Source organism: Porites lutea, chromosome 2 (genome assembly GCF_958299795.1).
Source record: "Porites lutea chromosome 2, jaPorLute2.1, whole genome shotgun sequence".
Classification (NCBI taxonomy): domain Eukaryota; kingdom Metazoa; phylum Cnidaria; class Anthozoa; order Scleractinia; family Poritidae; genus Porites; species Porites lutea.
Genome location: NC_133202.1, coordinates 41,930,447 through 42,002,535, shown reverse-complemented (window position 1 = coordinate 42,002,535; position 72,089 = coordinate 41,930,447). Strand labels below are relative to the sequence as shown.

General features: G+C 38.9%; 2 protein-coding genes across 2 annotated transcripts; one reads left to right on the top strand and one right to left on the bottom strand.

Moving 5' to 3' along the window:
• Positions 1-14,366: 14,366 nt before the first annotated feature.
• On the top strand, positions 14,367-31,602 carry LOC140927032 (microfibrillar-associated protein 1-like). Its single transcript, XM_073376696.1, has 18 exons — positions 14,367-14,581; positions 14,670-14,721; positions 15,259-15,364; positions 16,422-16,498; positions 17,020-17,092; positions 17,840-17,886; positions 18,409-18,433; positions 18,739-18,798; positions 19,191-19,247; positions 19,533-19,606; positions 20,669-20,777; positions 22,261-22,306; positions 23,278-23,330; positions 26,589-26,650; positions 28,085-28,244; positions 29,339-29,428; positions 29,802-29,867; positions 30,754-31,602. Exons 1-18 carry the CDS (start codon positions 14,512-14,514, stop codon positions 30,859-30,861), a joined length of 1,335 nt encoding a protein of 444 aa, XP_073232797.1. The 5' UTR covers positions 14,367-14,511; the 3' UTR covers positions 30,862-31,602.
• A 1,211-nt stretch (positions 31,603-32,813) lies between these two features.
• On the bottom strand, positions 32,814-65,361 carry LOC140927031 (gamma-aminobutyric acid type B receptor subunit 2-like). The gene is made up of 16 exons (XM_073376695.1): positions 65,324-65,361; positions 62,922-63,370; positions 42,618-42,755; positions 41,850-42,023; positions 40,945-41,052; positions 40,764-40,829; positions 40,166-40,375; positions 39,620-39,838; positions 39,351-39,417; positions 38,912-38,995; positions 37,818-37,968; positions 37,524-37,656; positions 37,080-37,190; positions 35,695-35,817; positions 34,688-35,026; positions 32,814-33,040 (listed from the first exon to the last, which is right to left on the bottom strand). Exons 2-16 carry the CDS (start codon positions 63,366-63,368, stop codon positions 32,879-32,881), a joined length of 2,532 nt encoding a protein of 843 aa, XP_073232796.1. The 5' UTR covers positions 63,369-63,370; positions 65,324-65,361; the 3' UTR covers positions 32,814-32,878.
• Between the last annotated feature and the right edge of the window lie 6,728 nt (positions 65,362-72,089).

Genomic DNA, 72,089 nt, shown 5'->3' with positions numbered 1-72,089 from the left:
GATCACAAGCCTCAGATGCTGGGTCTAGTTCGGTGGCTGATCGGGTTCTTATCCCTTCGAGCCTTACTCCTACCAGGGAAGAAAATATCACCCAAACGTATCATCAACACTAGCAGATCCGCACCCAATTAAGCAGAAGAAACAGAATTCAAGATGGGTATAATTTCCACCTTTCAACCATCAGTCCAGCCAACCTTCCCAAACAGCTAAGCCACATCTTTACTGATCAGTACACGGTTAATTAAAACCAAAGGCTATAACGTGGAAGAAACATATGAATGCAAATTCAGAGAAGTAAAGAAAACCAATGCAGAATTACAGCGATACATTGCCACGGAAGTCCGCAAAACCCTAGACAAAGTGAAGATTATGAGCGCACAGCGAATTTTTGGTAAGTGTAGAAAGTTTTTTTTATTTTTGGAGCATTTTGCGATGGTGGAAAACTCTGTTTTTCCATCTAATAGACATAGCTGTATTAAATAGTTACAGTTTGTTTTTAGAACATAAGGCTAAGAATCCAGATCAGATTGAAAGACCAGCTGGATATACCCATTGTGATTTTAGGGATGAGCTTGTTCGCCAGATCTGTGGTTTTGAAGAATATAATGATCCCCTCTGTTACACTAGTGGTAGGCCAAGGGCTCCACCTCCACCACCACCTTCTGTGTTTGCAACCCAACACATCCCTCGTGTTTCTGAAGTCAAGAGAAACTGTCTTGTTTGTTATAAATGGGACAAAGTAGGGAAAAAGATTGCCACCTAATTTTTCTGCATAACAATGTCAGGGTAAATTCACGCATATAACAAGGGAGCGAAATTGTTTTGAAATCTTCCACAGCCCAGAATATTATAGCCAGTAATTCTTTAGCTTTATGATAGATTGTTTTGCAAATCTCTTGGATAAAATTGAAAAAAAAAAGGATTCAAAGTTAAGTATAAAAAAAATTTTAAATTCCAACAACAAAAAAATAGTGTTTTACTTGTAAGTGTGGTCCAAAACAAAATTATTCACTGTTTTCTAAGATTTTCTAAAGCCTTGTTTTGTTTCTTTATAGGTAGATGAAGAGGGCATTGTATTGCATCAGGGAGTATCTAAGTATTTTTATCATTTTTAAATGAGCTGATGACACTACACCACTTTAGATGCATACATATCACAAGTATATAGATATATATTTAGAGATATTAATACAAATATGAAAGTAATCAATTTTGCCCTGATTTCTAAGTGAAGACAATGCTCATATTCGCACCACGCATTTAACTGCACAACCCACCAACCGTAAACACAGTACCAAGACCTCAAATGAAGCAACAGCTGCAAAAACAACCAAAAAGACTGTTTCATCAATTACATCGCAAGCCTCAGATGCTGGGTCTAGTTCGGTGGCTGATCGGGTTCTTATCCCTTCGAGCCTTACTCCTACCAGGGAAGAAAATATAACCCACACGTACCACCAACACTAGCAGATCCGCACCCAGTTAAGCAGAAGAAACAGAATTCAAGATGGGTATAATTTCCACCTTTCAACCATCAGTCCAGCCAACCTTCCCAAACAGCTAAGCCACATCTTTGCTCATCAGTACACGGTTTATTAAAACCAAAGGCTATAACGTGGAAGAAACGTATGAATGCAAATTCAGAGAAATAAAGAAAACCAATAGAGAATTTCAGCGATACATTGCCACGGAAGTCCGCAAAACCCTAGACAAAGTGAAGATTATGAGCCCGCAGCGAATTTTTGGTAAGTGTAGAAAGTTTTTTTTATTTTTGGAGCATTTTGCGATGGTGGAAAACTCTGTTTTTCCATCTAATAGACATAGCTGTATTAAATAGTTACAGTTTGTTTTTAGAACATAAGGCTAAGAATCCAGATCAGATTGAAAGACCAGCTGGATATACCCATTGTGATTTTAGGGATGAGCTTGTTCGCCAGATCTGAGGTTTTGAAGAATATGGTGATCCCCCCTGTTATACTAGTGGTAGGCCAAGGGCTCCACCTCCACCTCCACCTTCTGTGTTTGCAACCCAACACATCCCTCGTGTTTCTGAAGTAAAGAGAAAGCTTGAATTAAGCAGACATGGATGTGTTGTACACCGTCCTCATCACATTTTTTCTTGCGGGAAAAAGAATTGTGTCAGGTAAGTTTACAGCTAAAATATATTGACGCTTTGCATGTTTGCATCCTGAAGCATACCGGTTAGAGACCATGCGCGTCACACAGCAAAGTATTTACTTCCATCCCATTTGTGACGAATACCATTTGCAAAGCCATAAACCTTGCATTTTCCCCGTCGTCCCATCTCCACCCTTGTCTAGTATTGCTCTTCAGTTCAAACGCATTTTTAGTCGCATGACAATTGCGGAAAAATAACTTTGAATTCATTTTTCACGCACTGCGGAAATGAGACCGCAGGCAATGATGTAACTTTATTTGTACTTAAAAAATAAAGAAAGGTATACTGGGAAGTTAAGTACTTAAATTAAAGGGAACACTAAGAAATGTGAACTGGAAAGCAAAAACAGCCACCAGAATTAAACAGAAGAAACACGGAAATAATATACAGTTAACTGAACACAAGTTTTTTAATGGATTCCATTTCCCTTTAAAAGGATAACGATAAGCATGGAACAGTCGGATTGGGCAAAGCAAAACAATAAAAGTTAAGAAATTTTTTCAACGGAAAACCAAGGCGTTAAATGGCTGAACAAGATCAAGATCCAAAAACACCCGTCTCAAAAGCTAAGCCAGACCTGAGGAATAACCTGAATCAATCAACAAGCGTCTTTCAGAAATATCATCTGACAAAGAATGTTTTGACAAAGCCAAAAGTACATACCAAGACACTTAACAAAAGTGGATACAAATACAATCTATGATATAAAGAAACAAGTCCTAAATTTTTCAAATCATCACTGCCTACCCCTTTTCATGGAGTTACCACAACTTTCTGAAAAACTGCAAAGAGACGTAGAGTTTTATTCATTTGAATTGCATCAGTTCAATTACTCGTCGACATGAGCAGAGTTTCTTACTTCCCATTCCTTTAAAATAAACCATCTATTTAGTTCCGTTTTTACAAGCTTTCTTCATTCCACAATTAAGTTAATTTTATTTTTAGTTTATTCATAAGTCATTGTAAATAAGATCAAGCATCATTTTCAACATTGGTAATAGTATTGTCAAAGCCTTTTACTATCATTATTAAGATTGTTTTAAGAAAATTTTTAAATAGGCTTTCCTTTTTCTGCAAATAAGATTATGCATCATTACAAAGTATAATATTTATCATGTCAGCCCTGGCATTACTACATCAACTGGAAGCAGTAAGTTACCTCCTTGTTTACTACTAAGATTTTTAACTGCATCATATTTATTAACATTATTTTTGAAAAATAGCTGAAAGTATTCATGGTCAGCTAAGGGTGATGGGGCAGGAGATCTGCAAATTTTGCATCACGAGGAGCAGGACTAATACCATAAATTATTGATCCATACAAGTCAGTGGGAGGTAGCATGCATGTGAGAGTGAACTGACAAATAACATTATTCACATGTCAAAATGGTCTTTGTGGCAACAACAACGGCATGCATGCCTCATTTTTTTATGCCATGATCATTCTCTGCAAAATTGGTAGGGAAAATCGGAAATGGTTTTCTGAGCACACCAGGGTTCGAAATTAATGGGCGTCCAGTCGTCAGAGAAGACCAAAATTTGACCCTGACGACCAAATCTCTGAACATGGTTGCCCCTTGGACGACTAGAATTTAGCTGTCCATTAACAGAAACTGTCCACTAACTTAAGATATGAACAATTATCATTATAATGGAAAATTATAATCCTAAGTCAGTATTTCTGCTTGATAAATGGTAAACTAAGTCTTTAAAAATTATCACTTCTTTTCGTACATATGTGTGGACGGATCGTAAAAATTTCAAAAGATATGCTTGTTTTAAAACAAGATATAGCACTGGCATATGACTCGCCATTTTTGGGGGGAAAGTTTGTCCGCTAGGTTGTTAGAAAAAGCCTTCCCCATTCCTCTGTTCGTGCCAAAAAACCAGAGGGGTAAAAGATCCCATTTCCACGTCAATGACTCTTTGTTGGTAATTCCTTTTTTTGTCTTTCTCATGCTCCATGAAGATCGATTCTGTGGATTTGTTCTGGTTACATGTTGAGTTCACATGTGTTAGACATACATGAAAGAATGCTGTTTCTCCCTGTGAGCAGAAACTTCCTGCCTTAATGTCCAGTATAGCCTCAGGGCTTGTGACAGTGGATCTTGATGTTGAATACCTCACTGTCGATCGGTAGGAGGTGGGGCTTTACATCGACATCCTTGCAGACTTTGCTGAGCAGAGATGTAGGAAGGTTCTGGATGCCATCATGTCTTTGTGCAACAAAACCCACTTTTTTACACGACAGGGCATGGCTGACTGTGAACAGATCTCCACACATGCAATGGCTCGGCAAGATTGTAATGCAAGTGTAGCAAGTCCCTAAATTGTTGCTTATTCAATGTCAGGTTCTGCTCCTCAAGGGCTACGGCATTGAGCCACGAGCTTGCGCCATTGTCTCTGGCCTGCACTGTTGATCTTAGCAAGTCTAGCTGCCTTATGTTTTGTGTTAACTCTGAGGCAGCGTATTGCTGTGAAGTTTCAGCTTTCAGGTATGGTATACCCAGAGCCCCTTGTGCTGGCACAATGGGGAATGGTTCTCGCAACTCATCAGGGAGCGGTTCCGTCTGACAAAAAAGAACTGGAAGGAAAATATCGTTGATCACTTCATCAATTGGTTCCACATAGTCTTCAAAAGAGTCAATTGTACGCACAAAATATGCAAATTTCGATTTGTAGCCCTTTTTGTGAAGGCGACGTAGGCAGCATGGGTTGAACCTTTACGTTCCCAGCCAGCAACTCAATGTTTTCCCTCCATCCTCCACTTTTCGACTACATTATTGGTCTTTGTATTCCTGGGATCCAATGACTGCTCCCAGGTGTCGTTGACCTCCCGTTGTTATTCTGACCTCCTCTCCAAACACCAACTTGGATTTGTCTGCTAGATCTTGTGTCTTCAGACTATCTGGGCTTTACTATCAGTCAACTTTTGGAGGGTCCCTTGTCTGCTAGATCTTGTGTCTTCAGGCTACCTGGGCTTTACTATCAGTCAACTTTTGGAGCCATTGACTAGGCAGCCAAATTTCTTTCCTTCTTGACTAAAAAGCTTATACCAGTTGTATAACACTGAGTTGATGGATGTGTTGATCGCATACCAATGGCATGGCTACAGGGTCATTGGATTCCACATGTGGAGACCGATTCACAGTAAGCCGTGCCCTGTTGTGTAGGGGGGATTTTGTTGCACAAAGACATGATGGCATCCAGAACCTTCTCACATCTCTGCTCAGCAAAGTCTGCAAGGATGTCAATGTAAAGCCCCACCTCCTACCGATTGACAGTGAGGTATTCAACCGAAGATCCAACGCCACAAGCCCTGAAGCTAGACTGGACATAAAGGCAGGAGGTTTCTGCTCACGAGGAGAAACAGCATTCTTCGATGTATGTGAAACGCATGTGAACTCAGCCTGTAACCAGAACAAATCCACAGAATCCATCTTCGTGGAGCATGAGAAAGACAAGAAAAGGGATTACCAACAAAGAGTCATTGACGTGGAAATGGGATCTTTTACCCCTCTGGTTTTTTGGCACGAACAGAGGAATGGGGAAGGCTTTTTCTAACAACCTAGCGGACAAACTTTCCCCCCCAAAACGGCAAGTCATATGCCAGTGCCATATCTTGTTTTAAAACAAGCACATCTTTTGAAATTTTTACAATCCGTCCACACATATGTTTGTTGCGAGGGTCCCGATCCCCTTTTCACAAGGATGCTGACTTTCTAGATGATTTTAGTGTTAATGCCAAGAATACAGACATTTTTCATTAGTTGTAGTATTTTTTTTTTGGAGTAGTTTTAGTAGACAGTATTTTATTACTTGGCTATAGTTTTTTAGTACACAGTGTATTTTATTTAGGATAAACCTTTTAATGTTATATATTGTTTTTATCATTGTGATGACAATAGACGCCTTTTTTTAACGAACAATCGACAATAAATGTTGTGGCTTTAAAACAGGAAGTAAACAAAAAGATCGCGTGTTTCATTGGGGGGGGGGATCTGTATACTGAGGCTAGTGTTTCTCAGTTTTGACCTTAGGGAGACGAAAACAAAAATGTAAATACCTATTTTTTAGTTACGTTTTGTTTTGTTTATTTTCATTCATTCTCTAGACAACCAAATTTTTAAATTTATGTAAATTGCCGGGGAAGGCACGGGAAATTTGCTGATCAAAACATTGCAGGCTCTTTTTTGTCACGTAATACTCAGTTGTAAATAATCTTGATTGAGAGCGACAGATCTTCGAACAACTTGCATTTTAAAAGAAAAATGAAGATAGGAGGAGATAAATATAGTTATAGAGATAAGCAGGATATTCAGAAAGCCTTTTGGAGGTAAAGAAGTGGATTCTAATCAAATATTGTCCGGTCACGCAGCATACATGATAGTTCGGCGTAGGTCGACGGCGGTAAGTAAAACTAACACCATTCTTCTTTGTGATACTATTCTTTTTCTGAGGTTGTAGCCAAAACTTAATGAACTTTTAAGGGCGTAATTTATTTATCGCTAGAAGGAAGAATTTTTCATCATTGAATAATTTTTTTAGATGTACAAGTTGACATTGCTTTATGACTGGCACATACTGGCGTGATTCAAAGCTTGTCAACAACCGTGCACCATGTGGCCTTAAAATCTCCCCAGGAAATGAAAAACAGCTTGGTCTTGTCACAGTAAAGACCATTAACACTTGAATGAAGGACTTCTGTATAGTTTAACTCGTAAGAAGAATCATCTCTGATTTTGCAAGAAAATCAAAATGAGGTCACAAACATTACGATTTTGCCTTCAATATTTTGGTGGAATGCATAACTAATCAGCGTGAAATCTTTAATTTTCTCGCAAAATCTTGAACATTTTAAGCATGCATTAGCCTTCTCAATTATTATACTGTACAACGGGCTGGAAAGTGTCAGTTTAGTAACTTCAGTGACCCCTTATTGCTGAATTATAGGGCAGGAGAAGTGGAAATAAGCTTGTTTTAGGTGCAGTTTCCAAGTTGCATCTGACGTCCAAAAAAGGCAGAGCCCAGAAATGTTTTTTATGTTTATTATAGACTAAAGGGTTGGTAAACAGGGAGTAGCAAAATGATTGCTATAGCTTTCTGGCAAGGAGAGATATTTGATCTCAAAATCAGCAAATATTTGGATGGCTAAAAAGGTGGTCCCATATTCAAGGGCGGTGATTGACAAGCTGTCAATCAAATTGACTGAAGCTTACATCCTTGCATTTGTCAAAGATGTATCAATATATATACAAACCCTCAAGGTAAAAGGTTAAAAATTGTTGTCCTGAGAGCTTCCTACTTTTGCCTGTTATTAATGCACTTTTATTGGTAAAAAATGTAATTAAACAAGTTGGGTGGGCTATCTCCCACCATAAAGATCCAAACAATGAACCAGTTTGTCATTTTGAGTTTTGGGGTAGACCCTTTAAACTGGCCAAGTTTCATTGAAATCGGAGAGATAGTATGTAGCACACCTGCCTGGTGCACCCATGGACTCACACTTAATACACTCTTGAGTAAAGTAATTGGAGCAGACTCATGTAAGTATAAGTAAGAAGACAAGATTACAGTAAATTAGACGAGTAGAGAAAGCAGAGACATGCAGGACAATAGATCAGCGGCACATCGAGGAGGCAGATGCAAATTTTTAGTTGCCAGTTTGTAGAATGTAAATGACGCACCTCATAGTATCAGGGCTTCTGATATTTAGCGCAGTTGCTAAGCCGCGAATTTCAGGTTAATCCGCAAAATCCAGCGGAATTCACAAAAACATGCAAAATACTGCAAATTTCACGAGAAATCTTATCAAATATATGTTGATACAACATATTTGATACTCATCTTGGCTATTGGGGCTGTTAAATTGCTGTAAACTTGTAAACTTATCTTGAAACTTCATCACTACAACGAGCAAACAACATCCCAAAACTACCAGGCATAAATTATGTTGCGAAAAACTGGGCACTAGTCATGATGTTAAAAGCTTTGCCATTGGCTCATTTCTCAAGCACTTGTTAAAATAGCAATGATTATCTTAGTTATAAAACCTTAAACACGCTCATCAAATCAGCGCAAAATCAATCAATTTCTAGCAAAAGTTGCCCTGAAAATTTCCATGAAATTTTTTACCGATTGTTTTTGGCAACGTTAGTCCCGAAAATTTCCACGAATCTGTCTCTGAAAATCCCGTGAAATTGGACTTTTACGCGACCAATCAGAAGCCCTGTAGTATGGCGTGATCAATCAAATTTGATTGTTTGAAAATATCGCCAACATCGGTTGGTATAAATTTGGAGGTAAACTGGCTTTGTTTATGCCATTTGACACATTTCTTATGGTCAAAGCAAAGCAAGATAAGATGAATTGTTTGTTTTAACTTTACTCTTTTAATAGAGAAACCTGGTCGCCAAAGTGGCAACTAAACCAGAATTTTTAGTTGCCAAGGAGAAAGAGTTAGTCACATTGGCAACTGTATCAGTCGCAATTTCGAGCCCTGCCAAGAGTTTGAACTTAATACCAAAAAAACAGCTTAGTAGAAGAGTATGGAAAGAGTAAGAAGAGTTCTTGAAATTGACACTTCACCATTGATATTGATCACTTAGCACATATTACGGCAAAGCCAGAGCAACAAAAGGCAATAGGAATCCTGTGAGGGAAGGAAAGAACTACTGGCTCGAGGCATTGAGCAACCCCACAATGACCCACTGACAAAACCTAGACCATTGTGCAACAACTTGTCAAGGAACATGTGGAGACCACCTTAGCACAGCAAAGGTCAAACTGGGTGGGAGCGTTAACTAAATCTATCAACTCAGGTACATGTGCCAAGTACAGTACAGTAGGCACAGTACAGATTTTTTCATGCGAAATTCAGGACCACAATTTCTTTTTCCAGTCTCAAGATTATAAAACTTGAGATCAATAGAGACACAACATTGTAAAACACAGGACCCAAGGTTATCTCATGATGCTCTTCAAACTTAGATTACCCAGGGTGCCATGCAGGCATAAAAGTCAGTTCCAAGACTTCTCTTTCGTTTTTTGAATGTCTTAGCTACAGGCAAGATTGACCACAGGAAACAATTTTTACTCATTGGAAAATAAAAACCTCAGTCATTTCAACCTTTTTTTTTCTATTATCGTAACATTTTAAGAATTCAAGTCTCTGTCAAACCCTGAGTACAGAAATGTTTTTGCACAGCCACTTCTTTTCTTCCCCTGAACCCTATTGACTGATCAATGTTTTTGACCAATCAATTTAAAAAACTACAATCTTACACAAACGATAGCAGCTAGAATTAGGGTCACAAGACAGCATGCGTGCAAGAAACAGAAGAAACAAAGCCCAAAGACAGACAGCAAGAGAAAACCAAATCTTGCAACCTTTCTTAACCTTTCCTAACATGTTCTTAAAAAATTATTATTTTTAAGATGGACACTGCTTTGCTGTTAAGCCAGGAAGACAAATAGAACACGGCAATTTTTTTCCTCAACAGAATTTTTCACCTCCACTAAATCTTTATAACCCTTTTTACTCTGGGCCCACAGATGATATCAAACTGTACCACCAAGACACTAATCAAACGACAAAATGAATATGCCAGAGTCACCAAACTGTATTACAAAGAGGCAAATTAAAAAATGTATTGCACAGTCATCAAAATTTTAGTTGTTAAATGGGAAGTCACTTTCAACTCCCTTTCATAAGATAAAAACAAATTATGGTACGGTGTTTTATGCATTTTCAATCTCTCATCATTATTTCTTGTTTAGTAGATATTTTTTCTAGAGTTGCAACATCTTTCATGTACATTATATTTCTATTTCCAGTTCCCCTCTGAAGCCCCTTGACCTTACCATAAAAAAAAATTATGAGGTTTTTTTATACAATTTCGATCTCTCATCATTATTTTTTGTTTAGCACACATTTTTCCAGAGTTAGAACATCTTGCATTGTACATTACATTTCTATTTCCATTTCTACTTAAAAGTACAAAATTTTCAGTTTACTTGCTACTCACTTACTTTCTTAATTCCTTATTACTAATAGTGTTTTGTCCTTTTCTGTTCAGTGACAACTGTTTCCCACAAAAGTCATTTATCACAAACAACATGGACAAGGATAACCCTCCAATAACCCACAACCCACAATTTTGTTCTTTAAAACAAGTATTAAATTAAAACCCCTACCTTTTCCAAATGCCATGTACTTCTATGTTGTTCAGCCTGCTGTGATGATTCCAGTGGATTTTTCTTCCATGTAAGCAGTTGTATATTCCAGTTTAATACTTTTCTCAAAGTTAAAGGACTTCAGCAAAACAGGGCACATGGCTTGATGCTGTAATGGCACACCATCTGTCACAATTAATAAGTAAAAACACAGTTATCTTCTGGCATTTGAGCAGAGATTCCAACATATCCATTTTGGCTAGAAACCTTCCTTTTTTTGCGAATGTTTCCAGCATCCCATTTTCACCTTATGTTCTCCTGGTCTTTTAAATTCTTCCGTTCCTTTGTTTAACCAGTCTTTTTAGCATACTTCTTTGCCGTTTTACTGTAGTTTCTCAGACATTTTTACTCTTTGGGCATCTGGCCATGAGCCTGTGATAATTTTGGGCCCAGTATTTCCATTGACAGTAATCTCAAAATGCAGGAAATGGCCTCTTAGAGGCATATATCTTTCAATTTTTCCCCCTAGAGGCTGGCACCTACAGTACCGCTCAAAACCAGTTGTGTCTCGTTTCCTGCGCGACGAGAATCGCGTCGTGCGCTGCGCAATTCTCGTCACACGCTATGAGAATCACAGCGCAAGAATCATTGAACAGAAAATTTTTGGCATAAATTATTGACGACACGTCCAGCAAGAAACCAACTAAAAGAAGACTAAGACTGAGGAAAACGGGCATTAGATTTGGTGTTAAGTTTCTTTCAAGAAGCTTTTAGCTCTTAAACAGCACACTGTTTGGTTTTCGCCTTTGTTTGTGATTGACATTTGACACTGCACTTGATCATACATTTCATTCGCCAAAACATGAAAACTGCTTCCACTGTCCTTGATTTTTTGAATAAGCAAACCAATGTGAGAAGAACCAAATATACTGCAAATCGCTAGCTATGAGTTTCACCAAAGAAATTTGTCAGCTCCTTTGATATGCGTGGTTATTGTTCATGCGTAACGGCAACTTATCAACAAGATATCAACAACCTCGGTAAAAATATAACTAAGCGTTCAATCACGAAATATTATTGGCTTAATTTGCTCTTTGTTACTTTCTTATACAGTCACTACTTGATTTATGAAAGAAAGCTGTCTTGAATGTAACAAATTACAGTGGCTAAACAAGTGCATTTGTTATCCTTTACGAGTAGTGGCAAATTTCCCTGATGAGATATCAACAACATCCGTAAAAATACAACTTGGCGTTTGATCACAAAATATTGTTAGCTTAATTTACTCTTTGTAGCTTTTTTATACAGAACACTTGATTTATGAAAGGAAGCTGTCTTGAATTTAACAAATTATAGCAGCCAAATAAGACAACAGTACATTTACTGAACAAATTTGCAAAGTGTCAAAACATGTGAAATTTTAAACCTACTCCTCAGGTACTGTATTTGCATACTATGAAAAGATACGTTTTTCGGCGTTTCGATAAACTCACTGGCCCAAACTTTAAAGCAGCTCCATCAAATGACAGGTTTTAATATCCAACATAGACTTTTTCCAGTAGAGATTACTAGCACATCCGTTCGTCCAAAAGAAGCCAAAAGGTATGACAGCCCTTTTGGAAGCATTGCCGATCGGTCTACGATTCATTTCAGGTTGAAACGTTTAACAATACCTGTAGGCAGTTACAAAAAAAGCTATTATCTCAAAGTTTTTTAAAAACAGGTAGTTTTCAATGTTGTGCAGTGGATATAAAGCAACTTTATTAAAAGCATGTTTTACATAAATATACGGAAATACCGATCCTTCACAAAGCGAATTTTCATGTGCAACACTCTACACATCGCAGAGGTAAACATTTGTTTGCGTGTTAGTCATGGTAAAGCTTTACCATCAATTCTTGAAATCAATGAAGAATTTTGGCCATGATACAAATGTACTTGCAGTTTTTAGGCAGTCAAGGGTTAAAAGAATCGCATCCTGCGCTACAGGAATTGCGTAGTGCGCGACGCAACTGGCGTCTCGCGAGAGGCGAGAGAGTGGTAACTTTCTTTTGAGCGGTACTGTATAGCGTTCATGGGAGCAGGTATGCCGTTCCCAGGAAATCCTTTCTTTTAGTTGATAGGGTTGGAATCTCTGTTTGAGGGAGAAAATTTTTGCCAGGCCAGTGAGGCCAATGTTACCACAATGAACTTTATCCACAAATGAAGCTTGATATCAACTCACCCAAATGAGTCCCCACCTTATTTTTATTCATTAAAAAAAGTACAGTCAACCCTCACCGCATCCTACGCTACAGGAATTGCGTAGTGCGCGACGCAACTGGCGTCTCGCGAGAGGCGAGAGAGTGGTAACTTTCTTTTGAGCGGTACTGTATAGCGCTCATGGGAGCAGGTATGCCGTTCCCAGGAAATCCTTTCTTTTAGTTGATAGGGTTGGAATCTCTGTTTGAGGGAGAAAATTTTTGCCAGGCCAGTGAGGCCAATGTTACCACAATGAACTTTATCCACAAACGAAGCTTGATATCAACTCACCCAAATGAGTCCCCACCTTATTTTTATTCATTAAAAAAAGTACAGTCAACCCTCACCTACATTTATCTTAAAATGGTGGCAAAATCAATATTATTTTTTAGGATCACATTGCCATCATTTGCAAACAACTTGGCAAATTAGAGATATTAGCATGTTAAATTTGCGATCTTGAATTCGAGGTGAAACAAATTTTATTGTATTGTATTGTCCATTGTTTGTTGCATAATTAGAGTTCTTTTCGAGCGGGCAATCAAAATGCTAATTAAGGCTTGTAATTAACACGTTTTATGAAAACACAGGAAAAGTCAAATAGGTCATAAACTGCTTGGCTTTGCATTTTTGCATTAGAAAACAAGAAACAATACAGCAAAGTTAAATTCAAAGGTAGATTATATGACAAATCAATGCAAAAAGAACATGCAAGCATTACAACTAATAAATGATCCCGCCACTACGAAAATGCGTTACATTTGTTGGCCGCTTGTATGAAAAATCTAATAGGTGGTTTTCACGTTACATCATCACCGCCATGCTGGTGGACGGTAAACAAAAGATTGCTCATTAGCTCGTTTTGTTTGTCCACCAGCATTTGTTCATTTCACCATTGTTATTTGTGTCTCCCGAGATTGCATGAAAACCACCTATAAGTTCTTTAGATAATCCTGGGAAAAGTCTTTGAGCTGTAAATAACCTGACGCTCACTTGGGTCAGTTTTATATGAACAAACACCCAATACTATTGCAAACTCGGCTTAAACCTTTCCTTGTCACTGCTGAATGTAAAGTATTTTGAAAAAATATAATGCAATTAAGCTTACCGAATGTTAGACAAGTTGATATCTTGCGACGTGGACTTCACCGACATCATCCTTACGAACTACCTGCCGACAGGTTACTGTGCATGTGTTTCAGATCTTGAGGAAAAATAAAACTTCGCATTTAACTAAATCTACTAAGAAATTCAAGATTAATCTAATCAGAAAAGCAAATAATTTAACATTGCGACCCGCGTTAACGCTGGCGTGGCATTACAACATTAAATCGAGTCTTCCACCAAATGTACAGCTACACACTGACGAAATCTTAGAATTAGATGTTTCATGACCGTTTTAAAAGGGCAGAGCTTGACAAAGTGTACAGTTTGCGATTCGCTGAAGACAAAAGTTTTTCGGAACGCTTACAACGTAAATCTTAAGTCAGTTCACCCATAGAATATTGCTCTCACCGGACCCTCTTTTACTATTCTAAGCAGAAATCAAACCGCCTTGGCATAATAAATTCTGTAAGATTTATCATTAGAGAGGTCAAAGTTGGAAAGGAGAAAAAAGGCTTACCAAAGAAAGAAATCCACGAACCTTTCCGCGCGCCAAAATGCATATCAAGCAGCGTCACTTCATTACGTACTGCCTCGCCTAGAGAGGGGAATCTGGGTACTACCGAAATGTGACAGAAACTGCCAGCGGATTCACCCAAAAAAGCAAGCGCTTGAGGCAATCCGCCATATTGGAAAAAAGCGAAGGTTGAAGCTTTCGTCAATACATGTACATTCAGGAGCTTATTTTATAAAGCGATTGTCAAAAAGGCTGAAACCTGCATTGAAAGCTTGAAACTGCACTTAACTCCAAAATGGATTCGTCAGGAAAAGGAGTCCCTATCAACTGTACCGCGGGGGCTATTCCGATCAAAAATGAAAAGGGTCAGTACAGCAGTCTACTAAGCAAACTCCTCTGTGCATTATCCTTTCATCATAATGTTTTTTTTTTATCATTTTCAATCATCAACAGGAGAGTTGACTATGCGGAAAGTGAAAGTCAGCAGATATGTAGCTGGCAAACGGTGAGAATACTGTACCTATTTAATAGCTTAGTAATGCGAAGTTCTAGTTCTTTTAAATAATAATCATAACTATGACAAAATTGTCAAATCTGATTGGCTATCAACTGCCCTGGTTTCAGCCTTAATTGGACAGTTTGATAGGACAGTACGCGTCATGCCTAAGTAATTGGACAGTACGCGCCATCACGCGCGCGCTTAAATGGCTTTTTTTCTCACTGCTAGCAAAACAAAATTTCGAATTTCTTGTGTTTTGATTTAAAAAGTAGCTTATTATATCACAAATTTTGTTAAAGTTATGATTAATTGGTAACAGAACTTCGTGTCGTCCAATTCGGTCTGTAATCATACTCGTGATTAAACAAATCAGACTCCCACTACGCGGTCGTCCGATTTTGTTAATCACTCGTATGATTACAGACCGAATTGGACTCCACTCAGTCCTGTTACCATTACTAATAATATAATAATAATTCGTGAATTTTGCTGAAATTTATCAACAAATCTAAACCCCCAATCTTTCACTACCGGAAATTTCAGCCCTGAATATGCCAAGTATTCAAGCGATGAGGAGGATGAAGATGATGAAGTATTGGGAGAACCATTTATGAAAGAACGAGACGTTGACGAACAAGAAATGGACAAGGTATTGCTTTAGAATGGTAATGGAAATGAAAGAAGTCCACTTCAGGCCATAACAAGTATTTATTAAAATATTGGATGAATTCAGATGCTGATCTCAATTCCAGCCAAACTAAATTCAAAAGGGGAAAAATGCTCATTTTGGTCAAACTGCTTGCAAAATACATTATTATAATTTATGCATTTGGTCTGGTACATGAGAAGTTCGGCGTCGGAATCAAAGCCAATCCAATGTCATTCCACAGTTGAAATTCCTGGCTGGGCTAGACGTGAAGAACGGCTGAACCATTCCAAATTGAAATAGGCATTCCTAATTGATTCAGACATCGAGCTTTTCATGTACTTAATTCAATATATTAGGTTCTTGTCATGAAATTAAAAGATCAGCGTCTGAACTGGGCCTTATTTCATGTAGCATTACATGTACCTCTGAGACTTAAGAAAATGGGCAATGGTGTGAGTAATTTTAAGTTTCTTTAGGTGAGTTTTCTCTGAGCTTGTCTTCAGCTCACTATTTAAATGGAATTTCTTAATTGTCATATTTGTTATTCCAATATTATTAACTCTCCACAAAAGAAGTCAGGTCTTTCTTAATGTGCATAGTTATTGTTCATCCATAGCAGCAACATGCTGCTCTTTTACATTACCTATTAATGTTGAAATCAGGACAACTGCTAGCTAAATGGATTGGAGAATTTGTCACAGTTATGGATACTCCTTAAGATACAGTTGATTAACTCTCCACAAAACCTACAGACTTTTACAGAAGAAAACTTCTGATGTTACACACTCATGCTTTTAAGAACCATTTATGGTGGAGGGCCATTTTTTTTAGAAGTTGAATATCTGGTCAACCTCATCACATGTTGAAGCCTAGAAATAATCACTTGAAACATCATGATTAATTGTCATCACAAGACACAATATTGTCAGACAAAAAGTAGTACTGTGTCACTTGTAGTATTGTACACGTGTAGTTTACCATGATGAATAACTAGAACCTTATTTTGCAAGACCTATTACACTCCTTACTTACTCTTATGTTTTTGTCTGTTCTTTAGGTTTTCCAGAAAGCGGAAAAGACAGATAGAAGATTACGACGATTACAAGAAAGAGTTAAAGATGAGGATGATGAAATGTATGTGGTGCTGTTGGTACACTGTATATTTACATACATAATTTTGTTCATATACATATCATCTGAAAAGTTAACTGTTACCTGTTTGAAAGTATCATCATTGAAGCCATTTGTGAAACGCAAACGAACCTGTTCATTAATATCATATATTGTTTTGGCCTGGCATTAAATTGCATAAGAGGTTGATGTACAGGGTAGGTTGCTTGCCCATTAGACAGAACAAGCTAACCAGACAATTAAAGTCATAAAGAGAACTTAGCTGTCAATCAAACCTGCCCAGCCAGGTCAGTCTATATTACCTGGAAGTGATGGTTTTCTAGCCAGCCAGTTCAGTATTTTGTTAAGCACTCCGAGAGGTTTATGCACCCATTTGTTACATGGTAAAATATTTCAAAATCAATATGTCGCTGCTAACTGTGATGTACAATCACGTCTCCATAAACAGATTTTTTTCTCAACATAAAGTCTAGTCTGAGATGTTACTAATTTTTTATTCGGTCTTTTTCTTTTCATTTCATCAGGGAAGGTCACAGACGTCGACCACATGAACCTGAAGTGATTGCCATGGGAGATGAGGAAGCATCAGGTGAAGAGGTATGAAGTTTATTTTTTCTTACGATAGGCTGATTTAGATCCAATGACAGCAACAGCAATATGAACATTTAAACAAACAATAGGTTTTATCTTTACACTTACATCGCACTTTTTTGTTTATGTCTGTGTTGATCTGTATGGTATGACTATAATAACTTCATGTTCTATGGAGCACCAGTCAAGTGCCAAGAAAATTATATTTCTTTTTCTGAACTTGGATATGGTTCTTTGAAGTTCAACTTCAGGAGAGTTTGCCTACAATAGATGAAGCAAGTGATTTGGAATAGATGCAACATATTATGCACCTCAGCTACATCCTACACTCCATTACTATATTTCTAATATACCACTTTTTTTACTACAGTAGTGTCACTCATCCTTCTTAATAACTATTTTACAAATGTAGCTGCATGGTAGTTATTTTTGACTTGAATCTTAGCAATACCAACTCCCAACACAAAGAAGTTGTTTTAAAGATATTTAAAACCATAGATTCCTCAAAAAACAATTTTTTGCAACCTGTGGATATGTTGTCGTTCAATTTTATCCTTGGTTCAAGGTTTATTTCCCATTGTTTCAAACTCATTATCATACATTACCATACCCCAAAACAAAGGGAAATAAAAGTTAAACGTGTAAAATTAATTATGTAAGTAATCCATGTTGTATTAGTTTCAATGCACAGTGATTACAACAGTAAATTACAGGCATGAGGTATCTGATAAAAGCAAAATTTTCAAACAACAGGATGAAGGAGAACCAAGGAGAAGAGTGCAGCGAATGGAAGAAAGCAGGTGCGTGTTAAGTATTTATCCCACATTTTTATCTTTCCCCTAAAATGCTACAAATCTGAAAAAAACATCTCTATACTGTACACCATAATTTCTCACAGGATTTAGTTAAAATGCATTTACACAAATGAGTACCAACCCAAAATTACAATGCACCCTTGAAACAACAGTGCGGCCTTTTGTTGAAATTTTTTTAACTCATGATACCCAAAGGGTATTTATTTGCTTTTCACTGAGATTTTGCATGACCAATTCAAACGTGGTGCTCGAATAATAGTCATTTTTTACCTACTAAGTACAAATACATTCATGTTTCTTTTACTATACATGCTGTTCTATACAAAAAAAGCTCCAAAAAAATTCTTACTTGCTAAAGCTTTACTTTGTAGATATTAATCTACTGGAAAAAATGTTATTTATCTGTTTTAAAGTACAGATATCCATAGCCTTTAAAAAATACACAGTGCATTGTACCTTGCCTTGTTGTTCTAATTGATGGATTATAATTTTGTTTTATGATATTAGTGATGAAGAAGATTTAGACGAAGAGGTACGTTTTCCCTTCAAAAATTTATGTTGTTTTGTGACAGGTATAATCAGATGTTTCATTATTACTTTTAAGTTGATAGATTTGATGTGATCACCCCAGTTGTTGATCAAACCATGATTGTAACAAGCTGAACAAGAACCAAACAGATTAATTTTAGGCTTGAGGTGTGGATTCAAACCTGATCTTTTGGTTCATCTTTCAGTGTTGTGGGTACACTGTACCGGTACTTCAAATAATATCCTCTTATTTGCATGTAAATTGTTTTGTTAAGTAGTGATGTAATTATCTTTTATTCTATTCTTCAGGCTATTGAGCGGAGAAGGTCAATGCTCAGAGAAAGAGCAAGACAGAAAGAAAATGAAAGGGTAAAATAACACCTTATTTACCTTTACGTAACATAAGTTGTTGAATGTTCATGACGGTAATGTCAGTATTTCAACTGGTTGGACTGGCGAAGCAGAAGTTAGATGCCTGTGCCTTCTCATCATAACAATCATCATCTTCTTACAGCTACATACTCAATTTTTATGCTAAATTAATTGAATTTACAATATTAAGTGAACACGCTTTAACACAAAATAAATGTACAGTAGTTTCAAGTATAAGTGCATATGAGTTTAAGCTAGAAAATCCATGCTGGCTCTGGCTGGGTTGCCTAACACCCATATATATATATATATATATATTTTTTTTTTTTTTTTTTTTTTTTTTTTTCGTATTATAAAGTATTGAATGTTTCATGTCATTTTTTTTTAAGGACTTGCTGGATGTGGAAGATGAAACAAAATCTGATGAGGAAGAAGAAGAAGAGGAGGTATCAATTAATAATAATAATAATAATTAGAATAATTATGGAACCCTTTAAGCTACTGAAACGTAGTTGCACAAATTTATTTTGTTCCAAATTGAGCAGCTGTTGTTCCCAAAAATGGCTTTGAACAGTCTATCATACAGTTATGTATGGTGAAATTCGTCATTGAAAATCTTGAACGTTTCCAATGAACAAAAGCTGAAACATCTCTGGTACTTTTTGAATATTAATTTTGCAACAGATGTTAATTTTTTTGCAACCTTCTTCCTCTGCTTATTTCTCTTTTAGTCATCAGAGTATGAGGAATACACTGATTCTGAGGAAGAAGCAAACCCAAGATTAAAACCAGTGTTTGTCAGGAAGTAAGTGTTACTTTCACACATAAGTGAACACTTGGTATCATTCCAACTTAGATACACTTTGTATTTTAATGCTCACAACATATTTATGCCAGTTTGCATAATCCAAGATTTTTGATAAACTGGAAGCACTGATTTTTTTCTGAAAATTATAAAATGATTATTGAAAGGAATGGCAAGCATTCCTAGTGGTATCCCGTGAACTTTACTTTTACTTAAAACTTCATTTTAGTAAACATACATGTAACAATGCAACAAGTGTCAGCACAACAAAAGAGCTGTTAATACCAGTTGGTCATAAATATCTGACTTATATTTCTTGCCCATATCCTACAAATGCTAACTACCGGTACCTGTATGGTCAGATGTGATGATGATGATGATGATGATGATGTTGGTAATCATAATAATAATAATTATTATTATTATCATTATCATTATTATTATCAGCATGTAAAGAAAGTAGTGTCTGATAGCCTGGGTCTAATAGATTTTGCTATCAGGCTAGTGAGTTCTGTTATTAACTTCCCCAATGGGCAAATGAAGTTTTTTAGGTATTCAAATTACAGAAGAACTGTTAAATCAATTCTGCTCATCAAAATGTATTTGGGGCTAGTTGAATTGACGTTTGGGCTAGTATATGCTAGCTTCAGATTGTCGAATGGCTAGCTTTTAAAAAGACTTTCTTTCCACCCTGTATTATAATAATATTGGAAAATTTATAATGCACCAGTATCTATATGGATATAACCAAAAATAATGTGCAGATGATGATGATGATGATGATGACAGGACAGATCAAATTAATACTAAAAACTATACGCTGTACATGTACTAAAAGTCAACATTATGATTGTCCAATTTTTTTTTTTGTTTGTCCAACATAAATGGTGTCTTGGTCAGAAATTAGTATGTCCGTTTTACAAAGAAAATTATTTGCAGATCTGCAGCGATGGTTAGTTTCCTGTTATTGTGTTATCATTGCTCAAATCAAGTGAAAGAAAAAACACTCATACAGGCATATACTATAATGATACGTTTCCTATAAAACGCCTTGTATTGCAGAAGTGACAGGGTTACTGTTCAGGAACGTGAAAAAATGGAACTTGACCAGGAACGAAAGGAAGTGGAGAAAAAGAAGAATGCTGAGGAAAGAACAAAAATATCACGAAAGGTAATTTGAACTGTTGTTGTTGTTTTTTTTTTCTCTAAAAGAAATGGTAGCAGATCTAGACACAGGCAAAACGTTACTGAAATCCATAAACATAAGTGGCAATGTTACATGCTTCGATGGGAAATCAGGGTGAAATTAAAATTGTTCCCCTTATTTTGCTCTGATAACTCTCTAAATGATCTTTTTATGGTTTCCATGATCTTGGCTGTTCTGCCCAAAATGATGGTTAAAGCCCGTTTCAGCCAAGAAGCTTCAGAATTGCTAAACCTGAAGCAAATGGGCAAGGAAATTATTTTATTATCGCTTGTAGCCCATGTGGTGTCTTCATCACAGGCCTCAGTTGTTCAAAAGTTGGATAGCGCTATCCAGCAGATAAGTGGTGCGAAAGTATAGAATACTAAAGTGATGACATCATAAAAATGAAATTTCTGAAATTATGGGATTTGTCAGGATATTCTGAAAGAACAATGTCCAAGAGGCCTACTTACCAAAAATGAGCATTTCAGGGCAAATTATCTCTGAGAGGTTAGCCGGTTATACTCAGAAAACTCAATACAAACCCTTCTAATTTTTTGGGGGGTCGACCCAAAAAAATTTAGAAGGGTTTGTATGGAGTTTTCTAAACATAACTGGGCTACGATCTCAGAAACAATTTGCCCCAAAATGCTCATTTTTGGCAAGTAGGCCTCTTGGACATTGTTCTTTCAGAATATCCTGACAAATCCCATAATTTCAGAAATTTCATTTTTATGACGTCACACTTTAGTACTCTAATTGCGTTATCCTCTGAAGAGTGATTTATCCAATGGATAGCGCTATCCACCTTTTGAACAACTGGAGTCGTTACTACAGTCAACTCTCGCTAAGTTGAACCTTCTGGAAAATGAAATAAAAAAGTTCAAGCTATCGGGAGTTCGAAGTGAATAACTGCAAATAAGAAAATAGGCAAATGGGATATGGAAAGAATGCAAGTATCATGCACACTTCACTTCAAGGGCAGCAACAGATATTTTGATGTTTCATAAAAAGAATTAAGCAACAAAGCTTGAGTAATATATAGGGATGGACACTGTCTCTGAATGGAACTGACAAAGAAGAGAGTGACAAAGAATACACGGGTGCTTACTATTTACATGGGAAACCCCGGAAATTTTGGTTGGAAAATCAAATGGTTCACGCCCTCCCGTTTGGAAGGGCTTCAGAAAAACAGGCTTTGTTTGGATGCGATGCAATTTTTCAACTCTTTTTGGTCTGTTCAGCCGACATGGATATACTTTGTAGCAAGTGGTTCTCCCTCCACGTCAAATTTTATATATTTTTATGTTTATGCACAAAAGTTTCACCCCGGATGGTTTGTGTAAACGGTAAGCCACCCCATCCTTAAGTTGGTTTCAAAAAGCTAATGGTTATAAGTTTGTAGTGCTAAGGAAAACATAAATGTACATGCCTTTAAAGCATTTGTGGTCTTCTCTCTGATGCACAGCTTGTTGAAGAGCTACTTAGAAAAGAATTACAAGAGGAACAAGAAGGTAAAGGGCTATCTTAACTTAGTGTCTTTTAGGCAGGCAGTAGTGTTCAAGACTTCTTATTCCCTGCTACAATCTTGGACAAAACTGTTGAGAAAATTGCATCTTTGGGGGGCATTTTTTCTGAATTTCGTAGCCGACCGATTCTTCCCTCCCCCCCTCCCCCTGGAAGCAGTGTTGTTGGGTCTTCAAAAGAAAGCCGGATCCCTAAGCATTTTTAGGAAGCAACTTTGAATTGGGGGAGGGGGTATTCTTTACGTAAAGCCGTTGATTTTGAAATAGTTTTGTTACGTAGTTTTGTCCAGGATTGTAGCTAAGTTCTCTCATAACAGAAAAAAATGAGTGGAAGGAGAAAGACCTCTTGCTGGCCCCTGACGCTTTTTCCTAAGTTGCCGACGGAGGCAAACTAGTTGGCTATTTACCATCATGACCACGGGGTTAAACTGACGAGGCTACTAAGAACAACGTCTCCTTAGTCGCCGGAGCTGGATTTCACCTTGTGGCGCCCCAAGCCTGTTGAAATCCAGCTCCCAAAACCACTTACCCACGCTGACTCACCTTCAGATGAAACTAGTAGTGTATGATAAATATGGAGCTTACATGTAAGCTACCAAGACAACAAAGGCAAAGACAAGGAAGACAACCATACTGTACGTGCACTATAATTATCCGCACATTTTCTTTGCCGTCAATACAAGCCTACGATGTTCTATCGAGGACATTAACGCAAAATAACGTTTTTCTTTTTTTTCTAAACTTTTAATTGAATACGTCCTTAGGAAGTCATTTCAAGGCAAATTGATTAATATTCTTAGCTTAGTTAGAATATTAACGATGAACTTTGAAACATCGCGATGTCGCTTTTTTTCTCTTTTGCCGTCGTTCTCGTGGTTGCTTACGTGTAAGCTCTCAACAACAGAAAAAAAGATAACCACACATACTCTTAACTTTGTGTTTATGATTATTTCCTGTAGTTGATGATATAGAAGACATTATAATAACTGACGATGAAGATGATGAAGAAGAGGTGATTACCATGTGTATTTATTGTGAGAAACCTTTTTGCCACTCAAGAGCAGTTGCAATAGTCCCTAAAAATTGATGTTTTCATATATTGATTCCAATTACACCCCAACGTGTAGTGAGAGAGACCTTTAGATTCTAGGACGAGAACGACTACGAGTACGAGATTTGACTTAAAGTTTTTTCGCCTATTCTCAAATAATAGACACTCCGGAAAGCTTCATTGTACTTCCTTTCCGCCAAGAAAATAGCGCAGTTATCTTTATTGAAGGAGGCTAAGCCATCCCCGGCCGCAAAATGATAAACCTTTTACACTTTATTACTTGTTTCCGCCACTACGGCATTCTCGCTAAAACTGGTAGTAGAATGGTGGCGGCCACCACGTTTTCCCGCCAAAGTGACGCGCACGTGCGCGCACTACAAAGTATTTAGAAAATCTCGTACTCGTACCCTTACTCATCGTCTTAGAATCGAAATGCCTGTATACCTCACGAGATGACAGGATTTAGGTTATCTTTACTTTGTCTATTTATGTTAGTTTCGAACTTTCCTGACTATGATTTGAAAAGGTCAGGGTAAAGAGTCCTTATTTTACCTCGGTTGACTGAAATAGTCATCCTCTGACTAACAAACCTGGACCCGACTCCCCCTCCCAACTACTCTGCATTGGTGTATTTCAAAAGTTACACTGGAGAGTTACCCTCATTGGACTGAAAGCTATAGGTCATAAGTTGCTGTTACTTTCAGGGGCATCAGGTAGAACGGACACATTAAAAAACCCTATTATTGATTAAATGTATTACCTTAGCAAAGAGTACGTCTTACGATGCCAGGCTAGCGTTCATACAACTCCGGCCACGCAGTAATTTTCTAGGAGTTATAATAACTCCTCTAGTGGGTTAATTTAACTCCTTACAGTGGAGTTATTTTTTGGGGAGTTGTTTTAACTCCAAAGAGGAGTTTAAAGAACTCTTTTCCAAAAGTAAAAATGACCCCAGATATTGAGGAGTTAAAATAACCCCAGAAAAGGAGTTATCCTGTACCTAAAATTTTTACTCCTCTTTTAGAGTTAAAGCAACTCCAAAAAGAGTAAAAACAACCCATGTAAGGAGTAAAAATAACCCCATTTTGGAGTTATTTTAACTCCAGACTGGGAGTAAAAAGAACTCTTTTTCAGAAGTAAAAATGACCCCAAATTTGGAGTTCAATCAGGAGTTAAAGTAACCCCATAAAAGGGATTATCCTGTACCTAAAATTTTTACTCCATTTTTAACTCGTGGGTACGCGCGAGCGTACCACGAGTTATTGCAGGGACTGAGATATGCAAATGAGTCACTCGCTCACTCACTCGTAGTAGACGCACTTCGTAATTAATCGGGTCCGAACTCGAGAGCGCGAAGATCTATCGTTTCCAAAGAAGCACTCGCTCGCCGAAGTTCGGTAGCATCAAATTCCTCGCTGCGAGCGTGCATCGTGCGGTACAGCACGGTTAGGATAGAGGTCTTACCAAATTTAAGCCAGGCAGGAATCTTTCAAATTAGTACGATTCAAAAGCCTTTGACCCGTCCAGGCGTTAAACTTGACAAGAAGATGAGCATTTGCTCTTCGACTCCTAAACTTCGACGCTGGCTTGATCTCCTACCTTGTAGTACTGTAGTAGGTTATGTGTATGAATGAATTTGTGGCGGTCAGTATAAAACACGGACTGCGGACTACGGACTGCGGACTGGGTATAAAATACGGACTATAAAATACGGACTGGTGAAATGTATAGTAAATAAAGGCACTTCTTCTTCTTCTTCTTCTTCTTCTTCTTCTTCTTCTTCTTCTCCTTCTCCTTCTCCTTCTCCTTCTCCTTCTCCTTCTCCTTCTCCTTCTCCTTCTCCTTCTCCTTCTCCTTCTCCTTCTCCTTCTCCTTCTCCTTCTCCTTCTCCTTCTCCTTCTCCTTCTCCTTCTCCTTCTCCTTCTCCTTCTCCTTCTCCTTCTCCTTCTCCTTCTCCTTCTCCTTCTCCTTCTCCTTCTCCTTCTCCTTCTCCTTCTCCTTCTCCTTCTCCTTCTCCTTCTCCTTCTCCTTCTCCTTCTCCTTCTCCTTCTCCTTCTCCTTCTCCTTCTTCTTCTTCTTCTTCTTCTTCTTCTTCTTCTTCTTCTTCTTCTTCTTCTTCTTCTTCTTAAGGACTCCCCAAGATCACGGGGGAAAATGGATGTGAGTTTGAGCATTACCTTTTTAAAATAACAGCGGAAATCGAGATAAGAAAACATAAGCTAACGTTTTGCGTCCTACTTCGCGGAGGAGTTGTGTCGGCTTTGTATCGCATATGTTCTTTCATTGCCATGAAATGCGTTGACATTATTTTTTAGTCTCAGTAGCCTGGTTTCAATTAGCCTTAATTTCATCCCATTGCTTCGAATCGTTTTTATGGCTCGATCGTTTGCCCCGGTCGTTTGCCGGCGGAAGTTCCATCGAAAAGGCATTAAATTTGAGACTTTTCGCCAAATCATGTGACCATCCTCAATGGCGTAGTGGCTATGTGAGGTCGGGTTAAACCGAAGGTACCGGGTTCAAATCCTGCTTAAGACTTTCTTTTTCCCTTCTTTCTTTTTTTTTCTTTTTCCTTTTGTCTTGTTTGCTTATTTGTTTTGCTGTTTTTTGTTTTGTTTTTAAACATATACTTAAATAACTGTTACTAAAGTGCAATAAACAGCAAGAAAAGTATTGTGTTTCCAGAACAAGGATGGTATATTTATAATATGAATTTCTATCATTTCCTAAAATTCACTGTGGGAAAACCAGAGGTGATAACTAATTGATTATTTTCTAAACAACGTACCCACGAGTTGACGATAGTCTTTCTTTGATTGGAGTTATAGTAACTGCCTGAAAAATTACTGTGCAGGCAGTCTCGACGTTCTCTCATTATTTATCCAGCCTTGCGTGAAGAGATAATGAGGCCTCACGCTGTCGTAGTGTCTGAATAACAAAGAGGGTCGATATGCAGCGAATTTTAACTCACATTGACAACATCTTCCAACAAGGTTGAACGGTAGAGCGGAATGGCCTCGACATTTGCTACGCATGCATTAAATGTTAGTAGATGTGGAGACCGGTTGAATCATTTGAATTTGATTATTATTCTTTTACTTTCGGGTAAATAATTAGCACCCACACATTTGTCGCACTACTCCAAGAAATCACCTATATTTAGGCAGAGAATTACATCTTAGATAAGCTGCATCTGACCTTTCTTATGTTCTTTGCTTTTAGTATGAGGCGTGGAAAGTTCGAGAACTCAAACGGATCAAAAGAGATAGAGAGGAAAGAGAACAGTAAGATAAATCTATCTGATAATAACTTAAATGGATCAAAAGGAATGGCAAAAGAAACATCCACTTTTAATTGTTTTGCGTTTATGAACTCAGTTGATAAACTTATTTGAGAGTCAATGTATTTAGCACGAAAGTACTAATTGGGACACTAGAATACGTCTCTTACTGAAGACCGGGCCGCCATTTTATGTGGTGATCTGGACCACGCGAAGCTCTTGCCGTTTGCAGGGCAAAGGCAGTAAAAAGAGACCTTTAGCATCAGGTAAACCGCAAACCGCAAACCGCAAACCACAAACCGCAGTTACGCGTTTGCAGTTTCGCGTTGCCGAGATTTCACACTTTAGCAAGGCGTTCAGTTCAGTTCAGTTCAGTTCATTTTTATTTAGGCAAAATATAATACAATACAAGAATACATATAGGAATTGTAAGGTTGCAAGGGAGCCCAGAAGAAACCAGAAGGCTTTATGATGCCTGGGCTCTCCAGTCTCAAAGAAATAAGCAAAATAAAATGAAATTCGCGGAGTGATACGTTAAAAATAGGAACTAAACAGAGATTGAGTTAAGATATGAATTCAGTAACCAGATAGAAAAAAAATTTAACACTGGATTGGAACAGAATACTTTCCTTTGTTAGTACGGCAGAAACGAATATAAAATTGATTTGAACTACGCGTTCATTGTTTAGGGCCGCCATGTTGTTTTCATCAAGTCGAAGTGCATCACTTTAATCGCCCAAAACTCAGCAATAATTCATTGATTCGAGATCAAAAATCCAACAAACACATCGCAAACGGATATAAAAAGCTAGTTCATACCTTTAAACGCGAGGCTGTACAATTTTTTGTGGCAAGAAACCTTGCCGTAAATCACTTACCGCTGGAAGCCTCTCCTGCGGTTCAAACGTGAACTGCAAACTGCAAACGTGACCGCAAGGCCGTGGTCACGTGACATTTTGCGGTTTGCGGTTTGCAGTTTCCCATGAAAAACGTGATGCTAAAGGTCCCTAAAAGCATCACGTTTACGTCAAACGGCAAACGCGAATCTTTACCACGTGACCAAGTTTCCTCTTTACTTGTCGTTTACTGTTCATTATTTCTACATCTAAATTAGTTATTTCACGTAATTTTTCATCCATAAGAATTGTTATGACCTGTTTTTATCTGCTCATTTTCTATTTTGAGAAATTCTCAACTTGAATCTGACGTTTGCCTTTTGCTATACACGTGAAGCTTAAACTCTCTAGTACTTTCATTTCTCAGATATTTTAAGACCCTGAGTATTGGTCCGGCCCTGGGAATTGAACCCGCGACCTTCCGCTCTGCAGTCAAACGCTCTACCGACTGGAGCAGAAGCTAATCTTGCCGCAGGTGATTTCAACTCAACTCTGCTAGCAACCTTTTCAGTTTGTTAATTCTTCTTCTTTCTTACGTTTAGAATGGAGAAAGAAAGACAGGAAGTCGAACGTCTTCATGATCTTACTGAAGATCAGTGGAGAAGTGAAGTTAGGAACAATCCGAAAGTTGTCACCAACAAAGCTGTTAAAGGAAAATACGGCTTTTTACAGAAATACTATCATCGTGGCGCCTTCTTTTTGGTAAGTTGATTTCCCGTTTCGCTGCACACAGCTACAATTCCGGACAAAAGTTCTTGGAACAGTGAATTTTCTGTATAGTCAGGGTTCCCTCATAAAGCAGTGTGGCCTTTTCAAAAATATCTCGCCGTTCTCCCTCCCCACACCCTATACAATGTTGCAACATGAGAAAGTTTTGGATATACGCGTCCACGTTTTTTGTGGGGTGGGGGAGGGGTTGGGTATGTCTGATTTGAAAAAAAGCCCCACAGATAGACATTTTTCCTACAGTCTGGCTCGCTTTGTAAAGCTCGCGGCATGTTAATTAAAAGCAACAAAAATCAACTTCGCGATAACATTACATCCAAGCCAGCCGCCCGGTTAGCTGGAATACCGGTGTCAAAATGGTGTAAATATGCAGTAGAACTTCTCCACAATGACCACCTTGGAGGCAGAAGAAAGGGGCCTTTGAGGACAGGTGGCCTCTAGTGGCGGTTCGACAGTACCGGAATAAAAGTCATCTCAGCAAAGGTAGCCATGTTCCGGCTCGTTTCACCAGCACCTTAGTTGGATAGGTTACTTTTCCTGTAGTTTCTTGGCTAATTATCCTCTAGAGGTCAAAATTTTCAATGCGTCTCTGAAGACAAAGCGTCGATTTTACATTCAACTCACGCTCGACTCCTTTGTGCGTTGCCGACAGGTGTATCATTTGCCTGATATAATATCCACCCACTAGCCACCTCTGCCTCGGTGAATAATTGTTCGATTTCTGTTGTGTTTTTGGGAATCCGCTAAGCTTGGTCTAGTAACTTTGAGGATCATATCCACCTTTATCTTTAGTCTACAGTTCATGTGTGTGTTTTACTTCATGTTTCCACCGTTGATAATGAATAATTGTTGTTTATCCTCTTGAAACGACCAACTTATGAAAAGATATCGGGCCCACTGATTGTTGTAAACCGTGGTCTAAGAGCGCACACCATAATTTGGTCAAATGGCCATAAGAATGTTTGGGTGAAAAGCTGTTAAAATTAGTATTTGTCAAAGCCTCGTACTGTGATCTGAGAAATTTGTGCTGGTTCTGTATGTTAACATATATATTTTTTCTTGCTTCACAGGACCAAGAGGACGACGTCTACAAACGAGACTTTGCAAAACCTACACTCGAAGATCACTTTGATAAAACAGTTATCCCAAAAGTTATGCAGGTCAGTGCGTGTAATTCAGTAAAACAGCACAAATATATCCTTTCTTTCTCCCTCTATTATTTCTAAGACGGCTGTAAGACAGTTATCGTTTCCGTGGGAAGAAGGAACCAAAGATAAAAACGAAAAGAAACAACCTTTTTCTTAGCTGTGGAACTCAATCGAGAAGTTTGCAACAGGTCATTTATATGGCGCTAGGCTCGATTATTTATGCAGCCGCTTTTTGGCAAATCAGCCCGGACAAGACCGCACCAAGGAGTTCGACGGAAATCGAGCCTAATATGGAGGTTTCTTTTACTCTGAAATTTTCTCGTTTGATTTCCTTACTTTTTTTGCAAACGTTTGAAGGTGTAACGTACTTCCTTGTTTCCCCCAGGTGAAAAACTTTGGCCGATCAGGTAGGACAAAATACACCCACTTGGTGGATCAAGACACAACACAGGTAAGTCATTTGGAACAACGCCCGTTCTGCTTAAACTGCTCACATTCATTATAGTACAGTCTTATCAATATCTTTAAGTTTTGGAAAACTGGTCTTTGTTGAGTTTTATGAAACTTTACTCCGTAAGACCGTAACCTTTGAACAACTTAAGGAACTGTTATCCCTCGTGTCCCATCCACGCCACGGCTAAACCTGTTTTAAAAACGCTGTTAACACAAGTTAATACAGTTTCTTACAAGTTGCTCACCGCTACGTTAACACTATAATAGCAAAGGGTTCAGAGGTTTACTTGCATCGTATCAAAAATCTTTTTTCCAGTATCCTCTCAGTGGGTTTTATTTGTTAAAAGCTGGTGTAAAAAGAAAAGATAACGCTTCATCGGAGTTGTGAATGGAACTTATGAGAGAGTAATCGGTAATTTCGTTCCAAAGGCCTATTCTCTTGAAATTGGTATCGCGCGCGACAATCGTTACGTTGAGAGTCGTGTCACCTTTTAGTAGCTGCGTTTGCTGAGCAAGGTTTGTCTAGCAGTTCGTTTGAAAATAAATACATAAGAGTGGGAAAGCTAATTAAATTTATACCAAATACTAATGTCGGACGAAACGGCTTCGGGCGAATCGGCTTTCTGGCGAACTAATGAAAACCAAATTAGCAGAGTTGCCACATCTGCTCTCCATGTTTTGTATTAAGCTGATTTAGCATCAGGACGGGAACGTCAGTTGACGACGGGGAAGCGCGCGGAAAGGACTAAACTCGACTTCCGGTGCCCAATTTGTCGCTCTGCCATTGGTCAAGCCAGTTGTTTGATTTGTGCGCGCCGTCGTCAACTGACGTTCCCGTTCTGTTGCTAAATCAGCCTATTAATGAATTTCGTGTCCTCCTTTAGATGGATTCGCCCTGGACGCAGGATAACACTCTGGCTATGAAGTTTCACACTGTTCGCGCTGGTGGAAGCAAACAAACGTTCCAGAGACCAAGCAAACGGAGAAAGTAGTTTCCTTACCCGGTTTCTCTTCTCTACTGAGGTGTTTAAGATTAAAAATGTTAAAATATTGAAAACAAGAAAACAACGACGCGAGACAAGGGAGCGCAAAAGCTCGTATCATTAAACTTTTAGGCGCTCTGTGAGTAACGTTTGGTTAGCGGGAATTTTCTGTGGAATAAAACTGTTTAGCTGTCATCTTCTTTAGTTGAGGCCGTTGATTGCAACAGTTTTTTGTCACTTCTTCTCGGAAGGTTACTTCGTAAGATAGACAGAGAGATCCCCAATGAAACAGCGCAATTCAATGAACATTTTGCGCACATAGGCTGCTGGTTAAGATCAAAGCTTACAATTTCTTTTTTATTCTTTTTTTCTAATTTACGCAGGGTCCGAAATTACACTCAGTACACATTTAAAAACCAATAAATTACCGGAATACCAATTAGTTTTCACTTCCTGGCCACTGTAAGCCGCTTTTCTTGGAGAGGAACCCCCTTATGATTTCAAGACAAGTTTTTTGTTGAATGATGGCTGAGAGTATGCGTGAACTGTTATCACATACTTCAACAATGAAATCGTCGTTAGCGTTTTTTTGGAAACACAGTCTTAAGAAAGCGATTTGCGCGAGACGAAAGGGAAGCAATCTCTATTGTACATTTCTTACCATCCTATACGTCGAGCACTCATCTTGACTTTTGTGTACATATGCAGTAACAAATAAATAGTTTTCGTAAACAGAACTACTGGGTTACTATTGTGACGTGTCGATTGTACTTTTAATAATCCGGTGAAAGTGCGAAGCAACCACCGTTCACATTTGCACTTTCAAGGGTCTACGTAAAGAGAAGCTGTTCGATCTTTTTCAAAAGAGGAGAAAATGAAAAATGCAATACGTGTTTCAATAATGATAGATGTCCCATAGCCTGAAACCAGGCCCCGCAGTGGGGGAAAAGGCTAAAATAAGAAAAATATTTATCGGCGAGCGAAGCGAGCCGAGCGGTGGTTTAAGGAGGTGGAACAGGCGGCGGAGCCTCCGTCACCCTTTCCCTCCTCAGATTACTGCTCGGCGATACTTTTGTGCTCGCCGATGTTTTTCTGCCCCCACACAAGGGTATGCAGACCTTCAATAAAAAATGCCCCACATTATTCCCGAAAAGCGCCCTGCGGATTATACAACCCGACTTATCCTTTACTGAGGCTCTAGTCGGCTGTGGATATGAGGGGACACAAATCTTAAGAGTCCCGAGATATAAGCATCAAGGACTGCTGCCGCTACAAAATGGATCCACCTACTGCAAACGAAGGCAGGGACGCTTCAAACTACTGGTTTGTAATTGGGTTTAAAAAACACTTTTATTATGGAGAATTGTTTTAACAAGAGAGGATGTAGAATGTTTTCATTATTACATGTCTTGATATTGTCTTTTTTATATATCATATTTCGGATAGGTTACAATCATCTACTATTATCTCAACCCGATCAACGATTTATCTTTATCGTTTTTTTTATATTTTTTTATTTATTATTTGTATCGTATTGTCTTCTCTTAATGCGAAGATTTTAGATTTATCCAGTAACCACCTTGGGAGCAAGGACCCAAGGCTATAATCAATCTCTATCGTGATATCACCAAAGATGATCTATCTTTATGCTTACCCGGGGGGTTATACTCAACAAAGTTTTATCCGGAAAGGCTGCACCCGAAGGTCCAGCCCCTTAGCGTTTTATATACCTTCTATTGAAAGATTGTACACCTTTCTAATACCTACTTAAAAAGAATAAATCGTTAAAACATGAGGTCTTCTTGTCGTTTTTATTTAAGGTTAATAAATTAAAATGGTAAAGCCCAAAGGCACGTCTTTTCGAAACATTTACATTAAAGGACTTTTGTGATACTGAAATTACAGATTTTTCGACCCTTTCGTATACATGAACTCGTGAATTTCCTACTCTGCCTAAAAAAATCTCTTTTGGGCGGAACCTTCACCGTATAGGCCATCCTTGGGATTCCCCCTCCTCAGGGGCGCCTTATGACCGGTTGGTGGGTGAGGCACGTGCTAAATGCACCTCTGGCGAAGGGTTTGCGCATGTCACGTTGAGATTCTGAACATGTGCCCTGTTTGTAGCAGCGGCTTGCATCCTGAAGTCTGAGGTGGTACTTCTTTCTTCCTTCATTCGAAACTGGTAAATCTTTAAATACAGACAGATAATTAGACTGTATATCAGTTCTTGTAATTGGACTTTGCTTTACAGGAGCTTCGCACGAATGAAAAAACGTGAAGGACGTATGTTGCGCTGGGAATCTACGAGGCTACTGTAACAAAGCAATCATTGGATTTTAGATTTGTTTTAAAATGTATTATCTTTCTAGTGTTCCTTGCCTCCAAAAAATATTTTTGGCAGTATGAGTAACACGAGAGAATAATCTTATTCTCTCTTGTAGTAAAAGTGTTAATTATTCCACCTTGAGGGAAATCGGTCCTTAGACCAAAGTGGAGCTTTGTGGTTCTCTAGTTTGTTTCCTTTTATCTTTCTCTATCCAATCCATTTTCCTGATTCCCTAATGACAAATCTCTCTCTACGATGTTTTCTGTTCTACTTTATCAGTATGGTACTGAATCTTCCACTGACTAGACCGACTAGACCGTCTGCTGTGAATAAAATTTCGGCGGTCAAAGAAAAACAAGAGATTTTACCGGGATCACTTGTAAAACGAGGAAGGAACTTTTTTCTTTAAGCATTTTTAACAGGGCCGGCGGGGCCTATTTCCCTTTCGTAAACGGTGATTGCCATTTTTAACGGTCGATGTCATCATTGGTAACCAAGCCTTTAGTCATAGTAGATGAAATATACTCCCTGGATTAAGTTACAATAAGGAAAATATTCTTATAGAAAGAACTACGTTGAAGCCCAAGTTGAATTTACGTTAAAAGTTATGGAAAGTGCTGGGGTCACCTGTTATTGATGTATCAGTTAAGAAGAACAGTTTGTTGGTTTATGTACTTAAAATCTTTCGGAATTTTGGCGAGTCGGTGTGGTTGTGTAGTGGTAACGGAGGGAGAGATAAGAGACGAAAGGTCCGAGTTCGACCCTGCGTTGCGATTTTCTTTCTCTTTATTAGAAATACTCTCAATAGCAGGTCTAAAATTTTCTAAATGTCTTAAAATGGCAGCGACCGTCTACGAAAGGCACAACTGCCCCGGTGGGGCTTAATGGTTAGGGCAAAATAAAGAGGAGGGAGGGTTAATTATGAGAGGGAGAACTCAACTCGGTAAAAAATACTTCAATTCCTGTTTTTGGTTGAGGGGAATGACTTCCTGACATGAGGGGGGAGGGGGAGGGGAGGGCCTAGGGAGCCTAAGGTTTCCCTTATTTTAGGACCAAAACAGGACCTGCAGGGCTGAGGCCCTGAGTAAGATAAGATTCGTCTTGATCGGGGTGCAAGCCTTTTTCTCAAGGTCAACGTGAAATGACATTTTTTAGCTTGTGTGGGACCCTGCAACTTTTGTGTTAACAATTAATGAAAGACGTCGTCCATGTTATGGTCAATTGACAGCCGTTAGAAAAGGGTATCCGCTGACCAGCATCACAAGGCCGTATCGCGTGCTCAGGTTTCAACTTATCAAGGGCTTAAATCCAGGGAACGTGTTTTTTTTAGGTTTTTCTCTGACCAGTTATAAGCTTTTAGTTAACCTCAGGCTCAAGTTTAGCTTCTTTTTTCAGCAGCAATTATTTCTTGTCTTTTACGCCCCTCCCTCAAACGTCATATGGTACAGTTCTAAGTTCACTCTTTTAAGTAAATTATAACTGTGACGGGAGCTTCGTTTTTCGACTTACCTTTGGAACAAACACCAGCAACAGTGTAACAGTAGTGCAAACAATAACACAGGAAGATGCGATTGCGTAAGGAACCACATAGTGGGTAGATCCATCAAATGCAAACGTCACGACCAGACCAATGATGCCAAGCACAACAACATTATAAACAGACATCCCAATGTATTTAGAGTCATTTAAGGCGGGAATAGTGACATTGCGTGTCTCCCAGGCCAGAAAAAGGCCAAACAGAACAAGTATTCCTTTGTAGGCAAGCAGGCCTGCCACAATTTTGGTCTTGTATGCGCTGGTGCAGTGGTATAATGCTGGAATGACGATGGCGTCTTGTTCCTTTCGGCTCTAAAAATGAAAAATTACATATATTGTCAGGGTTTGAAAAGTTTATTGTTCGCCATTCCTCCAAAAAAATTGTTCAGAAAATCAGAAACTAGGAGGTAAAGCTAATTTTATTCTTCTTGACTAGAAAAATTAGCCTACGTGGAAGCGACACTACGCTTATTTCAGGAATTGAAAAAAGACTATTCTCATAACAATAGATATTCCACATTCCTAGTATTGTGTGCATTCAATATCAGCACTAGCCTCCCACCTATGTGGACCAAGTTCAAATTCCGGCGTCGACGCCATATGTGGGTTGAGTTTGTTGTTGGTTCCGTCTCCTTTGGTCCGAGAGGTTTTTCTCCGGGTACTCCGGTTTCCCCTCTCATTTCAAAAACCAACATTTTCAAATTCCATTTCGACTAGGAATAGTAGACGACGAACCAGTCTTTGGATGTGCTACTTCTAAATTGTTATTTTACTTATTTATTTATAATCTAAGAACATTTCAATAGTATGGCCAGCGACCCACTCTATATCCCGAACATAATAGGGTACACTAACTTCGATGCATATGAATATATCGCTATATAACCTACTATATCTGACGTCCTTGTATATTAACGTGTATTGTATCTAGTGAGAATGTTTCTCATAAAACTTTGAACTTTAAAGGGATTTTATTTCACCAGTTCTTCAAATTTCAACTCTTCAGCTTGGAGAGGGTCAATGATAATCCAACAGGATAAGAAAACTGCATCCACTGCTAATAACGCTACCACAATGGCGAGAAGATGAGGATCCTTTATAGCCTGTGATAATAAGCACGTGAAACTTGATTACGTTTAACACTAAGCAAAAAAAGTCAAAGTACCCAGAGACCGCGTGCCACTTACCCAGCCCCACCCTGCTATAGTCTATTTCCATTACTTCTAACTACGCTTGATTGTGAAAACTGTTGAGATTTGTAAATAAATTATTTAAAGAAAAAAAAAGTACCTAGAAAACAGGAACTACATATAAGGTGCCGTAGCAGACCAAGGGGAAGGCTCAAAGGGGTTTAATGACCCTTCTTCATGAAGCCATCATGAGCACTGATAGACATTTATAAAATATATAAGATAGTACGCGCGTTGTGATTGGCCGAGAGGCGTGTTTGCATGAGAGTATGTAAACATGGTTGTGACGTTAAGATGTTTTGCTTTCCGAGAAATGGCGCCACAAAAGTTTTCAAGCACACTTTCGTCGCGCCTTTTAACCCAGCTCGACTGAAAGCCACTGGGTCTTCGAGGATGGAATTCTACCAACCCCTCTCGTGTTTATATCAGGCTATGCAGACACGGTAAACGTTTTCTGTTGCTTAAACGTATTCCTCAAGGTAATGTATGGAGATCAGTCTTGAGAATTTGTAAGTGGATCGTGGGACTTAAAGGGATAATACAGGCGCGGATCCACACTGGTTTCCACCGTTTTACTAGACTGCGAACGGCAGACGTTTCTCCTCGCTCATCGACACTGAGGAACGTTTCGCAGGCTACCGTTTTACGGAAATCGGTCAGATTTTTCATAATAAATATACTTTATTATAAATAAAAACTTTCCAAGTTGAAATCTGGAAAATGGTTTAGAAAATTTTTTTTCCCAATTTCCGGGCATAAGACACGAAATGAGATTTTCAGCAGGAAAATCACTTGTAAAATATTCCGTCTGAATGACTCAGAAACCCAGGAAATAGGGACTTTAGAGAGTTAAAATCCAAAAACTTTCGCGGGGGAGCATGCCTCCGGGATACCCTAGAAGCTTGCGCCTTCGGCACTCGTTTACTCATAGATCCGCGTCTGATATGTATATCTTTAAAAACGACGGTATAAGCGCTTTGAAACTGAAACACATATCTGGCATCGATTATGAATCCCACAGGACCCTACAGGTAACTTATAATGTATTTGAAACTTGAGAAGCGCCGCCCGTTAACTATGAAGTATGTATATTCAAATCTGCCTGATTGAGAAAACGTCTGAGCACTCGAGAAGGATGGAAGATAAATGTTTCGTACATCATACCATCATCGTACCATTTTCTTCTTAACCGTGGCTGCGGTAAATATCTTGTTTACTCTCCAAGTCTTACTGAAAATAGCACCAAATGATAGAGAAAATCCAATAGAGAATACTGAAGTATTCACCTGTTAGTAAGCAAAAAAACCGATGCAAAGTTTTAAAACTATGAAAGCTTCATAACCTGATGATTAGTACAAACCATTCATTCAGATTAGTTCTTCAATTGATACTTCTTTCCATTTGACTTTACTCAGTCCCAGCAGTCCGTTCGAAACACGGTCGAGATGAAAATTCCAATAAGCGGGCTGTAAAAGCAATTTCAAAGGGGATCATATGCGAGCAGCTCTCTTCTAAACGTCAAAACTAACAATCACATTATGCATCGTAAAGATAGATTCCCGCATTACAGAATATGTTTTCTATTTTATTACTGATTTTCTTCGACCAAATTTCCTTACGTTGCAGTTGATGCCATAACCTTGCAAATCAAGAAACCTCGCATCCAAACCCAACAAAACAATGGAGGCGTAGCACAAGATGCATCCCACAATAATAATATTGTTAAGTTTAGGCGACGACATCTTGATTATCCTGACAAAATGAAAATATCAAAATCAAAGATGTTAATAGGCAAAGAGCTCCAATATTTAATGCAAGTTGAGATTAGAGATCGGAAACAATTCAAAAAGGCTTTTGCATGAGAATATGTTTTGTATTGGAAAAGGTCAGAAACAGCAAATTTAAAGTCCTACCTGTTTTTACTTTCACTAATGTTAAAATGTAGAAAGCTCAACGAGCAGATGATGCCGATCGCTGCCATGAACCACATTATGACGATAAGTGGTAAGGGACTCATCATCAGCTCAATTTTTCTGCTGATGTGATCCTTCGGTGGTCGATTGTCTGAAGGAGAAATGCAAAAGATGAAATCAAAAAGAGTCCAAAACCAAAACCACGCGACCGCGTTTCTTGTAACATGGAACAATGGAGACTTTTACTCTGCTTTCTTTGGCATTAAGTAATTGCTCAGAACAATGCTTGAAATTAGAGAAATCTCATCGTAGCAGGCGTTCATGGCCCCAGCTCCAGCCACCTGATTATCCACAGATGAAGGTCGTTTCTAACAAAATTCGAGTAGTATATATGGGCACGCAACAGAAACGTCTTGGGCCAGTAACAAGCGAAGTCTAGTAAGATCTAGTAAATCTCTCCCTCCCTAGGAAATGGCACATCTGACAGAATTCGCACAGTCACAACCTTGCACAGACTACTATTGTTGCTCAGGATTACTTTCAGCACACACAGTCCGAAGATAAACTCCAAGTCACAAATGGCGGTCATTAAAGCTCTGCTCCCAAAGTAGGTTTTTGGATCTTAAAAAACTGCTCAAAAAATCTGAGTAGCCCTAAATTTGGGAGAGCCCATACGCTCATGCATATTATCGTTGACTCTGAACAGACTGTGCCCTAAACTCATGTGTACATTTAACTGGAGAGACAGCAAAGAATACTGAACATCAGATGAGCAAATTATAGAATGTACTTAGAGTTGCAGATTGTTCAAGGAACTACACAGGACACCAGACGACGTGGCAAGTGGACGGCGCTTCAATAATAAAAAGGCACTCGAGGGAGTGTATGTTATATCAGCTTCGGTTATTTCCGACAGAATTTACCGACATATTAATCGATTATTCATTAATTCACCAACGTCATTGTTTTCATCGTCATCATTATCATTATTGTCATTACATCATCATTATCGTCATCATCATCATCATCATCATCAGTGACTGCAATTTCGATACTTTGATAAGACATTGAAGTGTAACGGAAACATTTATTACCTTCCCATATCTTATTTTGCTCAGATTCAAATAGATGGAGTTCGTCGGAGGAGGTGAAATATTGACCAATCCTAGTTTCGTTTCCTAAAAAAGGACAACAAAAACCTTACCTGTTATTCACATAACGAGCTGGCAATCAATTAAAACTTAAACTGAAACGACTATGATTATAAATATTACAATGAGAAAAAAATATGTATCAAGAAACACTTTATAGATTTTTTTTAAATGCACATAAACTCTTCTCTCAACGTCCTGTAAGTTAATGTATTTTTCAATGTGTTTGTTATTTTGGGAGACAACTGCAAAATGGTGCCTTTTTGGAGACAAATGCAGATGCAAATGTATATCTTCATAACTCATCTTGTCGTTTTTACAGGAAATTCTTCTACCAAGCACTTTTCCTACAAGAAACTATGATCCCTACCGAGCAGCTTACCTTCTCTATTTTGCTTAATAAGAACTGTTCCAACTCTTTCTCTGTTTTCATCGAAGCCTACAGGCCCCTGTACAACAAAAATACTAAATTTTATCTTAAAAGTACTGGAATCTTTAAGAAAAACTGAGGTATATTGTTATTTAAAAGGAGCTTTTGCCTGCACCCAAAACAATTTTTCTGTTTCTGTGTCTTAAAAGAAATTGTAGCATAATGCTTATTGATAAAACGCTTAATTCAAATTCTGCCTTGTTATCGTAGATTATACTTACAGTTAATCCCGCGAAGTTTATGTTTTGAATACCACTTCTTATCGCTACAACTTGCTTGAATTTTCGGTTTAAAAGCTTCTCATATTTCATCCCTTTAGCAAAAGCGGAATCCAGCGCCATGGCTACTACCCATGCTGAATCGAAGGCGTACGCAGAGTCCTTCCTCAGATTCTTGTTCTTGTTCAGTTGCCTCATCTGCCACCAGAATCTTTCAGACGTCTTAAGAAACATGAAAAAGTAACGTTAATGTGATAATGATAACGGCAACAACATGAAAAAAGAAAATGGCGTCCCAGAACTGGTGTTTTATTAGAAAAGTTCTGTTTTTTTGAATGCAAAGAAAGCTAGAACTTGAAAAGGTAGTCTTCTCAATAACATTTCACCGTCCTTTGAGCGAAAAGCGGTGCCAACAAAGAAACACTGCATTTATTTAACATGATGGTGTTCGTACCTGCAGAATTCACCAAACAAAGCTACAGTGCCGCAAAGCAAGGGAAACGTTTAAGCAATAGTTAATGTCCTCTATCAACGTACTAGTCAACTTACCAAGCCGGATATGGTTTGGTTATTGTCCTTACGGATGTCCAGCTTGATGGTGGAAATGTAACCATTTGCTGCCTCCCTTAGCTCGTTACTTGAACAATCACTTAAAGTACTTTTTTGAAGTTTCAGATCGTCAGCGAAAATTTTTGTAGGGCTGAATTCACCATATATTATCCAAGCATAATTCGGTCCATACATCTTCCTTTTGAAGGCCTGCATTATAAAAATTTCATGAGTTAGAGTTATATGTAACACAGCTAAATGAAGGTTTTAGTTTTTTCAGAAAAAAAGATAAAACATCAGAGCTCTCTACTTTTTGGTTTTATACCGTTAAAAGGTCTGAGAAGGACAAAATATGATAAATCGTGGGTATTAATGTGAGAAATCTTGTTTTAATAGTCACACGGGTCAATTAGCCTGCGTTGCAGACAGTCTATTTCCCCGATTCGAGACCAAGATAGAGAACTCTAGTGACAAGTCCGTCTCGGCAACGCAGGCTAGAGTCAACGAGTCATGAGTCAAGCTATAAGTCAGGTCAGCATTGAACACTGAAAATAGAAATCAGGGTGAAGCACATTCTCTGCTTTGTCACATTACTTACTTCACAGAAAACGTTCCTTGCACCGATGAAGCTGAACTCTCCGATAATTATTCTAGCATCCAATTTCTAATTAAAACAGAAAAAGACACCAGACTTGAGAAGAAGCTAAGAGGCAGTGGCAAGGTAGAGCCAGAAAATGTAAAAAAGAACTAAACTGAATAATTGATAACTAGGAGTTAACCTCGAGTTTTTCCATCTGAAAACTGACATCGCCGAGGTCTTCAAAACCTTCAATTGCAATGATACTTATGTTGCTCTTGACAAGTTCGATCTTCAACTTATCCACGGTCTGTGCAAAAAACAAGCAAACAAAACAATAAATAAGTCAGTCAGTTAGTCAGTCAATCAATGGGTCGATGTGTAGTGTTTATTTTGTCTCACCTTATGCGTCTAGTCTAAGTCTGTATTGAGAGTTTTAGAGTTTAAAAGGAAAAAAAAGGAACGTAAGTCGGGATTATAATTAAGAACTTGGGGCAGGGCGATTTTACGAGCTAGTGCTCTCAGAAGAAAAACTTGTAAAGACCAGAGGTCCAGTATAAGCTGCATGTAAATCTATACAAATCCAACGCATTCTCGTCAACTATGCCCGCGCAGTTGTTGGAACTAAATGTGTATCGTTCACAGGGTCTCTGAAAATGTGAAAATCTTCCCCCTGTAGACCGTATGGTAGGTACCGAGATTACCCGATAAAAAGCGTCGAAATTGCCGGGTTGAGTGAATTGTTTCGTCAGGATAATGGCATTATAGAAACCTAGTGGAGCCTGGTGCACTCTACTGCACATATTGCGTCTTGTACATCAAATATTCCCCGTTCTTACGACTGTCATGAACTGTTGGTTGAGTCGTATGGTAGAATCGTTGGCTGCTAAATTGTACTGTCTTGGCTCTGTGCATTAAGTGCATAATGGAAGAGCTGCGCCAGGAAATAGTATTTGCAAGGCAGGTGTAAAGAGAAAACCGTTGAAATGCCAATTCTGCTTTCACGCTACACAGTTAAAAAGCAGTAGTGCACTTACCGTGGAAACTTAACGTTCATACTTACAATCGAAATTTACGTAAAACATTAAAATAAAAAAAGTACTGTACAGGAGAAAAAAATTCTGGATCGTATTGGTGCAGTATGGCTACTCTCTTCCATCCAAAGTACTTTATGAAGGCAGCCTTTGCTTTGCTAAAGGAAGCCGAGGACGGAGCTGCACGGTACGTGTTCGGGTAAAACCGCTTGCTTTCAAATTTTGGCGAACCTGATGCATAAGAAACCTGAAAGACGGAAAGAAAAAATCTTAATTTAAAGCCTTTTAACTTTTGCAAGAGTGATTACCTGCAGAAACGACCGGAGCCGTATCTCCGTTCTTACAACGTAAAATACGTCCATAACCTAACTAATGATTTATACAGAATACGACAATATACAGAGCGTCTTCACTCACGTGAGCAGCATCTATGCAAATTTACTGGAACTACGAAAGAATGCGTTTGCATGAGAAAAGAAGTCAACTCGCAGAGGACTGCTTTGGAACACTAACATTGCCGCCGTTTCATTGTTTTGGAACACCAATATGGTCGTCGTGAAGTCATGTGAAAACGCTCTAAAGCGGGATATCTGCATTGGCGTTTACATTGGCGAGCCGAAGACGAGCCATTCTCGTACTCCAGCGTAATAGTGAAATGATTCAATCAATGGAGAAATGAATAAGAAACTCCTGCTCGTTTATCTCACTGCGCTCAAAGTACCCCCAAGTATCATATGGGAACATTAGAGGGAAGCATCTACTGATTGATTGTTTCATTCACTTTACCACATCACAGACAAGTTGAACATTAGCATGATAACAATAAAGTTGATGTCCAAACCTGAACCAGGTTCCATAGTGTTGCCGACTCTGCAACGGGTTCCAGGGCAGCTGTGTTGGATGGTCCAAGCAATATGACAGGTTTGTTTTCCTTGTTCAGCAGGGTAAATAATGCTCTTATGGCATATGCACCACTAGCCTTAAAAAACAACATAAGGAAATATATCAACACACGAAGTTCTGTCGCATGTGAAAAACCTAATGATAATGAGCATCAACTATTCCCATCGAATTCACCTTCAAGGTGGCCCGAACTTATTTATTTGCGCGTTGGTTATGTTTTTGAATCGGGCTTTTCGGCATTTCTACGATTTTTGGCATCCTTTATAAAGAGTAGTTTAACTTTAAGAAAATGCTATTTATTTTCTTATAGGCATAGAAGCGTTTGAGATATCGCCATATGCTTAAAAAAAAGTTAAGCAACTGCGACCATTCTTTATTAAGGATGCCAAAAATCATGGAAATCGGTTAAATCATTCCTGCCGTAAAACGCCATTCAAAAACATAACCAACGCGCATGTAAAAAGGTTCGGCCACCTTAAGGTTATCTATATGTGAAGAACGGTCATAAAAAGGAGCTGATGTCCTCCAAACATCAGATTTCTTTTTAAAGAAAGCAAGTGAGAGATATTTTCGTAGTGCGAAAGTTCCTGAAGATGTAAAATTAGTTAAGGGAAAGAAAGATGTTAAATCGGATGTGAGCCCTGGATGTAAGCACCTATAAAACAAAGCCGGAATAAAACACGTGAGGAAAAATAAAATGCCAGTTTTGTCTTGTCTTTGTCGGTTTGTTAAGAAATATTTCGAGTGTGATCTGTTGGTTATTGCTGGTTCACAGCTGACCCACGCCGGCCATGTTGGCCCTTTTAATCTCGAACGCTTACCATTTATACGGAAATTTCGGTGAAAATTTTCCGTCAAATGGTACTGGCAATTTTTTTGCATCGAAACAGGAATTAGATTGAATTGTGCCATTTGCAAAATACCGGCAAATTTTTCGCTTTCTCTCGAGAGGAATCTTGGCACTGGTAATCCAAACAAATGGTACAGAAAATTTCGGTTGTTCCAGTAAAAGCATACTAAGGGCCTGTTTACATGGAGTGGGGGACCCCGGTCTAGTGGGTTAGGTTTCTTTTGTTTTCACGCTCTGGAGGACACAAAACAAAAGAAACCTACCCCGCTAGACCGGGGTCCCCCACTCCATGTAAACAGGGTCTAATTCGGTATAGGTTTATTAATGAGCGTCTCTCTTAAACAATACGAACAATAGACTTTACCAGACTTGCCCGTTACGTAACTTTAGCCCGGTTTGTCGGACTGTGTATTAAAAAAATAGAAATAAGAGGTAGCGATCACCTAGCAACGCCAGAAACGGCATATGTCTTCTATTTAGCGATAAAAATCGGATATATAAACAAAACACTATAAAACATACACAAAGTGGAGCTGAAAACTCTTTATTTCAATTTTGACTGACTATTACAAAACCATTTTCTCCGTTCTATCTCGAGGAAACGACTAACTATTGAAGTCTCAACGCTTAGTGAGTTTATTGTCTTGTTTCACGCGCCGTTAGTCAGTTAGTTATGCGAGTTAACAAGCCCACCGTTGCATACAAATTAGTTCAGTTCTGTAGTAAAAACCCAAAGGGAGAACCTTGACGTATTATTATAATAATATCATAGGTGACGAACTACTCCTTAATTTTGGCGCGAAATTTCAGCGTTAATTTGTAATTTCACATGTGAAATTACAAAATTGCCATGGCAACACTTCCGTACGTCTCAGTGTCAAGATGGCGACGAAGTTTTAAAACGCCGTGAATGAAGATGTCAGGGCACAAAAAAGACGCTTTAGAAAACCTGACCACACAAGAGAACATCAAGAAGAATTCTAACAGGTATTTTGCCGAAAAAGTCTGAAGACTTCTGAACTTTATAACCCAAATTTAAGGTCTAAACATTTGAGAGATTGAAGTTCTATATCGATACGATCCAGGATAAACATGTCAAAAATCCAAGATTGCTAACGTAATTTGTCACCCATGAGATTAACAGGTAATCAAATGGTATACTCGTGAAATTGGGGAATAATTTCAGTTGCGTTTTGTCCAAATCCTAATAATTTCCCGAGCCTTTTTTCCCTCGCCTAAAGGCTCGGGAAATTATTAGGATTTGAACAAAACGCGCGTGAAATTATTCCCTAATTTCACTCGTCACCATTTGATTACACATACAAACGCAAAACAATTAAAAACTTAACAAGGATCAATTAAAACACGCGACTAATAGCAGTAAAACCAGACACGTTTCTTAACACACGAGAAATCAACTTTATGACCCTTTAATAATTACAAAAAGATAAAATACTCTGTGATTTTAAAATATCTATTCAGTAGACCAAAAAGGGCAATCTATCTTTTTTTACACTGTTTCCCTCTTTAATTTTTTCATACACTCCTCCACAATTTTATTATTTTCTCCCCTCCTACTCCACCTCCTCATTTTTTAAATATATTTTTCCCTTCAACACCACCACCACCACATTCCCATTGTTTTCTCTCCACCACCACATTTCTATTGTTTCCCTCCACCACCACCACCACCACATTTCTATTGTATTCACTCCTCCTATTGTTTTCCTACCAACAATATTGGTTCTTTGAGTTGGGCTTTTTTGGCCTGAGTTTGGCCTTTTAGGCCTGATTTTGGCTATTTTGGCCTGAGGTTGGCCTTTTTGGCCTGTCTGGTAGGAAAACAATAGGAGGAGTGAAAGCAACATAAATGTGGTAGTGGTAGTGGTGGAGGAGGGAAACAATAGAAATTTGGTAGTGGTGGTGGGGGGAAAAAAAATATAAAAAATGAGGAGGTGTAGTAGGAGGAGGGAAAATAATAAAACAGTCGAGGAGGAGGAGGGAATAAGAAAAATTGAGGAGGAAAACGTAGTGTAAAAGAGATAGATTGCCCTTTTTGGTCCTGGGTCCGAGTTTGGGACCGAATGAGGGGTTGGACCCGAGTCACACGCGTGGGATCGCGGTTGGAGGTGTGTCATGTGATCACAGGGTCCAGAGGAATAAGTGTGAATAAGTGAATTACTTATTTAAAGTCTCACCTAGAAAAATGTCTGTACCTGTCGCTTAGCACGATTAATTAGCCCAATGGGATCTTAATGAATTTCCTGTAAACGAATTCTTCCTTTATTATCTGACCCAGATCGACTTTCGCCATTTTGAAAATCAATAACCGCAAGCCATATCCTCGCTGGCGCACGGCACGTCGCCCGAAGGGTGACCGAAGACCGTCGCCCGAAGGGCGACCGAGGCACGAATGCGAGCCCTCAGTCTCTTGGTTTGCGGTCTATAGAATGTGTAACGAAATTGTAACGCGATCAAAATAACCCATTTTTCAGAGGTTTTCGACGGGTTTTGATGTTCTAACGACAAACACATCTCCTCTGGACCCGGTGATGTGATCAAGAATCGCGCGTGATTCGCATACTTAAGGTTGAGGTTCGTGTTATAGTGTGCCGGAGTCAGGGTTTTTCTTCGTGCTATAGTCGGTTGAGGGTTCATCTGCTAATCGGAACAAAAACAGTAACCTATGTTCGGAAACTCATTAAATAGTAGTGATGGTAGAACGGGTTTATATTTGTCAACAAAACGTCCATAGCAGTTATCTGGGACAAACATACATCAGTCATCCTTTTCGAACAACGCATGGGCACGACCAATTCAGAATTAATTTCACTTAGGAAAATTAGTGTAAAATTCTCGTTAGTATTCCCGCTTGTCACGCTTGAGACCTATTCCACACCAAGGAGAGCAATTTTGAAACAACAACACTTATTCATGCTGAAAAAGTATATTTTCAAATCAAAAGTGGTTTACACAGCAACGCAAGAAAGCAATCCACTCTAGCAAGCAAAAATCACTCAGGCAAAACATGCTAATTCCTTCGACTTAACAATCATGTTTCTTTGATTTTAAACAATGCAAAAGTAATGAATCCTATTTATAATCCAAAGCAAGGAGGCAAAGTCTTTTTTTTCACTCGAAAAAAAAAAATCTTCTCAAACGCTCTGATCAAAAACAAATAAACAACTTACTTTTCGGAGTGATAGTTTGTTTAGATATCAATTTTACCGTCCTAAACAGAGTGGTAAAAAGCTAATAAACGTTGCCGACGCAGTTTTTACCGTCAAAGCGGTGAAGTAGCGATGAAGTATTTTTACCTTGGCGCACCGACTTCATGGTTCGCGCGGCTGTTTCTTTTACCACCATGTACCGCATCAGGAGCCGATTACTTGGAGCCTCCATCTCCCATATAAGCCCTTGGAGTCAACCCTTTCCGACGAAAAATTATTTATAGAAACACATTTCGCGGAATGTTTTTCACGCCTTCTCAGTAATATCCAATCAGAGCAGAGCTATGATCATACGTCACACGCTGAGTCACAGAAGCGGGATTTGAATTGCTGCCAACAATGGCGGTAGCCAGCGTGGAAGAGTTATCTGGTGATAGTTCTGATCTTCTATCGGGTTAAAAATACCCGCTTAAGACCTAATAACAAAAAGAAAAAGGTGATACACTCATGCGACGTCTTCAAGTTTACTTGTAATCTTGACAGTTGGCTGCATATCATAAGTTTTATCACGAACAACCCCCTCGAAAGCGGGTAATTAAATATTGAAAAATCAAGCTCTTTAGTTACTTTACTTTACTGGTTAACTCACTTATGCAATGCTTTGGAGCTTTTTACTAATTCCACAAAGGACCACACTGCATCATCCCACAGTTAATTTTGAAGTAAAAAGTATGTTGTTCCAACTGTGTTACAGATTGAACACGGACAGCATCTTCAGCTTGCGCGGCGGCTGTAATTGTGCGAGATCTGAGGTCGCGAATTATTAACGGACTTTTATAAGCCAAATTAATGTGGCTGTGGATGAAAATGGCTTTTAATAACATACAATCTCAACGGCAAATATTTCATGTGGACATATCTAACAAAACAAACGAGATGTTCAACAGGAATGAAATCGAATTAAAAGCGAAATTAACTGTTGTGTACCTAACATGCTGAGGGTTTCATTCACACAATACAACAACTCTCGATACAGAATCTACTGAGCCTGGTGTTTTTCTCTTGCTACTAAGAAACTAAGTAACATGTAAACAAGGAAAATAACAGGCAGTCATAAAATTGAAAAAGGAGCGAGCCGATGGGGCTAGATTAAAAATCCTTGAATGAAAGAAAGGTTCTCAAAGGTTTCACAGCGGAAGTTATATGTTTCGGCATGTCACGTCCTCCTGTATATTTTTTTTGCGGTTATTTGAGGTGTACAAGTATATGCTGCGGCCATGAAATCTTGTAGCATCTTGCGAAATAGTGTGATTGCCACCAAACAGTGTTTAATTTCTTCCTGAGTTTGATAATTCTGCACTCAAAGGGTTTTTGTAGCTTTCATGTCTTGTGGCAACTAAATAATAACTTATATAGCACCATCAAAATGAATAAAAATCCGGACAACATAAACCGATACCTTTCTTCACTTCGACGTTTTGCTTCTTTAAATGAAATCCTTCAAAATCATAAAAAAACATCTTGATTTTCGCTGTCCTAGGTTGCGGTAGATAAGGCACAGAAGACATGACAGTTTCTACTTACAAAGACCGCGGAAGGCGCAAAATTGCCTCCTATTTGCCGGTTCCATACAGAGCTTACCGTAAGCGCTCCAATTCCCTTTTAAAAAGTCTGGCTCTCCAACAAAGAGTTTCACTTTTTAGTTCTTTGAAAAGCTCCTTTTAAATAAGGGCGATAGAATACAACATTACGAGCAAAATTGAAACATCCGAACAGTGTTACAAAAGAAAACACGATCTTGTGAGTTGATTACATATTATTTATATTAACTCGAAACCAGCTTTCCTCGGTTGTAAAGGAAGGAACGGAAGCAGGAGCTACGGTGATGGAACAAGGAGTAAACTTGTTGGCCAATTTCCCTCTTTCGTCGCCATTTTTTTCTCACTACAGAAATATGCGGACGTCCTCGAAAACAATTAATTAAAATTAATTTCGCGGGAAAGCCTGTTCTAAAAATAATTCTTTATCGGAAAGGGTTGACTCAAGGGTACAGCACGTATGGAGGCTCCAAGTAATCAGCTCCTGACAGCATGCAAATGAAACACTATAAAAAGAGACCAAGAGCATCTCAACTCCTCAGATGTTCATCAAGAAGTCGCCCTTCAAGAAGTCGAGCGAGATCTACCCGGCAATAGTTCGGTGGATTCTACACCCGTAGAATCCAAGTAGCCCCTCGTTGGAAAAGTACAGTTGGATAGAAATTTCCTGGCAGGAGTCCATAATAAACATTTGAAGCATTCACGAGAACTCCTGTTGAGAAAGTGTATAGCTGAACAGAATCGCCTGATCGAAATGCTCGCCTTGCTGTTAAAGTAAATTAACAGCTCTTTTTAGGAGCTACCTAAGGTTCCTTTAGGAACCACCAACTATGGTTAAAGTTAAAAACCAAAAAGCTGGTTCTATATTTTCAACCGTTCATTCTCTTCCTTTAGTTTAGCCACTTGATCAATTGGTAAGGGATAACGATTATTTTCTTCTCCACAGTCTGTGTCCTGAAAAATATTTTTGGAATCACGACACCTCATACCGGAAACATTTGCTGTATTACAGCGATCAGGAACATAACTCAATCCGTCTCCTTTCGTATAAGCTTCATGCATTGCTTCTTTACAATACTCACAGAGAACATATATCCAATATCTGTTCCATACGTTTCTGCCATACGATTCATTCTTTTCTGGCTTCGTTGACATGTTCTTTCTTTTACTTCAAGGCTTCTAGTAAAGCCTGTATTGTTTGTTCGTAGATTTTATATCACCTTGTAAATATTCCACCTTTTTATAAAGATCATTTGCTTCAATACAATGATAACAACCATCCATACGTGACAACGCATAACTCACGCTTTTGTAGCGCGAAGTCAACTGTTCCTCCGCACCTTTTTCTTGGCTGTCTTTTAATCTCTTTAATTCTTCATTAATTTTTTGCTCAGCATCTTTTTTCCACTATCGTAACAAGTTCAATTTTTTTTAAAGTGAAGAGCTTTCTGTCCCCAGTACTCTGTTTTAGATGATTCTGCCACAAGTTTTACATCAGAACAGCTTTGATTTCCCTTTCAGTAGACGTGTCAAGGACTGCCATTTTGATGTCTTCGTGTCCAAAACGATAAAGAACGGTAGTCGTTGTTTCAGCCATAGTAAATAATGGGCTCGCCTTGGCTTTTATCATAAAAGGACAAGTTTGGGACGTTATGCATGACGTCATAAGGCAGGTTTGGGCAAGTAGAGTAGGCATGACGTCATAGGGTAAACAAGTAAAGCAGGTGTAACTGGTTTTATACACAATACGGCACCGCTATAAAAATCGCGACGTTACCGTAGAGTATCAAAACATCAAGATGGTTGAAAAACGTGACATCTCTGAGAAGACAGAAGCAGCTAAGAAAAAGAAGAAAGAAGACTTGGAAATGGAAGAAGCATTGAAACACATAATTCAAGCAGCACGAATCGTGGTTGAGGCTACTAAACAGAGAAGACCATTGATCAAGGGTTTCAGACAAAGCCTCTCCCCAGTCCTTCTCCCACAGAACCACCGATTCCAGCAGATCCAGCAGAAGCCTATTCACTCCTTGTCTGCCATTTCATTTGCAAGATTCCTTGAAGTTCAAACGTACAGAGAATTTAATAGGGTATTTTTATTGCCCTCAGTCAACCTGTCAAGCAGCTAAGGAAAAAGAAGAAAGATGGCTTGGAAATGGAAGAAGCATTGAACCACATGATTCAAGCAGCACGAACCATGGTTGAGGCTATCGATCAAGGGATTCAGACTGAGCCTCTCCCCAGTCCTTCTCCCACAGAACCACCTACTCCAGCAGAACCAGCAGAAGCCTGTTCACTCCTTGTCTGCCCATTTCACCCGCAAGAGACCTTGAAGTTCGAACGTAAAGAGAATTTAAAAGAGTATTTTTACTGCCCTCAGTCAACCTGTCACATCTTTGCTGAGGAAGGAAGCATATTAGAAACACTCCAATTCTGTAATAATTACACTCACCCAGAAGTACAAGGCCAATGGGACCAGTTGAAAGATGTGGCTGGCACCCAAACCGTCCTGAGAATGAGCCGTACTGCCAAAAACAAGAACAGAGTGCTTCTCACCTCACGAGATGGAAACAGTCGATTTTTCCAATGGGTGGACAGCCCTCTTCATCCTAAAGACAAAGAATTATTACAACCTATCTCCATGAGTTCTAAAGAACCGAAGACAGTTCCTGCTGTGGCGAGTGGTTTATTCTGTTTCCCGCCCATTAAAGAATTCAAAGTACCCTCACGAGAAGAAGGATTCGTGGTTGTAGAGAATTGTATAAATTCAATCTGTAGTCCAGATCATTTCCAAGGGTTTAGATTTCAAGAATGCATGCGTCCCGCTTATGAGCATTACAAAAGTCTCGGTAGAACTCCTGAAGCCTACCAAGCCTTAAAGGGGTATTATATGAAGTATGCACAGGAATGCGGTCAGTTTGCGGAAGCCTACAGACACCTGAAACGTCTGATTGACCATTTCTTACTGGGAACAGAAGTCCAACCTACTTCCAGCCGTTGTTCTTTTTACAGAACAGTAGAAGAACAAGCCACGGATAATGAAGCTCAAACCCTTTTTTTTGGTGATTTTGGAGAAGAAACGCGCCGACAGCAATGCATACAATTAGTAGGGAATTGTGATAAACTTAGCAGTTTATTCTAGACGTAACTAATGTAAACCTGCACGTTTTTAATACATTGAAAGTGATAAAATACAACGATGTCAGAGCTTAAAATAAAAAAAAACGGTTTGTTATAAATACAGGAGGGTTGTTTTTGATCCGTAATATACACATTTTAAATCAATATGAGGTCTTATATTCTTTAGGGAATCTTTACATGGATAGCTCAAGATGAAGGATTAAAGATACCTCCTGTACGTTGTTGCTCCATACAACTATTTCAAGCCACGGGTGTATCAAGTACGGGACAATTTATCGTGTATATCGATTGGTTGAGGAGGAGTTATGGGTATCAAGCAGGCTATCTATGGTTTTTGATTCTACAACATTCTTTTCCCGACCAGATCCCTGTCATTGTATCACACCTTGAAATCAAGTCAACAGAAGTACGAAAACCCGAAACAAGCAGGAAGTCTGGGTGGGGTTCGACCATTTGCGAAAGCCAACAAACTCTCCACCCGAGAAGCGCAGCAACTATTGCAGTCACTACCGAGTTATACGTTGCATAAGCCTCGCCGCCTTCATTATCCTACGGAACCAGTGATGGTGTTCTCTATCAATCAGCAGTGTGTTTTTGATTTAATGGAAGTGGGAAGAAGTCACCAAAGCTTTTACTAAGGCATTAAAACAGAGTGGACAAATTCCTTTGACGATCCAAAGCGACGATGGCCATGAGTTCAAAAACGCAACATTTAGAGCCTTGTTGAAAAACATCAGATTTATTTATTTTCTACCAAAGGAGACACCAAAGCCGCTGTCGTGGAACGGTGCAATCGTACATTTAAACAACGCTTATACCGCTATCTCACCGCCGCTAATACATTGCATTATTTAGACGTTTTACCGGCTCTTGTAAAAGGCTATAACTCTACCACTCATCGAAGTATTAAAATGTCGCCCAAAGATGTGAATGCTAAGAATGAACGACAAGTGTGGTTGAATTTGTATCGAAAACGGATCAAGGCCAAGCGACAAAAATCTCTCTTTTAAGTGGAGGATCGTGTGCGATTGAGTGAAAAACAAAAAGTGTTTGATAAATCCTATTTGCCACAATGAACCGAGGAAGTCCTTTTAGTTAGTCAAGTGATTCCTGGGGTGGTCAATACCTAAGAGATTACAGAATGGAACGGGACCCCTATTGAAGGTAGTTTTTACAAACAAGAATTACAGAAAGTGAATGTAGACGATCAATTATTCCGGGCTGAAAAAGTCTTGGCGCGAAAAGGCAATCAACTCAAAGTGCGCTGGAAGGGATTTAGTCGGGATTACGATTCATTGATTCGAAATAAGATCTTGTATAAATAAAAGTGACTCAGTTGAATAAAAGATCATTTTTAATATCAAAATGTTACGTGTTATGTTAGAAAGTAGTACGACTCCTGAATCTCCCGATAACAAGAAACCATTTTAAAGTAGACGTTTTCCAGCCCCCCTACAGTTAGAGAACGGAACGTGGGAAATATCCTTGCATTCTATCCCTTTCCCAAACCCTCATGATAGAGACACCTCCAGATTGCACAACGATGATGTGACATGGCCGTTTCAATTCACAGGGTGTAGTCGACCGCTCGAAGACAATCAGGTATTATAATGGGAAGGTTATATCCCGAATCAAGAAGCCCGTATCGCAACCAGTGGCATTCATTTAATGACAATCTTAAAACATCGTATCGATAGCGAACAACATTTAGTGACTCAACACTTTGCTCTTTCAAGTGGGGGTAGACAATATTATTTTTTCCCAAGTGATAATATTACTGCCGGATGGAATAGGGATGAACTTATACTCCACTGTAAAAGCTATAACCAAATACCGGCTTGTGGATTAGAATTTCGTATTGAAAAAAAAATTTGCTGTTAAAATGGGGTAGTTTGAAATAAAACATAACACATACAGACCAGTGGAACCAAACTTTTATTTTCGTTTACCTTATGAAAATACCGCTAATCAATATAACGGAGTTCAACGGACAGAATTTGGAGGACAACAAGTCTACAAAGTGTTGGGCAATTATATCTATCTTTCCCTTACCATGGAAGGGGTTTTTCGAAATTTAGATGCCTGTTTCAAAGAGCCGTGTCCCAAGTCTCTACGGTCTCTTTAGTCCACTCTGGTTTACTACAAAGTCAAATAATGGGAGAGCAGCAAACCAACTTGTTGAGAGAAGTGTATTGTGAAAGAACCCATGAAGGTATCATGTATTTTCAACCAACGCATTTGCAATGGGTACCGTGTCGGAATCATTTTGTGGAAACGACTGAAATTGAAATCGCTAAAAACGGTGGTGAATTTCTTCAATTGGATGCGGGTAAAACCATTGCGAATCTCGTGTTCATAAAAGTTTAAATAGAAGGACCCTCAACAATCAACACCTCATTTTTACAAACATGCAGCGTGTCGTACTAGTGAGTGATAAAACGCCTGAATATCCTGACAATTAAAACTATTCTTTTAAAGTACGCCTACCTACCCCCTTACATCTGGCTGGGCATGGTTGGGAAGTGGCGCTTTACTCGCTTAGTATGCCTACGACTAGTCATAGACATAATGCTCTATTGAGCACAAGTCAAAAACCTATAGTCTTTGAATTTTGTATCCACGAAGTTGGGAGCAATATTCAATTAGGATGTCAAGGGTTTATGACACCTCAGAGTTTATTAGAGGTCAGCAATGGTATGTTCATGATGAAAAATTTAAAACAGCATTTCGATAGCAGTGTGCAAACTGCTATTCAAACACAACTCGCTCCCTATTATGGACAAGATGCAAAGCGCGTCAGGCACCGCTCACTGGGAAGGGCATGATTTTGTGGTAGAAAACAAAGCCCTATAGGATATCAAGAATTGTCCTATCCGATTTAATATTGCCATTGATTTGGCCCTGAACATGAAATGGGTAATGAAAGTGGGGGATAAATATTACCCAAACCCGACCAATTTAAACTTTCGTTTACCCCACGATAATAGTAGCAAACGTTTTAATGCTATTACCAGGACGGAGTTTTATAGTAATAACAAAGATCTAATTCAAGTCAGTTCACATCAATGGCCTCAAATTTCCTTGATAGTAGATTGGGTGTTTTGTAATTTGGATCCCTGTTTTGAGGAAGCAGTGACTCGTCCCTTGTCCATTATATTAATGTATTCCGACTAGGTTCAGAGCCAGATCTTTTAGCGGAAGCCCATTGTAATAGACAGCAACAAGGCAGCCTATATTATGAACCCAAACACATTCAGTGGGTTCCTTGCCGATTGCAATATTATCTGGAAACAATTGAAACACATTTACGAGAAAATGACGGTTCTATGGAGGAGTTGGATCAAGGAAAAACATTCCTGACCGTCTTGTTTAGACAGGTATAAAAGTTGACCTTGATCACAAGATTCCAAACGTTCCGTAACATAAGTTTCATACGCACTCACCGATGCGCGGCGGACGTCTACGGAGGTACCACACGCCAGCTATGTGTGGTCGTGGATTAAAAGAACATGTGATTTCTGAAGTCGGGCCGATCGTTATAGAATCCACTCAAAGTTATGTGCAAATTGATCTACGCCTGAAAACCGCCGCCACTACACCTGGACTTTCTGATGGAGATGATGCTGCCTCTGATAACACAGCAACGAAATATGTCTACCATGTCAATAATTTGTCTCATTCTATCTTTAAAAACATCACCATGGCCTTGAATGGGCGACAAATTAATCCAAATTAATACCCTCCTTAACCAGAACAAGTGGTACAGATGATAAAATTACCAACACTGGATACAAGCATGCAGATTCCTTTGCTCTGGAAGAAGCCACCAAAAATTTAACGGCAATAAAATTGTACTCTTGATGATTCCGTATTATCTAGCGATGTTATATACAGGAAATTGTTAGCACCTGGAGTCAAGCAAGGATTGAAATTTTATTTAAACAGTCCTAATTTCTTCCCGTTGGGAGCCAATATTGCTGCTAAAAAACAAACCACTCTTACCAATGATGATATCAGCGTGAGTCTCTATTTGTCCAGACCTATTCTAAACCCTACCCTCTACAACAGTTTGGCCAAATATCGTGTGAAAGGCAAATGGATCAAGTATTTGGGCACGACCAGTGAAAGCAGAACGTTTACCTTCCCAGGAAACACCACCAGATGAGAGGAGGGGGGGGGGGGGGGGGGTTGGTTCTTTCAGAGGCGTTTAATGGGGATCTAGGGTATTACCCCATCTGTTTAAAAAAATTGGAATGACTCGAATGAAGCAAATGATTGGAGAAAGACCTTATTCTACCCTAGAATTAAATGGAACAGATGAAGCCAAGGATTATGCAGGCTATCATTGCATGCTCATAACTCTCGCCAAAACTATTAAAGGAGGTAGCACCATGATTAAATCTTCAGATAGAGGTCAGGGAAGATATTCTACACTTTACTTCTGGAACAACGTCCCCTCAGGCGATGACGACTCATCCCTAAGAAACCCCCCTCTGACAGGTGATGTAAGAATTGAAATTGAGTTTGCGGCTGCTGTCAACCAGAATTTAACAGTCATTGTCTTTGGAGAGTTTGAACAAGTGATTGAAGTGGATTATCGCGGAGGTGTGATTTAAACAATGGATATTGTTCCGTTATCCACCCAAACATTACTGGATTTAGCGCGTCAAGATCCTTGTTTAAAAAGATTCTTTGGAGGTGTCTATGCCTCCGATGAATTGCCTAAACCTAGAGGTCAAAAAGTGCCTATTTTGAATACAGATCCTCAAAGTGAATCAGGGAAGCATTGGTTAGGACTATGGTGGGAGAATCAAGTGTGTGAAATCATGGATAGTTATGGGTTACCGGTCAGCGTGTATGAAGCGAGAGACTTGCAGGCATGGATTGCTAAAAAAACTTTGATTGGAAACAATCAACCTATTCAAGCCATGAACTGTGCGGCCTGTGGGGATTATGCTTTGCTTTATTTAAAAGCCAAAGCCAGAGGATTGTCATTACAAGATTTTTTAGAACAATTTTCTTCTCATGATTTTGTAAGCAATGATCATAAAATAGGTTTGTTACTAGAAAACATTGTTGTAAGACCTGGGTGTCAAATATGTCAAAATAAAAAAAGGTAATCTTCCGTTTGTGTATATAAGTCGTTGTCTTTACACCTTCCCTTTTCATTTTATCATGTGCACACTTACGGTTCAAAAATCCATCCAATTGTTAAAAGAAATGGAATATTGGGCTTTAGTCATAAATCCTCAGGATTGTTTTGGGGATACCTGGGGTTATCATCATTATGAACAATTGAGACAATATGCTGAACAGTTGTATTGGACAGGGTTCATACATATTTATTTCACACTTGTCCCGAAAGCCATATAAGAGATCGTGTTAGTGAAAGTTTTATCAAGGAGGTTCCTAACCTATGGGGGCTCATTTGTGTATGTACTAAAACCAACTAACATTATGATACGAACCCCTACTCGAATTCCGAAAACGGGCGCCTCCGGTTCGGGCAAAATTTATTTTACGCAACATTTATTACGTCAACTTCAACGAGTCTGCCCCCTAATCAACGTTATTGTTATGGCTCGTATCAGCCTTTGTTTGATGAGATGAAAAAACAAGATGGGGTTCATTTTCGTGAAGGGGTGGCTACGTTAGACGATCTTAAAACGTGGTTTACGCCTACGCAAAGGGGTCTGTTAGTGATCGATGATTTGATGCGTCCTTGCGGGAATGATGAGTTGGTAGTGGATATTTTTTTACTAAACATTCACATCATTCAAACATTACGGTCTGTTATTTGATCCAAGATCTTTTTCCGGCCGGTAAATATGCTAAAACCATGAATCGAAATACCCCTTATATGGCAGTCTTTAAAAATCCACGAGACAAAACAGGTATAAGAACGGTCTTACTGCAAGCATTTCCCAGTTTTTGGCAAGAAGCGTTGACGTTGTTTCAAGAAGCGACACAGCAACCTTTTGGTTATTTCTGGCTTGATTTGCATCCAGCCTTGGACGATCGCTATCGGTTGTGGACCAATAATATCTTAGACAAGGATTTTCCCGCCATTGTTTATGAACAAATACATGTCTGCATTACATGTCTCTTCATTGAATGGAACTATTCGCACAATCCAAGCCCCTAAAGAGATGTTGTTTGAATTGGAAAAGTAGTTTCTTTATTACCATCGTCAATATTGGTGTCGCAAACATTATCAACATTTTAAGAAAATCAACGCCTGTTTTAATGGAATGGCTTTGTTACTAACCTTGTGTGGTGTGATTACTAGCAATAATTTAGCGTTGAGTTGGTTGGTGACATTGCTGACAACCCTTGGAGTAAAACTGTGAAAGGTTTGAACCCAGGAGTCATTTCAAAAGGTTGAGTTTGATCGTCCGGGTGAACGTAGTCCTGAATAGGACTGTTGTTGTTGACAGTGACTGTCAACAACAACTGAATTGACAGGATTTTGAATGAAACAACAAACCGTGGAAGATCTAATCACGGATTTTGCGCCTTGTAAGAGGACGAGGTTTCGCTACCGCTGCAACTATGGCGACTGCGTTACCCGTGATCTTGAAAGGAGTTCGGTTAGGTCTCAAACATGCACCTAAAGTGGTAGCGTGTGTAAAACTTGCGAAAAAAGTAAAGAGAAAACAACAAAAGGGAGGAGCATTGAATCGACGTTAGCCTCGGACTGTCGATAAAATTTTAGAAGGCGCCGCCATGTTTTTAAGCGTACCGTCTCCCTCCTTTGCAAAATTAGACGTTTTATTAGGAAAAAAAAGCTATAAAAGGGATCCGAGATAATGTCCGCCACTATAAACGTTAAACATGCATCCACCTCAGAGACAACGTCCTTTTCTACAAAGTTTACGCGAAAAAAATGATCATCTTAGACAAGAACGCTTACAACATGCAAATGCAGATCAAATTAATGCATTTAGTGTACTAGCGTTAAATCTGCTAAAAGGCAACATCCCTATGCGTCACTATACCAAAAAGCAGTTACAACCTTTTGCCACTATATTACACACGTTGGGTAAACGGAGTCAATAAAAGCTCGTCGCACTCTCTTGATGAATCAAATAGGTCGTGGCTTCTGGGCAGGACTGAAAACCACATGTATAACATGTGTCAAACAATAGAGTCCATATTATATGTCGTCAACATTTTATTGAAAAAAGACGGAGACATGTTTCCAGATACAAACGATGGAGCAAGAAATTCAAATTATTTTGACTGTGTTGAAACGGTTATTGATGGTGCTAACTATAGAATGTCAGCGCTGTTGCATATTCAACCATGTTTTAACATCACTAGCTCGTATTCAAAACACCGCGCAAACTTTGGAAGCGCATGTATGGAACATTGTCACAGTGTGTTGAACAAGATTGGACTTGCCCGCGATGACGTAATAGATTTTCCAAACGTATATTAACCCGTTCATGAAAGCCAAAGCAAACAAAGTGGTGGATAAAATGCCGAGGGGTCAAAACAACGGAAGTGGAGGAATAAGGGATGGCTAATCTCATCAAATTGTTACAGGAATCAAACGCTCAAGTTAACGCACAAAGAGTCTTGATTGCCTGTCAGGAAAAACCCACTAACACATCACAGCAACAATTGATTGACATGACAAAGCAACACGACCTCTTTCGCAATAAAATGCTGTGTTCTAGCTGTCGTAATTATTTGTCCTTACCGTACTGGATTGAAACAACATGAGTTTTGAAAAAAAGTGTTTGGTCAGCCCGTCCGAGTTGGACGCTCTGATTCAAAAACATGAACAATCCTTATCGGAGAACAATATCATTACGAAAGTAGCCCAGGAAGTGGCCAAGCGTGAAGCGATCCTTAATTACCTGATGGTTTAAAAGCGACGATGGTAGGTGATTTACGTCAAAAAGTAGGTACTTGGACACAAAAAGCGCGTTACCTCTCAGTTTGTAGGAGAATCAAGTCAATGATTTAAGTTCAATTTAGTTAAAAAATTAGTCAAGAAAGAACCTGTTACTCCTAGTTCCGTTGCGTCATCCCTGCCGCTATCGCCTATCACGCCACCATCCTCTGTGGTTAAACCAAGTACGTCTTCTCTCAAAAAACCTATTAACTCAAGCTCACACTGGCAAGCATTCATTTCACACCTGCCTCCACTGTGACCGGTAAAAAACGCGTATTGCCTTCAGTTCCATCCTCCAAGAAAATAAAAGCAGCTTATATTTGGGAACCTTGGAACAACACCCCATTGAAACGCATATTGAATTATGACGAGCAAACGAAAAGTACACGCAAGACGCGGGCGACGAAAAAACCGTATCACACGACAGCGCGGTAGAGGATTGGATATTCAGAAACTTTTAGCTAAAACGGGCAGAGAGTTTCATTTGTCAGGCGGATATCAATTCGTGGGGCCTGGTACTCAACTGCAAAAAAGACTGGCTTTAGGATCCCAGTACAATTGGGGAGTATTTTGGATTGGCCAAATGAACCATTCTCCCTCCCACAGAATTGTATCATCCTGTGTTACCTTATCGCGAACAAGGTAAACTGACCTTCCCGCTCTGCCGGCGTGCAAGAAGAAATGGCGAAACCGCTCAACGAGAAACTAGCGGCGTGCCATCACACGGAAGCTTATTATGCAAATGAGGGGATCCTGCTCGAAGCAGACAAGATGGAATACAATCTTAGATTAAGAAGTGTGGTGAAGATTTCTTTGAACAACATGTGGGGGGAAGTTGGGATAAGCCCTGAACAAGACCCGAATCAAAGATTTCACCGAATACCGCAAGCTGACGGAGTTTTTGGACTCGGATGAAATCGATGTCGGATCGATTAATGTGGTGACGGACGATGTGGTGGAAGTCTACTTCAAGAAAACAGACGGAGATGATTTGCCAGCGGTGTATGTCAATATTTTCGTGGCTTGTTTCACCACCTGGTGGGCGCGATTACATCTCTATGAAGCCTTAGAATTATCGCAAGAACGCTGTCTGTATTTTGACACGGACTCAGTTATGTTTGTCAGCGAACCGGGTCAACCCAATCCTCAGCTCGGTCAATCCTCGGGAGAATAGGCAGTAGGAAGTAGGCTCGATGGAGATGACTACATTGCAGAATTGTCTCCGGAGGGCCCAAGAATTATGGGTACACGACTAAAAAAGGGAAGTTTGTGGTAAAGTGCGCGGATTTTTATGAACAGTGAAGGACACGAACAGTTAAATTATGACGTAATGAAGAAGAACTTGTTGGCAGAAGTGCGACACCCACTGGAACAGCCGCGTGAAACCCAAGTGGTGAAAACCTATCAGATTGAACGAGATGCGAAGCGCTACGAGCTGTACACGTTTCCTCAGTACAAAAATTATAGATTGGTCTTTAATAAGCGCATGGTAGACCCGAAGACGTTCAAGACGTATCCGTATGGCTATTTTGATTCAGATCAATGAGCATTATTGCCTTTGCTTTTACTTGAGTAAACATGTTTGAGAATATACTTTATTCGACTGAAAAATGACTTTGCTTCCTTGCTTTGGATTATAAATTTATAGATAGGATTGATTACTTTTTCATTGTTTAAATTCAAAGACACTTGTTTGGTAAGTCGAGGAAATTAGCATGTTTTACCTGAGTGATTTTTTGCTTGCTAAAGTGAACAGCTTGCGCTAAAGTAAAGCTTTGCTGGAGAATATACTTTGTCAGCGTGAATAAGTGTTGTCGTTTCAAAATTGCTCTCCTTGGTGTGGAAAAGGTCTCAAGCGTGACAAGCGGGAATACTAACGAGAATTTTATACTAATTTTCCTAAGTGAAATTAATTCAGAATTAGTCGTGCGCATGCGTTGTTCGAAAAGGATGACTGTTTATGTTTGTTCCACATTTCTGCTATGGACGATTTGTTGACTAATATAAACCTGTTCTACCCTCACTAACTATTGAATGACTTTTCGAACATAGGTTTCCGTTTTTGTTCCAATTAGCACACGAACCCTCACCCGACTTTAGCTTGAAGAAAAACCCTAACTCACACTATAACACGAACCTTAATATTAAGTATGCGAATCGCACGAGATTCTTGATCACGTGACACACCTCCGCACGCGATCCCACGCGTATGATTCGGGTCCAGGCTCCACTCACTCTGGTCCAAACCCTCACTCGGTCCCAAACTCGGACCCAGGACCGCTCGGACAAAACTGTAAGAATCCGCGCATACCCTACATACATATACATCAATATCGGGGATGGAGGTATAATTCGCACTGTTACCGTCAAAACCAGTAAAATATGCATTCAAAGTCCCATATTATCCGGCTGATATTTACATTTTTACGTGAATTAATATATGGTGAAATGGTACCCCAAAATTTCCTCTGATTTCATTGCGTTTCTTTGCATAATTTAGTGAAACGCTTTTTCACGGCCTTATAGTGCTGAACCTGAAACTGGGAATTGGAATATGTTCGATCAATCTTGGTCTCTTGAATTGTTAATACATCGAACACTCGCTGATCGAGCCATTCCTTAACCTCTACAAATTTGCTTTGCAGACTGTTTATATTGTAAGAAGCGATGATAAATTCCTTGCGATACTCCTTCCTCAAAAATTAAAATTCTTCCCGCTCATCCGCCACTTGTTCTGATACTTCAGAAACAGCAGCCAGTTTTAAAATTTCCGCCTGCGAAGAGTTCAATGATGCGGAGTGAAATGGAAGTATAAAGCAAGCATAAATTTCAAATAACATGATTGACAGGTCCAACTTTTGTTACCAGAAACCATGAGCAAATGTTTCTTGACTGTAATTCCACCACATTTATTGTGAAATTTGAATTTGAGTCGACAATTGCTCTTTTGCCGTGTACAGAGGGGTTCTTCACAGGTCCTGGGTTCGGATGAATACAGTCGAGTGGAATTTCACATGGATTACAACCAGCATCTCGGTTTGGACGGTAATGGATTACACAACTAAAAAACTTTTTTCTCAGCCTACAGGTGGCTGTTATATTGCAATTTCTTGTTCCGGTTGAACACCTAACCTCGCATACGAGAAAGAAAAGGACAAAAAGCCGGAGCGACCAAATGAGGCGACCGGCCGCCATGATAGTTTATAGTTCTACTATTAAAGGGTCATAAAGTTGATTTCTCGTGTCTTAAGAAACGTGTCTGGTTTTATTGCTAGCAATTATTAGTCGTTTGTTTTAATTGATCTTCGTTAAGTTATTAATTGTTCTTTGTTTTTATAGTAATACGTCAAGGTCCTCACTTGGGGTTTTTACCTATACCTATACCTAAATCCGGTTAAGTTTGCTGAAGCATAACTACTCCCGGAATTATCGGATTTTCCGTACAAATGGTCTGAGCGCTCCTCGTGTTCTTCCTGACAAGAAGATTTTAGAAGTAATTGTTAATTCCGTCCTACAAGACCGACCCATCAAAATCATCCTCAGTGAAGTGATTCATATCAATAAAGTATCATGCACTTACCCATATTGTATCTTCAGAGTCCAGCACCAGAGTGTAATTATCCAGAATATCAGTTCGATTGTTTATTATATCAATGGCCATTTTCATCGCTGTAAAATGTCCGTATCTGTCATCTCTTAGGAATGGAACAAACGCTCCAATGTGAATACGTCTTTTTTCCTGCACAGGAAGAGTAGAACTATGATTCTGTGGACAAGAATGCATCTCAGTGACATTAAAGCATGCTTTTTCATTCTCATGTTGAGAACAGTTGTCGAATTTCCACGCATCCTGTACGCCATTTTCCTTTACTGTTTTATTCCAGCAGCGGAAGCCACTTGAGTTTACGGTCTTTTCACAGCAGAACTGTGTATTCGTTCCAATGTATAAACGACAAAATACAGTTTGAACCAAAATTGCGAAACATGTTAGACCAACAGAGACCCTTGTTAACTTCTTGAACTTCATCCCTGGAGAATGAAAAAGGAACCCAAACGTGAAAAAAATTGGGAGGCAAAAATCTGGCATTCTATAATGCAAAGACCATTTAAGATGTGCCCTTTTAAAATCAAACACGACAAGCCCTTCTGTACTTTAATACTCAGAAAAAAACGACCTTTTCACTTTGTTAGGATCCAATATAAGAAACCCTTTCACCTGGTTCATTTCTATCGTGATGTTTTTTAAACCTTTCATTGAATTTGTTTACTTCCGTTAAAAAAAAAAATGGAAAAAAAGTGGGAGAAAGAAAAAATCTGATTTTATATTTTTATGCTCTTTACCCCTGCAAATAAAATTGGGTAGTGTATCTGTCGATGTTTTATTTTCCAACTACGATAAGGTCACCCCTTTGTGAGATTTAACTCCTAGGACGCGGCGCATAAAAACGTTACAGACGTAGCACAGAAAAAACGTACGAGAAAAAACTCATGAAAAGTATTTCGTTTGCTATTTTTTACATTCATATTTACGCCAACTATCATAAGATTTAACCAGGCCTAACAGCGAAGCTCCCTTGAAATACTAACTTTCACTTCGAACAAAAAACTTTAAAACAAGCGCAAATCTTACTGTTACTTCTATTCTAAATTTTGATATACGGGCACATTTTCCATACTACAGGAATCAGAATAGGAAATAACTTACTTGTTTTTTTTTGGCAATCAAAGGAACTCAAGAATTTGCGATCCTTAACGAACAGCTTAATCGACAACGTGACTTCTCTCCTTTATTTGATAAACTTTTGCTTCGCGTAAAAAACACACGAAGAAGATGGGACAGTCTCATAACTGCTCTAAATATACTGACAATAATACTACGTATACACAACCTAGATGCTAAGACGTTTTCTGTTGGGGTGTCCCCGTTATAGTGAACTAGATTATCGTTCAGATTAATCAACTTTTTCATTAACAGTCAATCCTGGCCACTAGAGTGGACTGAATGCAGTATCGTGACCCCTGTTTTAAGAAAGATGCTGATACAAACAAAGCTAACTATCGTCCCATATTAATTTTACTGCTATGTTCAAAGTGTCCGAGAGAATTATGTATAAATGATAAAGTACACTATGGCATTCTAAGTCATCTTTCGTTGAATACTTCAGCATTTTTAAAGCACCATTCTTGCTGTTCTGCTCTCATGAAAATATCTGAGGACTGGAGGAGATTTCTAGACAACAGGGAAGCGGCTGCTGCAGTTGCCATAGGTCTTAGCAAAGCATTTGACTCAATCGATCAAATTCTACTGCTGGCTTAACTTAATGCATGTTTTCTCCTCATGAGCCTTGCAGTTGATTTCCTCTTTCCTGACGGTCGTAAACAGAAATTAAAGTTCAAGGGACATGTTCTAGTTATAGAGACAATAAAGTGGGTGTAGCTCAGGGTTCCTTTATTGGGCCTCTTCTGTTTAACATTTTAATTAACGATTTTAAAATTTTCGTTCCTCATATGTCTTTATTAAGACTCTACTCAGATGATACAACAGGATATCACTCTGATACCTCCCCTGCTGTACTGCAGTTTGTTGTAAACTCTGAGCTTAGCTTATTGTCATTCTGGTTTGATCAGAATCGTTTCCTCGTTGTTAATAATGACAAGACCCAGGCAGGCGCTGACCTTGGGGCCATGCTTGTACAACAACGACATTGTTGTAAACGGTGTTAAAGTAGAGACTCAAGAATCCATTGAAATTCTTGGTGTTACTCTGGATAAAAACTTTTAAGGATTATATATCAGGGCAACTCAAGGAAGCTTACACTAAATCTGCAGCACCAAGTCGCATCAGGCTTTCTGTCTAGCCTCCCCGCAGACGTCCTTTGGGGTTCGTTCGTCACGCATTTAATATTTCTCCCCCACGAACCCCAAAGGACGTCTGCGGGGAGGAGAGCTTCTTGTCCCAATTTATCTTGATTTATATCTTACCTGAAAGACTGGCAAAAGATTTGTAGGGTAAATGAAGTTTCATCCATAATAATAATAATAACTTTATTTATATAGCGCTCATATCCTGAGCTCACGGGGCTTTACAATGTAAAAAAGGGGAAAATGAAATACTTAAAAACATATCACAAGCATGAAATCTATTTACAATCATTATATTACAGGTCTTAAAATCGTAAAGTTTGCAAAAATAATGACCCACTCTCTAAAAGTTGCCTAAAAAGATATGTTTTCAATTCTCTCTTAAAACCAGTTAAAGATGGTGGCTTACGCAAATCTAATGGTAGTGAATTCCACAGTTTAGGGGCACACACTGAGAAAGCCTTGTCCCCATAAGTTTTCGTGATTGATCGAGGTTGGTCTAACAGCTGCTTAGATGCGGACCGCAAAGGGGCACCACGGGGCTTCATATTAAGTCCGCTTTTGTCTCTTATTTACATTTGGAAACGCTGGCTTGTCGTCTACGTGTGGACGAACGAAAACGGAGATTTTCGAATACGATAATGTCATACATCATATACGACTAGCACTAGGCCTAGTCAAGCGTCGAATTTCACATGTGCCGAACTTATTCCTATTTTAGTCGACCAAAATAGTTAAATACGGCATTTGATTCAAACGTCGAATTTAACTCTCTGAACTCTGTCGAGTCTAACTCTGTTCGTTGTCAATATTCCCAGTAATGTAATAAAAATTTACTAAAATTCATGCTTTAAGTTCGGCTCATGTGAAATGCGACGTTTGAATCAAAAGTCGAACCTAAGTCGAATCTTCGACAGTTTCAGTCGCAGATACGGCAAACGCCGCATTTAATTTAATTGATTCAAACGTCGCAATTCACATGCAGTTAACTCTCGCGTTAAGTCCGGCACATGTGAAATTCGACGTTTGAACTGGGCCTTTCACATGCTCTGTGATTCCATCGTTTTAGCGTTGTCATGTTGACGGGCGAAGAAGATTCTAATACGCTACCTGTGGATGCGTATTATCTCGAATACGGAGGTAAATTAAAAATCTCCGTTTTCAAAAGATCCGGATACGTGCACGTGTGGACGGGGCCTAAGATTTCATTTTTTCTCATGGTCATACCATCATTATATTCCTGATTTCAAGGTTTTGCGAATATTTTGTCACATTTAGGGGAGAGCATCAATCAGCGACAAAATTAGTTGAGACACTTCACCCTAAAGGGCTTTCCAGAGGGGAAAATAAAGCTTTTCCTCCCTCATCCCCTCCATGCAATGTTTTGCCGCTGTTCGAGCTACCTGCAGAAAACAACAAAAACAAAACCTTTTGAATGAAGGGGAGTTGGAGGGGTGTGGATTCTTTTGTTCTCTGTAGTTACCCTATTGAGTACAACAATTTTATCGCCGATTGATTATTTCCCTTCACAGTGTTGCAAGTTGTGTTCAAAAATGTACTTGAAACCAGCAACAGGGTTGTATTTGATTCATTGTCCCACATATACTGTTTTTCAGAAGTTGACTGGAGTCTGTGTAGACCGATTCTTAGACGTCCGAGAGAAGTGAAGGGACCGCGAACGACCTCGGGCGTTTCTCATTCGTGTGTCAGCGAATGATTCCTGATTTGTTTCGCGCTCTGTACTTTTGAAGATCTTCGCATTTTTATTAAGGTCGTTTCCCTCGTTATTTTCGGGAAGTTTTTTCTAAATTCTTTTATCTAAAGCCTACAGTTTTCATCCTAAAACAAGATAATTTCTTTTTTGAATGATCACGGTTGGTACTCTCGAACTGTTTTTGCTTCGTGGACTTTCAGTGTCTCTGCTTGTATTATAGGAGAGTATTCAGTTCGCTTTGAGACATTTTAAAAATGTTGAAAAGTAAACATTCCGTGTTGCGCATTAAACCCATTACCTGACATAAATGAAAAAATACGTGATCTGCCGGCCAAAGGCATTTTACTTATAAACGACAACAAGCATCAAGCTATTCCATCGTTTCTCATTTTAAGCAACTATTGAAACATTTTTTTGTTTGAATCTTAAATTTTCGTTGCTTTTACGTAATTTATAGCTCGGTAACGTCCGTATCAACTGGAGCACCACTTTTAGGGGTTGGCTAAATTTATATACTAGCCATTTTGATTCTTTAATGTAACTGTGTTACTGTAGACTCGACACAGCAATAAACTTTCAGTATTCTTTGCTTTCTTTATTGTTACGGTCTGCGAGTAAAAAGAAAATTGTTATCGCAAACTTAGCTGGTTAAAGCTAGACTTAGCAGGATAAATTATGCAAGTTAAGTTGAAGATATTCTTCTTGTTCTTTCTTTCTAGCTTTTTTCCGGTAAAATAATATAATTATTTGTTTTTATTTAACAAATAATTATACAAATAATTATATAATTTTACCGGAAAAAAAGCTAGAAAGAAAGAACAAGAAGCATATCTTCAACTTGATATGCATAATTTAACCAAAATATGTGTTCTACTCATGTATTGACCATTTTCACGCTAACCATAATACAGTGATACACCTACACTCTTTTTTTCTATAAGAATATATTTTATAAAAATATCGTGGCTGAAATTTGCAAAATTTTAAGAATATTTTAAGAATAAACCCGAGGCTGAGATTTCGAAAAGAATGATTATTTTGAGGGATGAAAATCTGAAAAATATGTTTTTAACTTAACCGTATCAAATTATTGCTTCCTCTCATATGGCAAAACTACCCAAGAAAACGAAGAAACCTGCATTAGTTATAGCTAAATGTTCAGTGCTAATGACAGTTCAATAAACGGTACATGATACAGCAGGAAAAAAAAATGAACAAACCGCCAAAAGTATATGATAAATTCTCTCTTTTTCAATTATAATTCAAGAATAATACAAGAATATTTTCAGGCTAAAATCAGCAGAAAAATAAGAATATTCAGCCTGGCCCGAAAAAACAACATTCTTATATATAAAAAAGGGTGTAGTTTAGATATCAAAATTTGTCATAACCATTGTCTTTAATTTCTTTTGGGACGGCTGCAATATGCAGGAGAACTTTGTAACAATGGCTATGCAAAGTTTTGGCGGGTAAACAAGGTGCATCATGGACAATGTGAAAACTGTGAAAGGGCAGCAGCAATGTCTGTCTATGAATCAATGATAGCAAACAGCTACTACGTTGACAAGCTGATGTCCGCCTTAAGAGTATTCACCAAGTTAATACAGAATAAATTAAGGCAAACTATAAGCCAGGGCTCACCTTCACGGAGAAACCGAAGGAAAAATAACAGGCAAACAAAACAACCAGCCAAAACAGGTCTTCTGACTGATAAAAATGCGATTTACTGCCAGTCTTAAACGTCTCTGGGTACTCAATTTTTAGGTTGGTAATTTATGCTATGCCCACACTTTACCGCGCATAGGTCATTGCGCTCGAGCGAAAACCATATCGCATGGTATTGTTAACACATAAGAAGGGTGATTTCAGAGCGGTTTCTGTAATAGAGAAAAGCTTCGCCGCGCCGATTTGAAAGTATATCGTCACATATCAGATAGGTTTCTGTCCTACTCGTAGCAGTGTAAACAGGTGTCCATACTGGGACATAGTGTTTTTCATGTCGACATCGCAAACATCCGGTAAAGAGTGTAGACATGTAATTTGCTATTAAGGTGAAAAGGTGATGTTCGCCTTCTAATAAAAAGTTCACCATGCTGTTACAGAATAAAGCAGGACGAAGCTTAAGTCAGGGTTCACCTTTAAGAAGAAACGAAACGGGGAAAATGAAAACAAAGAAATCAACCAACTATGATCAGTATTTTGGTCTTTCAAAAAGAATGCGATTTTCTGCCAAACTTGGGAACAACATGAGATCCTATCTGCGCATCTTAACCGTCTTTAGGCTCCACATGGTTAAGATTCTCAAAAGGCCGGATCGGTTTATCAATTTTTCGCGTTCATTTGGAGCCCTCCTATTAATATTGCTCGGCCAAAAGTAAGAATAGGACTGTTGTAAAAACATGCAGTTTCTTTAAGAATTTTAAAAATTGTTTGAAATTTTCCGTACGTGTTTATAGTGGCTATTAAGCAGATTTCCTCTGTAATAAATATCCAAAGTTTGCAGTTGAAAGCACAACCACTGGGTCTTTTATCCCCGCGGTCAAATCCTCCACTAAAAATTTTTGTTGACTAGAAATATGATTAGGAAACTTCAGCCATTTCAAACAACTTCCTTTTGTTTGTTGTTCAAACTAAGCATGAAAATTGGTCGCTGGATTTAGGTTTTCTAACTTTTGGTCTAGACGAAAGTCTGAAATAGCCACGGGGTTTATTTTAAATACGGCCATCATTTAAAATGTTGCTGTTGTAAAATAACTGAATAGAAAATATTTTACTGAGAGTTGTTTCTTGGCATAAGTATTCGCCATTGGCACATTTATACCTTGTTTGCTCCCCAAATTTTGCAAAAGCTTTGTTGTTAATTTCTCCTAGGTATTATTAGTGGTCCTATACGAAATTGAAGACCTTGCTTAGATGCAAAATTTGTGGCCGGGGGCAAACAAGATTCACTAAGATAAGAGATAGGCAAATTGCGAATGAGGACGACATTAACTCTATTTTTATTCTCTTAACGTTTCAGACAGTCTTAGTTATTTTGTCTATGCGTTTTATCTACGCGGGGCAGGCATCTTAGCTTAATGAAAATATGAATACCAGGTTACTAACCTTGAAAAAAGCGTGTTGTTATAACTGCTTCGCGAACTTTAGTGGTCTTAGTGATAAGTGAGCTACGTCTCGCTTGTACATTATTTAGATTAATACACCTGCAACCAAACCTAAAATAGTTTTTACATAATTCTGTCTGTACTGTTGAGAATTGATGGACACAACGTCCCGTTTTCCCCGTTAAGCTTATCACCTGGCAGGAAAAGAAAAATACGTGAACGAGACAGCGAACGGGCTTCACTCATTCGTTTTGTTTTATTCCTGAACGGCACTTCCGGTATGGTGGCCGACAACTGCCACTCGTCAAAACGACATAAATTTGTTAATTTTAGATTGAACTTTTAATTATTTTGTCTTGAAAATAAAGCGAAAGTAAAATGTGAACTGATTTTGTTTTTTATTGAACTGGAAATAGATTCTTTTTTTTAAACAAAACAAAACATGTTTATTATGAAATGAAAATAAAAATAAAAGTGAAATAAAAGCAAAAGTAAAACTAATTTGCTCACGGCCGGGAATTGCCTTTCAAGACAAAAAAAGTAAAATTAATTTGTTCACGGCGGGGAACTGTCCTTCAAAACAGAAAAAGGAAAAATAATATGTTCATGGCCGAGAACTGCCGCTCGAAAAAAAAAAAGAAACCTGAGACTTTTGGCGGGAGACATAGTCTTCGTCGCAGCCTAATGTTCCCTGTCCCTACGCGGCTGCTTTGTTTACTAGAGTATTGACAGGCGTAAAACGTAGCCTTAAACGGCGGAGATTTTTCCTTCTTTTGATTGTTTTCTTTCTTGTTCTTAGGTGATGCAGTGTATGGGGTTTTATATTTAAAATCTTATCTTGGTAGCTCTGAGTCTCACTAACATTTTAATAGAGGTCATGAAGGAGGGTGTGGAAGGGGGTTCCTCGCCGCATTCCCGCTACTTTTTCATGTTAATCCTGCATCCCGCACTTGTTTTTTTCGCTTTTCCGGATCCCGTTTTTTGCTTCCAAAAAACATACGTTAGAAAAGACTTAGTTTCCTTCAAAAGCTTATGTAAGATTAAGATTGGCCCTTGCGATGCCAAGGCCATTCCATAAAGCAAATCGCTTTTTATATCTCGATACAACGATGGAGCACCATATAACCATGATAGGTCGTCTTGCAAGTGTGCCTACTGTAGTTACTATCATATAGTTAGCACAGGTTTCCATGGATGTATGTGTCAAACTCATATTGACATATTTCTTTAACGCCCTAAAGATTTTAAACTAATTCTGGAATCCTTCCTACAGCTCTTTGTGTTCGTTGTGTACCGGAATAAAAAATTCTTCTTTGTGGGTCGCTGTGTTACTTTCTGTGCTAGCCCGGTTCTAAGTGTTTACACAATGGAGAGTGGCGCAAGAGCGGAGGAGAAAAAAGAGGGAAAAAGGAAGAGGGAGAGAAAAGGATTTCTTCCCCCTCTTTCCCTGCCCTCAACACTTTTTTTCTGCTCGCTTTTCTTTGCACCGTCCCCACTATCTGAACACCCGGAACAGGCTTTTCTGGCGCCAGCAGACTCGGCTGTGGCCCGGTAAGAGAGAAGGACACCAAAACCGTTGAATGTCTCAAGGTAACCTGCGATCAGGCGTTTTTTTTTGTAAGAATAGAAGGAAAATTTTCATTTACTGGTATACTTTGCACTTTATGCACTTTCCTGGCATCTGGTTGAAACAATGGGTCTTCCGTCCGGCCCGCTCGTCTGTTCACTACTTCACCATTTCAGATAGACAGTCATTAACCAGATCGCTTAGTATATAGTTTGCCTAGTTGATAGGAGATACAACTGTACGCTCGCTTTGTTAAATCGCATTTGCCGCTAGAACAAAGAGTCGTCATGTTTCTCGCATTCCCAACAGAGAGGGAAAAATCCCGCTTTGATGTATCCCGCTTCCAGGGTAGAAGTCAAATCCCGTTTCCCGCTAAGATATTTTGCGTTTTCTCTAATCCCGCATCGTATTTTGGTTAAATCCCGGATCCCGAAAATACCCAGGGTTCTCTTCTACGGAAAGAGAACCTTGGAACCGTTGCTATTAAGGTCACGCTTACAC

Excerpts from the sequence above, each read along its gene's own strand:
- LOC140927032 (XM_073376696.1), top strand. The coding sequence starts at position 14,512 with ATGGATTCGTCAGGAAAAGGAGTCCCTATCAACTGTACCGCGGGGGCT. Across the intron at positions 19,607-20,668 it reads AAACCAGTGTTTGTCAGGAA|AAGTGACAGGGTTACTGTTC; the intron begins GTAAGTGTTACT and ends CTTGTATTGCAG. Across the intron at positions 26,651-28,084 it reads GATAGAGAGGAAAGAGAACA|AATGGAGAAAGAAAGACAGG; the intron begins GTAAGATAAATC and ends TCTTACGTTTAG.
- LOC140927031 (XM_073376695.1), bottom strand. The coding sequence starts at position 63,368 with ATGAAGTTCAAGAAGTTAACAAGGGTCTCTGTTGGTCTAACATGTTTC. Across the intron at positions 42,756-62,921 it reads ACTCTGAAGATACAATATGG|GCTAGTGGTGCATATGCCAT; the intron begins GTAAGTGCATGA and ends TTGTTTTTTAAG. Across the intron at positions 42,024-42,617 it reads CACTATGGAACCTGGTTCAG|GTTTCTTATGCATCAGGTTC; the intron begins GTTTGGACATCA and ends TCCGTCTTTCAG.